General features: G+C 43.1%; 5 protein-coding genes across 5 annotated transcripts; 2 read left to right on the top strand and 3 right to left on the bottom strand.

Annotated features, from left to right (window-relative positions):
- Positions 1-19,823: 19,823 nt before the first annotated feature.
- On the bottom strand, positions 19,824-23,292 carry LOC104306087 (tyrosyl-DNA phosphodiesterase 2-like). Its single transcript, XM_054164181.1, has 5 exons — positions 22,292-23,292; positions 21,911-22,002; positions 21,483-21,601; positions 20,936-21,106; positions 19,824-20,107 (listed from the first exon to the last, which is right to left on the bottom strand). The coding sequence occupies exons 1-5, from the start codon at positions 22,492-22,494 to the stop codon at positions 19,826-19,828; spliced, it is 867 nt and encodes a 288-aa protein (XP_054020156.1). The 5' UTR covers positions 22,495-23,292; the 3' UTR covers positions 19,824-19,825.
- Positions 23,293-26,920: 3,628 nt separating this feature from the next.
- LOC104306086 (tyrosyl-DNA phosphodiesterase 2-like) lies at positions 26,921-31,847 on the bottom strand. The gene is made up of 7 exons (XM_054164415.1): positions 31,608-31,847; positions 31,390-31,490; positions 29,468-29,635; positions 29,111-29,202; positions 28,544-28,662; positions 28,033-28,203; positions 26,921-27,204 (listed from the first exon to the last, which is right to left on the bottom strand). Exons 1-7 carry the CDS (start codon positions 31,845-31,847, stop codon positions 26,923-26,925), a joined length of 1,173 nt encoding a protein of 390 aa, XP_054020390.1. The 3' UTR covers positions 26,921-26,922.
- Positions 31,848-31,910: 63 nt separating this feature from the next.
- ACOT13 (acyl-CoA thioesterase 13) lies at positions 31,911-39,222 on the top strand. Its single transcript, XM_009907013.2, has 3 exons — positions 31,911-32,017; positions 35,612-35,796; positions 38,033-39,222. Exons 1-3 carry the CDS (start codon positions 31,937-31,939, stop codon positions 38,187-38,189), a joined length of 423 nt encoding a protein of 140 aa, XP_009905315.2. The 5' UTR covers positions 31,911-31,936; the 3' UTR covers positions 38,190-39,222.
- A 5,628-nt stretch (positions 39,223-44,850) lies between these two features.
- On the bottom strand, positions 44,851-51,394 carry C9H6orf62 (chromosome 9 C6orf62 homolog). Its single transcript, XM_009907011.2, has 5 exons — positions 50,160-51,394; positions 48,290-48,466; positions 47,605-47,727; positions 46,654-46,788; positions 44,851-46,144 (listed from the first exon to the last, which is right to left on the bottom strand). The coding sequence occupies exons 1-5, from the start codon at positions 50,286-50,288 to the stop codon at positions 46,019-46,021; spliced, it is 690 nt and encodes a 229-aa protein (XP_009905313.1). The 5' UTR covers positions 50,289-51,394; the 3' UTR covers positions 44,851-46,018.
- Positions 51,395-63,050: 11,656 nt separating this feature from the next.
- GMNN (geminin DNA replication inhibitor) lies at positions 63,051-68,676 on the top strand. The gene is made up of 7 exons (XM_009907021.2): positions 63,051-63,078; positions 63,546-63,609; positions 65,416-65,511; positions 65,846-65,978; positions 66,694-66,776; positions 66,853-66,963; positions 68,479-68,676. The coding sequence occupies exons 1-7, from the start codon at positions 63,062-63,064 to the stop codon at positions 68,674-68,676; spliced, it is 702 nt and encodes a 233-aa protein (XP_009905323.2). The 5' UTR covers positions 63,051-63,061.
- The last annotated feature ends 1,128 nt before the right edge of the window (positions 68,677-69,804 follow it).

Below are 69,804 nucleotides of genomic sequence, written 5' to 3'. Positions count from 1 at the left end.
CCCATGAGTCCTGTTATATAAGCCCGGCGACAATAAGGAGGAAGAGCCTGGTCCCCCCTGAACACCCCCTCGGCTCAGAGTCCTCTGAATCATCCCCAAGTTCAGAGGATCTGGCTGATGCTGTGGAGCTAGTGGGGCAGCAACCATTCAAGCCACAGGGCACTCTGGAGATGCTGCACCACGTCCTCGACCTCACCCAAGCCATTGACACAAAAAAGGCATTTGACTGTGCAGCTCCAAGAGCTGCTGCAGGTGTGCCTGAGCAAGGGGAAAGAGGCTGAGAGGAGGAGGATTGAGGCTATGACAGCCTCCAGCAACACCTTCCTCCTGGCCAAGAGGAAGCTGCTGTTTCGGAACCTGAGGCTGCTGCAGGAGGAGGACTCAGAAAGCCTAACTTGGTGCAGGCAGCATCAGCACGAGGTCTGTCAGCCACGCAAGAAAGTAGGGCAATGGCTCTGGAAGGCAAAGGCTGCCATTTCCACATTCATCAGGAAAGGCTCCAGAGGCCATTTCCAAAGCCAGCCCCTGCCGAGACTCTCAACTCTCTTCCCTGCCCCTGTCCCCACTGCTTGAGGAAGGGCTGCTGCCAGCAGCTCATCCCGAGTTGCCAGGATGTAACAAGCTCTGCTGTGGTTCCTCTTATGTGGTTCAAGCCCAGGGTCAATAAGGAGGAAGAGCCTGGTCCCCCGTGACCATCCCCTGGCCTCCTTGTCCTCCTCCCATGAGTCCTGTTATATAAGCCCGGCGACAATAAGGAGGAAGAGCCTGGTCCCCCCTGAACACCCCCTCGGCTCAGAGTCCTCTGAATCATCCCCAAGTTCAGAGGATCTGGCTGATGCTGTGGAGCTAGTGGGGCAGCAACCATTCAAGCCACAGGGCACTCTGGAGATGCTGCACCACGTCCTCGACCTCACCCAAGCCATTGACACAAAAAAGGCATTGACTGTGCAGCTCCAAGAGCTGCTGCAGGTGTGCTTGAGCAAGGGGAAAGAGGCTGAGAGGAGGAGGATTGAGGCTATGACAGCCTCCAGCAACACCTTCCTCCTGGCCAAGAGGAAGCTGCTGTTTCGGAACCTGAGGCTGCTGCAGGAGGAGGACTCAGAAAGCCTAACTTGGTGCAGGCAGCATCAGCACGAGGTCTGTCAGCCACGCAAGAAAGTAGGGCAATGGCTCTGGAAGGCAACGGCTGCCATTTCCACATTCATCAGGAAAGGCTCCAGAGGCCATTTCCAAAGCCAGACCTTCCAGACCCTTGAAGAGCCAGAGAGGCAAGTGGATGAGACCGATGGCCACCTGGAGATGCTGCTGGACCAGCTCCTGGAGCTCACCCTGGCCATCCGGAAGACAAAGATGCAGACTAAGCAACTCATAAAGAAGCTGTAGGTGGGCTTGACCAAGTGGCAGGAGGCTGAGAGGCTCCACAGCAGTCTCCTCCGGCTGACCCTCAAGCAGCAGCAGTTTCAGCATCTGAGGCTGCTGTTGCAGGAGGACTCAGCAAGCCCAGCTTGGTAATGGGACTGTGCCTGGGAGGCCCAGTAGCAGCCAAGGCAAGCTTGGGTGGTGCCTACTTCACCTATATCAGTGCATGAGAACTGCTGCAGCTGATGCCTTTCCTAACTCCTTGGCACTGCCAAGCCCCCCACTGTGTTGCTCCCAGAAGAAGAACTGGTTCCCCTAGCAGCCAGGACACCTGGGACTGGGAACTTCCTGGGGCACCTATCTTCATCAATGGTACAAGCAGTGGGATTGAGTGCTGCACCCTCAGCAAGTTTGCTGTCCACATCAAGTTGAGTGCTATGGTCAAGAAATCACTGGCAGCCTTAGCCCCTGCCATCTCCCAGCAGCATTGGGATCCTGTCTCTAGAACCCAGAGGAAACAGGGAACACGAGTTGTGGCCTGTTCTGGTCATTTGGTTTGCTGCGACTTCACCAGAGCCAGGACAATGGAACTGGTTCAGCTGGTCGCTCTGCATGTTTTCTTCATCGTTGTGGTGAAGATGAGCCTGGAGGTAGGTGACCGATGACCAGGAGCGGGTGAGGGTGTTGGGGGGGAATGTTGCGTGGTGCTGGGAGCTGCTCCCATCTGACTGCTCTTTGGGGTCCTGCAGACGTGGCAGCAGAGGGGAAAGAGCAAGAAGAGGACAAGGAAGGAGAAGCTGAAGGGGTGGGGGGCTGAGAATGCCCCCAGTGCCAAGCTCCCTGCCAATGGCCAACAGCCAAGAGCAGCGGTGCGCCAGAGCCATGGTGAGGGCTGCCAGCCGCCCCTTCCTCCCCCTCCCTCGGCACCTTCTTCTGCGCCTGTGAGAAGAACCTCCCAGAACGCCAAATGCACACAGTACAGGAGGTGAGTGCTGGTGAGAGACCCTCATAATCTTCCCCAGACTCTCAACTCCCTTCCCTACCCCTGTCCCCACTGCTTGAGGAAGGGCTGCTGCCAGCAGCTCATCCCCAGTTGCCAGGATGTAACAAGCTCTGCTGTGGGTCCTCTTACGTGGTTCAAGCCCAGCGTCAATAAGGAGGAAGAGCCTGGTCCCCCGTGACCATCCCCTGGCCTCCTTGTCCTCCTCCCATGAGTCCTGTTATATAAGCCCGGCGACAATAAGGAGGAAGAGCCTGGTCCCCCCTGAACACCCCCTCGGCTCAGAGTCCTCTGAATCATCCCCAAGTTCAGAGGATCTGGCTGATGCTGTGGAGCTAGTGGGGCAGCAACCATTCAAGCCACAGGGCACTCTGGAGATGCTGCACCACGTCCTCGACCTCACCCAAGCCATTGACACAAAAAAGGCATTGACTGTGCAGCTCCAAGAGCTGCTGCAGGTGTGCCTGAGCAAGTGGAAAGAGGCTGAGAGGAGGAGGATTGAGGCTATGACAGTCTCCAGCAACACCTTCCTCCTGGCCAAGAGGAAGCTGCTGTTTCGGAACCTGAGGCTGCTGCAGGAGGAGGACTCAGAAAGCCTAACTTGGTGCAGGCAGCATCAGCACGAGGTCTGTCAGCCACGCAAGAAAGTAGTGCAATGGCTCTGGAAGGCAAAGGCTGCCATTTCCACATTCATCAGGAAAGGCTCCAGAGGCCATTTCCAAAGCCAGACCCTTGCCGAGACTCTCAACTCTCTTCCCTGCCCCTGTCCCCACTGCTTGAGGAAGGGCTGCTGCCAGCAGCTCATCCCCAGTTGCCAGGATTTAGCAAGCTATAATCTGGTTCCTCTTCTGCAGTACAAGCCTGGCAACAATAAGGAGGAGGAGCCTGACCCCCCAAGACCACCCCCTGGCCTCCTTGTCCTCCTCCCATGAGTCCTGTTATATAAGCCCGGCGACAATAAGGAGGAAGAGCCTGGTCCCCCCTGAACACCCCCTCGGCTCAGAGTCCTCTGAATCATCCCCAAGTTCAGAGGATCTGGCTGATGCTGTGGAGCTAGTGGGGCAGCAACCATTCAAGCCACAGGGCACTCTGGAGATGCTGGGCGATGTCCTCGACCTCACCCAAGCCATTGACACAAAAAAGGCATTGACTGTGCAGCTCCAAGAGCTGCTGCAGGTGTGCCTGAGCAAGTGGAAAGAGGCTGAGAGGAGGAGGATTGAGGCTATGACAGCCTCCAGCAACACCTTCCTCCTGGCCAAGAGGAAGCTGCTGTTTCGGAACCTGAGGCTGCTGCAGGAGGAGGACTCAGAAAGCCTAACTTGGTGCAGGCAGCATCAGCACGAGGTCTGTCAGCCACGCAAGAAAGTAGGGCAATGGCTCTGGAAGGCAAAGGCTGCCATTTCCACATTCATCAGGAAAGGCTCCAGAGGCCATTTCCAAAGCCAGCCCCTGCCGAGACTCTCAACTCTCTTCCCTGCCCCTGTCCCCACTGCTTGAGGAAGGGCTGCTGCCAGCAGCTCATCCCCAGTTGCCAGGATGTAACAAGCTCTGCTGTGGTTCCTCTTACGTGGTTCAAGCCCAGCGTCAATAAGGAGGAAGAGCCTGGTCCCCCATGACCATCCCCTGGCCTCCTTGTCCTCCTCCCATGAGTCCTGTTATATAAGCCCTACAACAATAAGGAGGAAGAGCTTGGTCCCCCCTGAACACCCCCTCGGCTCAGAGTCCTCTGAATCATCCCCAAGTTCAGAGGATCTGGCTGATGCTGTGGAGCTAGTGGGGCAGCAACCATTCAAGCCACAGGGCACTCTGGAGATGCTGCGCCACGTCCTCGACCTCACCCAAGCCATTGACACAAAAAAGGCATTGACTGTGCAGCTCCAAGAGCTGCTGCAGGTGTGCCTGAGCAAGTGGAAAGAGGCTGAGAGGAGGAGGGTTGAGGCTATGACAGCCTCCAGCAACACCTTCCTCCTGTCCAAGAGGAAGCTGCTGTTTCGGAACCTGAGGCTGCTGCAGGAGGAGGACTCAGAAAGCCTAACTTGGTGCAGGCAGCATCAGCACGAGGTCTGTCAGCCACGCAAGAAAGTAGGGCAATGGCTCTGGAAGGCAAAGGCTGCCATTTCCACATTCATCAGGAAAGGCTCCAGAGGCCATTTCCAAAGCCAGACCCTTACCGAGACTCTCAACTCTCTTCCCTGCCCCTGTCCCCACTGCTTGAGGAAGGGCTGCTGCCAGCAGCTCATCCCCATTTGCCAGGATTTAGCAAGCTATAATCTGGTTCCTCTTCTGCAGTACAAGCCTGGCAACAATAAGGAGGAGGAGCCTCACCCCCCAAGACCACCCCCTGGCCTCCTTGTCATCCTCCCATGAGTCCTCTTATATAAGCCCGGCGACAATAAGGAGGAAGAGCCTGGTCCCCCCTGAACACCCCCTCGGCTCAGAGTCCTCTGAATCATCCCCAAGTTCAGAGGATCTGGCTGATGCTGTGGAGCTAGTGGGGCAGCAACCATTCAAGTCACAGGGCACTCTGGAGATGCTGCGCCACGTCCTCGACCTCACCCAAGCCATTGACACAAAAAAGGCATTGACTGTGCAGCTCCAAGAGCTGCTGCAGGTGTGCCTGAGCAAGTGGAAAGAGGCTGAGAGGAGGAGGATTGAGGCTATGACAGCCTCCAGCAACACCTTCCTCCTGGCCAAGAGGAAGCTGCTGTTTCAGAACCTGAGGCTGCTGCAGGAGGAGGACTCAGAAAGCCTAACTTGGTGCAGGCAGCATCAGCACGAGGTCTGTCAGCCACGCAAGAAAGTAGGGCAATGGCTCTGGAAGGCAAAGGCTGCCATTTCCACATTCATCAGGAAAGGCTCCAGAGGCCATTTCCAAAGCCAGCCCCTGCCGAGACTCTCAACTCTCTTCCCTGCCCCTGTCCCCACTGCTTGAGGAAGGGCTGCTGACAGCAGCTCATCCCGAGTTGCCAGGATGTAACAAGCTCTGCTGTGGTTCCTCTTATGTGGTTCAAGCCCAGCGTCAATAAGGAGGAAGAGCCTGGTCCCCCGTGAGCATCCCCTGGCCTCCTTGTCCTCCTCCCATGAGTCCTGTTATATAAGCCCGGCGACAATAAGGAGGAAGAGCATGGTCCCCCCTGAACACCCCCTCGGCTCAGAGTCCTCTGAATCATCCCCAAGTTCAGAGGATCTGGCTGATGCTGTGGAGTTAGTGGGGCAGCAACCATTCAAGCCACAGGGCAATCTGGAGATGCTGGGCGATGTCCTCGACCTCACCCAAGCCATTGACACAAAAAAGGCATTGACTGTGCAGCTCCAAGAGCTGCTGCAGGTGTGCCTGAGCAAGTGGAAAGAGGCTGAGAGGAGGAGGATTGAGGCTATGACAGTCTCCAGCAACACCTTCCTCCTGGCCAAGAGGAAGCTGCTGTTTCGGAACCTGAGGCTGCTGCAGGAGGAGGACTCAGAAAGCCTAACTTGGTGCAGGCAGCATCAGCACGAGGTCTGTCAGCCACGCAAGAAAGTAGGGCAATGGCTCTGGAAGGCAAAGGCTGCCATTTCCACATTCATCAGGAAAGGCTCCAGAGGCCATTTCCAAAGCCAGACCCTTACCGAGACTCTCAACTCTCTTCCCTGCCCCTGTCCCCACTGCTTGAGGAAGGGCTGCTGCCAGCAGCTCATCCCCAGTTGCCAGGATTTAGCAAGCTATAATCTGGTTCCTCTTCTGCAGTACAAGCCTGGCGACAATAAGGAGGAGGAGCCTGACCCCCTAAGACCACCCCCTGGCCTCCCTGTACTCGTACTGTGAGCCCTGTGAGTCATCCTCAAGTTCAGATGCTCTGGCTTTAAAATATACCAACGCCAGTCCTCCAAGGATGCTGTGGAGCTGGGGGGGCTACTAAGCATTCAAGCCTGAGAGCCCTCTGGAGATGCTGCGCCACGTCCTCGACCTCACCCAAGCCATTGACACAAAAAAGGCATTGACTGTGCAGCTCCAAGAGCTGCTGCAGGTGTGCCTGAGCAATTGGAAAGAGGCTGAGAGGAGGAGGATTGAGGCTATGACAGCCTCCAGCAACACCTTCCTCCTGGCCAAGAGGAAGCTGCTGTTTGAAAACCAGAGAAGAAACCGGGAAGTCGAGTTGTGCCCTTTCTGGGTTTGCTGCAGCCCCACCAGAGAGGGAGTCAAATGGTACCCCGAAGACTCGATGGATATTACAAACCAGTATAATTGGTCGCACCTGCTGGCAAAACTTACAAGGGAAGAATCCAGTAGGGAACTTAGTCTGTGAAGGAGGCTATGAATGGAATAAAACATTATCAAATTGGACCTCATGGGGAAATCCTGGGACAGTGCCTGAAGAAGGGAGGAAGTGGACATCTGGTGTAGATCAATTTCAAATGGATGGCCAGCACCAGCCGGATACTATTGGATTTGTGGTAAATTGGCATATGGCTGGTTACCTGAGGACTGGACAGGGTCTTGTGTGTTGGGATCTATAAGACCCAGTTTCTTCCTCTTACCTATCGCTCAGGGGGGAAGATTAGGTGTGCAGCTGTACACAGAAACCGATGACTTACGAAGAATTAGGAGAGATCTACAAATAGGGAACTGGGAAGAAAACGAGTGGCCTCCAGAAAGAAGAATAGCTTATTATGACCCAGCCACCTGGTCAGAAGATGGATCCTGGGGTTACCACACTCCTATCTATATGCTTAACAGAATTAGAAGATTGCAAGCTGTAGTAGAAATCATAGTGAACAAAACAGGTGATGCTTTGAGCTTATTAGCCAAACAGGATACTAAGAGACAGACTGCAATATATCAAAACCGATTGGCTTTAGATTATTTATTAGCTCAGGAAGGTGGAGTATGTGGCAAATTTAACCTTACTAATTGTTGTTTGGAAATAGACAGTGAAGGAAATGTTGTGCATGACTTAGGGAAAGATATGAAGAAGGTGGCACATGTTCCCACACAGACATGGAATGGACTAGATCTTAACAGATTTTGGGAAACCACCTTTGGAGGAGAATGGTGAAACCAATTAGGAATAGTGGTAGGGGAATTGTGTTTGGGATTGCTAATAAGTCCTTGTATGATTCCTTGTCTCACAAGATTCATTCAAACTGTGATCCAGGGAATGCAATTTACTGCTACTCCAGTAGAATAGAGATAAGAGACAACTCCTCATGGTTTTAAAAATACACAACCAAAAGCCAGAGCCAATTGCATTACAGTTCATTTTAACCAAATTAGAGGATAAGACTCGAATTAATGGTATTCAAAAGAAGATGAGGGATTGTGATGAATGGAATGATAATTCATGTCAATTAGGTGTTTTGATTAAAGCAACAGCAGGAGCATGAATGATGAAACAAGGGATCAGTCACTGGGAACTTACATATGTAACTAGAGTGAGATTCATTTTAGGCTTTATTATAATCAGTTGTTTATGATTAATTTGACTTTAGTATAGAGTAAGATTTTAGGTTTTATTATAATCTGTTGCATATTAATTTTATTTGTTTTAATATATGTATACTAAGGCCCTAGTGAAATGTTAGGAACCAAGAGCTAACAGTTGAAATATTATGAAACAATAAGTTGTTCAAGGATGAGAAAGGAAGAGAGATTGCTACAGAAGATGTGAACACAAGAGACAAGTGTGAGAATCATAAGAACCTATGTGAAAACCCATCCCTGGGAAGGACGTTGATTGTAACAACAGAGCTACAAAGATAGAATCACAAGGACTCAGCACACAACCCACCAGCTGTGCTGACCAGAAGATTTCATCATTGAAAGACCACCAGAAGGACAAGATAATTTAAATAACCCCACCTTTATATGCATATGTATTAAGAGTAGAATATTTGAAGGGTAGTTAGAAAGTGATTAGTGTGCATTGTTGCACCCAGCGCTGTTTTGCATGTCTCTTATTGCCTTAAAATTGCTCCTTTTGAATTAAAACTATATTCAATCTACTTTAATTGGCTCTGTCATTAAGAACAATTTTTAAAGAAAAATAATGCTGGGTGCCTTTTAGCCTTGTTATCATACATTATTCTTAAACTCCATTGATGATTAAACTAAAATTCCAGATTTCCTGGCACATGAACAATTTCTTTCAGGGAGAAGGGAATTTTCTTTGCCAAGCAGAAAATTTTCATTCCAAAGTTTGCTAAACAAAATTGGCATTGACGTTGCTGTAATTACTAGAGTCAAGCTTCTGATTCTTAATATTATCAACCTGACAGATTTATTTCTTCTCAAAAAACAAACAAAAAACCCCTCCCAAAACCCCCAAACCAACCCAAAACCCCAACCCACCAAAACACAAACCGCTTCTCAGAATAAAAACATATATCTTCCTTCTATTTTCTGATTCTGAAAACTACTCGGTGCTGATCTGTGAACATAAGGAGAGTGAACTTCTTGAGGGTGACGTGAAGCACCACAATGGGGAGTAACCGTGATACAGTGGTTTGGGCACTAGAAAAGCTGCTTGGCACTAGAAAAAATGACAAATGGGTGTTCTTTTACAAAATATAATGAATTCCCTTTTTGTCCTGTCACAAACTGTCAAACTTCATTAATGAGAAGAAAGATGTGGTGCATGCTTACATAAAGGGTAATACATATTTAGAAAGGAAAAATGTTGCATGTTGCCACAGGGGGACTTTGTGACAGGTGCTGTGTAATGCTTTCCAAATGAGCAGGTATGGCAATGTAACATGGCTTCTGTATCTTCAGAGCAGTTTACTATGGTTTGCAAAAAAATTACTACATTTTTATGTGTAGGTACAGCTGGGTGTCTGTGCTTCAGGATAATATTTAAGCCATATTTACTTGCTCCATCTTCTTGGAGTTTGCAGCAGCTCATTGCTGCATATTTAACCTTACAATGATGCTTTTTAAAGTATAGCTTAAAGCTTCGTTATCTAAACGTGTTCGTGAAGTCAGACCACCTATGTCAGGTATTTGTCACGCACGGCTAGCTGTACTGGGGACTTCACCCAGACAAACGCAGCTGCACAGGTCTGAGAAAGGGCGGGCCCTAGTAAATCCTGTTAAAGCCACCAGGAACTTCGCTAAAAGTAACAGAATTAAAAAGTAGAGAGAGCAGGATCTGCTAAGGATAAAGGATCTGTGCTTGCGTCTTGGGGTGAGAGGACTCTCAGTGCTCCCTCCCTTCAGAGTCCTCTAGTGGAGAAAGAGCAGCAGGACCTACATTTCCTTTCCAAACCACCAAACTGGATTTACTCTTTAGGTCAAACGTTGTGTGCTCAAGAGTGCTGTCAAAGAGAAGACAGGGCGTGTTCAGACAGCTCAACTATTGACACTCCACTGGCCTTTTTAATCGCCTGGTTCCTCTATTTCCCTCACATTTCTTCCTCCTCAAATCACCCAAACCCCTCCTTTCTCCCCTGCTTGGTTTCTTCCCTAAACAAGGCATGGCTTCATGCCTCAGACTGGCAGCTTTGGCTTCTTCCTCACCAGCCGTTTCTGATTCTGTCTCGGGGTAAGTGCCAGCAGTCCCAGACAGCCCTGCAAGAAGGTCTCCCCTCAGTCCGCTTTTCCCCGAGCTCGACAGCCCCAGTTGCCTCAGCCCTCCCCGCCTGAAGGATTCTGTCCCTCCCCGGGCAGCAGCGGGCTGTGGCCGGTGCCCGAGCTTCCCTCAGGCGTTTCTGCGTAACGGCTGTGGAGACGGCCGCGAGCCGCCCGCCAACGGCAGCGACCGCAGCCTGGAGAGCCGCGCGGCTCCCCCCGCAGCTTCGCGCGCCCGGCGCCGGCGCAGAGCTGCCTGGGGGAACACCTGGCTGGGGGCCGCCTGGCTACAAAGCAGCTTGCCAGAGGAGGCCTTGGTGGGCACAAAGCTATGCCGGAGAGATCCTCTGCTTGGTGCCATCAGGGCGTCGGTAGACCCCACTTTGTGATACCATGGGCAAGACGGAGCTCCCATTTTCTAGCCGGGCAGGCAGAGCCCCCTCTGTGGGTGACACTGTGGGGTAGACCAAGTCCCCTCCCTGACATCCTTGGGCATCGTGCTCCTGCCCTTTGAAGAGTCCCCAGGATGCCCAAGCCTGCAGAACGTGGGCACCATCAGCTGCCACCCCTCATTTCCAGAGGGACTCCCCAGTGCCTCCTGAGATCCTGGCATCTCTCCTGTATTGGCCAGGGAAGGGCCTGGGAGGATGCCAGCTGTCACCATGGAAACTGCCTGGCCCAGGACATCGCCATGCACACAGAACTAAGAAAGTTCTGGTGCCTCCTATCTATGCAAAGGTTATCTATGTAATCGTGCCCTCCTTAAGGTCCATCCATCCACCCCCCTCCTGCATTCCAAGTAACAATTGTCAGTGACAGAGAATGGAGTCAATACGGATGACCAGTATGATCTAGTATTCTAGTATTGTTCCTTTATTGTACGAGTGTTGTGCTAATGTAGGGCAAGTATTGTGTGTATTAAGGGACCCTTTACAGCTTACTTAGACTCAGAGAGCATCATTGGCATAGCTTCATTGGTTCCCCACGAGTGACCACACATCGTACTATTATAGATTATTGGTCAAACTACTAATAACACACGAGGTTGTTGATGCCAGTGTGCGTCCTGTTATTCCCAGATAACTTTCTGTGTTTATAGCTACCAGTGCCCTGCTTTAGTTACATGCTGCAGGCACAGCACTGTTTAGCTACACTGCTATCTACTTCTGCACTGAGCATGCATGGCCTACCACCATGTCGGGCTCTAAGCTTATACAGCCAGATTGCTCGCACCGCTTACTGCTATCATTGCCACAAATCCCGCTTTTTTGTTTTTGTGAGCAATCTGGTCATGGGAGTTGTTCTCATCCCATACAAGATGCTACTTGCATACACAGAAGCAAGCAAGTTAAAACTAAGCTCTATAGCAAAAGCAAAAGTTCTGTAGCGCAGCATGTCTAACAGACTGATGTAACCCATACAAGGCATGGCGCTTAAATTGAGCTAGTTAGAATGTTCTAACAGAGATGGCATAATACATGGTCAAAGATAACAAACACTGTAAAGAACAACTTAGATCTTAATAGTTCCGATCTTTACATTTCGCTCTTCTTATTGACAGAGAGGACTTGATTATGCCTGAACACATTGCATACAGAGATTAAGACACAAATCCAATCCTCATCACTGTCTTTTACTGCTTTAGGGGTATTTTGCATCTTTATTTTTCTAGGATGGTCAAAAATCATAAATTGTTTAATGGTAGCAAGATTTTCTTTAACCTATAAAGGTAGATCTGGCCAGGCCCTAGCTTCACAGACAGAAAACTTGCAGGCAGACAGCAAGAGCAAAGAAGCTTCATTGCTTTGCCCAATATAAAATTGCACATAATCATGCATTTTTGCTCATCCTAGTAATACTGATCTCTTAATGTTCACACAACAGTTAAGCAATCATGACACTCAGTTATAAGTTAGATGCTTTCTGTTAACATCTTGGATTATCGTGACAGTCATTGAGGTCAGTGCTAGGCAAATTTGCTGACTGTCATTTTCATGACAGTTATGCTGTGTTCGTGCTGTCTTGTGGCAAGAGGGTTACAGCACTTTGCAAAGTTGTTGTTTCTGGGTGTTGACACGAGCTAACTATCTCTTGTTGGTACCATTAAAAAACTTTTTTGCTAGGGGGTATTCTCTCTTTTCCCCCCCTTTTTTTGGGGGTGGTGGTGGTATTTGTTTGGTTTTGTTTTCAGCCTAAAATGAAAATGCATGTTGTGTTATAATTAATTTTGACTTTCCCTCTACATGTTTAAAATTATGGCAAACTGGCGAGAGAACATATAAAATCCATATGTATATTTTCTCTAATCACACAACAATCAAACAATCATGATAGTCCTAATTCAGATGGTTTTGCGGTACATTCTTCTGACTGATGCTTTTCATCTCAGATTCAATTAACAGTTATTGTGATCAATGTTCGACTTCATGGGAAATGCTATTCTTTCATATTGTTGATTCTTCTGCTGTTGTTTATTGCGATGATTGCAGTTGACAGGGGTTAGTTATTTCTTGCTGGTATCATTAAAAACCATTAGCTATAAAATATACATCGTCGTTTTTCCTTTTTTTGTAGTTTATTTTTTTCTTGATATATTTTTTAACTTTGTTTTTGAATGCTATTATTTTTATTTTGTTATTTTATTTAATTTGTATGTTAATTTTTTATTCTAATTATCTTTATTTGTTAAATTTGTTCACAAATAAAGTAAACTTTGTTAACTATTTGTTAACTATTACTTTATTTGTTAACTTTGTTATTTATTTTTGTTTTTATTTTATTTTTTTAATTTGTATTTTTTAAAATTCTAATTAACTTAATTTTTAAAATTGTTTAGTATTTTTATTTTAATATTTTCAATATATTTTAATTATTTTTTTAAGTTTAATTTTTACTGCTTAATTTTTTATCTTATTTTTTATTTTTTATTTTTTAATTATTTTTGTATGTTTGTTGTATTTAATCTATTTTTTAAATTTTTATGTCATTTTATTTTTATTTTTTAAATTCAAATATTATTTCTAAAATTTTGGTTTATTTGAGCTATTTTTTAATTTTTAATTTTAAATGTTATTTTGTTTTGTTTTTATTTTCTTATTCTAATTTTAATGTTAATTTTTTTCATTATTTTTACATTTTTAAACTTTTTTATTTTTATGTTCCTTTTATTTTAGTTTTTATTTCAATTTTTTAAATGTCTTTAATTACTATTTTTTAAATTTTATTTTTTTAATTTACTTTGCTTTATTTTTAATCTAATTTTTCATTTTTTGTACCTTTTTAATGTATTTTTAAATTTTGTTATTATATGTATTTTTATCTATAATTTTTAATAATTTTTGCAATTTTTAATTTTTAATGTAATTTTTTCTTTAATTTTAATCTAATTCAACTTTTTTATCTAATTTTTAAAAATTTTACTTTATTAATCTACTTTTTGTTGTTGTTTTAACTCTAATTTTTAAATATTTTTTCCTTTTAATGATTTTTTCTTTTTATTTAAGGTTTTTTTCTTTTTTATTTTTTTAACATTCTTTTTATTTCATTTTTATTATTTTTAGTTTTATTTTTTTAAATGTTTTTAATAGTTTTTTTTGTTTTTTTAATCTAGTAGTCATAATAATCCTTATGTTTTTTGTTAATACTTATTTTTTGTTAGTAATCCTTATGGTTTTGGTTTGTTGTTGTTGTTGCTGTTGTATTACTACTATTATTATTATTATTATTGTTGTTGTTGTTGTTGTTATTATACGTTGTTTGGGGTTTTGGTTTTGTTTTTTTATTATTATTATTTTGTTCCATTGTCCTGGCTCTGGTGAAGTCGCAGCAAATCAAATGACTAGAACAGGCCACAGCTCGAGTTCCCAGTTTCCTCTGGGTCCCAGTGACAGGATCTCAACACTGCTGGGAGATGGCAGGGGCTAAGGCTGCCAGTGTCTTCTTGACCATAGCACTCAACTCGATGTTGTCAGCAAACTTGCTGAGGGTGCAGCACTTGATCCCACTGCTTGCATCATTGATAACGATAGGTGCCCCAGGAAGTTCCCAGTCCCAGGTGCCCTGGCTGCTAGGGGAACCAGTTCTTCTGGGAGCAACATAGCGGGGGGCTTGGCAATGCCAGGGAGTTAGAAAAGGCATCAGCTGCAGCAGCTCCTCATGCACTGATATAGGTGAAGTAGGCACTGCCCAAGCTTGCCTTGGCTGCTGCTGGGCCTCCCAGGCACAGTCCCACTACCAAGCTGGGCTTGCTGAGTCCTCCTGCAGCAGCAGCCTCAGATGCTGAAACTGCTGCTGCTTGATGGTCAGCCGGAGGAGATTGCTGTGGAGCCTCACAGCCTCTTGCCACTTGGTCAGGCCCATCTGCAGCTGCTTTATGAGTTCCTCAGTCTCCATCTTTGTTTTCCGGATGGCTAGTGAGTGTAGGAGAAGTGTTAATGTACAGTTTTGGTTGATGTCATAACATACAGCTTCATGTAGATGTAGCACAGATAAACCCTACGAAGGTCTACTCAAAAGTGCACTGCAACAGAGCTTTGTGTTATCATGTATTATAATTTTGAATAACAGTTTTTTAGTCTTATTATATTTTTATTAATCAGTTCAGTAGCTTCTATCTTCCACATCATTCATTGACACATTCAGAGATTCACTTGCTGATGTTTTGTCAACACTGAACTTCAGTCTTCACTTTGCAGCATTAATTAATTATGAGAATGAGGAATAACATGTACAATTATTTTATCTTCATCAGTCTTCATCTGCAGTATTATTATCTGTCTTTTGAGCCTTTACGTCTAATTAATCACACAGAAGCCATTGTCTTAGCATAGTCTCTTGTTTCTCTGTTTTTTCTTAGGTATTTCTGTCATGTTCTTAATGCTCCCTAGCAGGTAAGACAAAACATGTTTTCCTGCCTACTCTTTACATTTTAGAACAGTGAAATAGTTTATTCTGTGAATTTTTCAGTAGTTTTATCCTGTTGAGATACGACAGCGTATTTAGAAAGTCAAGGTGCATACTATTTGCAAGGAAGCAGAGAACTCTGACTGTAAAACAGAAACACTGCACTGTTGTGTGGTTTGGGGTTGTGTTTTTTTATAAGAGGTTTTCTTTTTTCTGATCATGTTTTTTATCTTAGAATCATAGAACCAATAGGGTTGGAAAAGACCTCAGAGATCATCAGGTCCGACCTGTCACCCAACACCTGATGACTAGCTAAACCATGGCTTCAAGTGTCACGTCCAATCCCTTTTTGAACACCTCCCTGGGCAGCACATTCCAATGGCAAATAACTCTCTCTGGGAAGAACTTTCTCCTCACCTCGAGCCTAAACCTCCCCTGGCACAGCCTGAGACTGTGTCCTCTTGTTCTGGTGCTGGCTGCCTGAGAGATGAGACCAACCCCCACCTGGCTACAACCTCCCTTCAGGTAGTTGTAGAGAGCAGTAAGGTCTCCCCTGACCCTCCACTTCTCCAGGCTAAACCACCCCAGTTTGCTTAGCCTTTCCTCACAGGGCTTGTGCTCCAAACCCCTCCCCAACTTCCTTGCCCTTCTCTGGACACGTTCCAGCAAGTCAACATCCTTTCTAAACTGAGGGGCCCAGAACTGGACACAGGACTCAAGGTGTGGCCTAACCTGTGCAGCGTACAGGGGCAGAATGACCTCCCTGCTCCTGCTACACTGTTCCTGATACAGAAATGAGCTTTGAGGAAGAGTAGGTTTGGACTAGATCCTAGGAAGTTCTTCAGTATGAGGTTGGTGAGAGTCTGGAATAGGCTGCCCAGGGAGGTTGTTTGTGCCTTCTCCCTGGGGGTTTTCAAGGCCAAGCAGGATGGGGCCTCAAGCTGTTGAATCTAGTAGTGAGACATCCCTGCCCATGGTGGGGAGGTTGGAGTAGGTTTTCTCTAAGGTCCCTTCCAATCTAAGCGATTCTATGATTCTGTGATATGTAGAAAACACATTGCACACATAGTGTGAATGATCCATTACCTTACCAGTTCCTTTTCTGTAAAACAAGATGAGAACAATGGTTCCTCCATTCTCCAAACACCTGAACAGTTGACAGCCTTGCAGTGGCAAGTTGTAATCCATTCCTTGCAGAAGGGATTTTTTCCAACCCTGATCCAGAACCTGCTTCCCAAGTTTTCACAGACCTGGCCCTTTCCCTGTGCCTATAGCCATCACTAGAAGGAAGATGTCAACAAAGCAGGGTTTTCCTCAAAAGCAAAAGCACAAGATGACTTCCAGTCTAGTTACAGAAACTCTGAAGTACAGTAGCTAGATGGAAGAGTTTTTCAACCATGCTGAGCTAATACAACTGAAATGTATGCCATTGGCTTATCAAAACACAGACCATCTGTTTCTGCGTAATTATTCTGCTGGAATTATTTTGTACAGCAACCATAACGATATGCTCTGCAGGTGTTGCATAACACAGGTTATCTTGCTTGTATGTTGATCTAGTATTTCTGGACATGTCTTGTGTGTCCTTGTATCAAATTAACTGCCAAAGTTGTATACGATGTGTAATCTTTATAGCTTTAACCTTACATGCATTTCCCCTTTGCAAAGCACATTTTTATTAGTTACAGTTTCAGATTGCTCCCTGCAGTTGAGAGCACACATATTCTTTAGGTATATATTTTCAGCCACAACAACAATTTTCTGCTCTTAGTATCGTTTTCCCTGTTACTATTTTTGTTTTAATCTCTATGTATAATTTACATCCCTGGATGTTTAACATTTCGTTATTTTGTTGTATGTACATCTCTTCTGTTTTAGTAAGGTCATGCCCTTTTGCTCTAGGAATGTTTATGAGTGGCTTGACTCTCAATTGCTTCTCTGCATACCTGAATCAAGCTATTACTAAGATAATGCCTCCAATGGTACATGATTTCCACAAGGTCCATTCTTGCTGTTGGTTATTAATAGGAAAGAATTACTGCATTTTCCCACATTCACATGTTTAAGGCCATGGATAGTTGACATATGTTACTGAATCAGGAAAACAAATAAAATTACAAATTGTAGGCCAACAAATCTTTTCTTGGGTTTAACTTTGTCGTTTCTATCCCTTCAAATTTTAGTTGCCATATTCAGCAAATATTTTACCTTTTACATCACTGATTAAACTAAGAGGCAAAATAATTTAAGAGCTCTGACTGCTCTTGAGTGTCAGAAATTCAGATGCTTATTAAGTGCTTGAAAGTGTATTTCTTTAAAGGTATATTGTTTCACATTCAGTAGTCAGTAAAACATTTAGCATTTGTGTATTCTTAAATTTATTTAAATATTGCAATCTTTTTTTCTGTAGTTCAAGGAAAGTTTTAAAGGCTGTACACATTATTTCCTCATTCTGAAAGAATGACTAACCCTAATTACACCAAATATAATCTTCCTCTTGCCTTTTATAGTTAGAAAAATAAATCTGCCTTTACAAAGTGTTATGCCTTTGCTTGTTCCTAATAAAAATATCATGTCCCCACTCACTCTCTATTTGAAAGGTTAAGAAAGACCGACGATCAGAGCAGAGATCAGTGAGTCAGTGCTAGAGATGGGTCGGGAGTTTAGGCATTGACTTAAGTCATACACTGCTCTGAATCCTATTTTTCCCCCCTGTTCTTTCTTCCCTAAATTAAAAGCCTATTCTGGAACAACAGCAATCAGCCTTTTTTGTATCTCCCAAAATACTCCTGAAGGTGCAGCTACATAAATTGGAGTTTCTTGTGATGAAACATGAGTCTGTTGTGGTTTTCCCTCCTCCAACATTTTTAGGAAAATTAAACTGTTATCCTCTGCCTTCTCCACTGACCTTTGGCTGTAACTACTGGGGACAGAGAGGAGGAATAAATGGTGAAAACAAACTCCATGACATTTCTTCAAAGGCTTTTTGTGAGAAATAAGAGAACAAGTCATGAGGCATGACTGCACCAGCCCCATGTTAAACAGAGAGAGAAAATCCTGACACTTGTAGAAACTCTTTATAGAGCTAATCACTTGAGAATTGAAAGAAGTTGTGAGCCCAACGCAAGTTAAATACAGTACAGTGACATCTCCTTCCTTGTTTTTGGAGCTGAGTAATTACAAAATAATGGGATATGCAGCATGTGATCAGGACACAAGGATCTGGACATCCTTCCCAAAACAGGCCAGTCTCTTACCTTCAGTGAAAGAAATTTGCTGTTTGATATTATTAGAAGTGAAAGCAGAACTGGCTAATTCTGTGGAGATGAATTAACCTCCTGAGGTTACTTTCTTGTTTACCAAGGTCACCTAAGCCCCTGCTGAATCAACAGAGGACTGTATCTATCTACCTTCTGGGACAAGGAGGAACTGGTTGAGGATCCCGACTATTGCAGGGAAAATAATCAAATTTGTCTTCTGCTGCCTCATATCACACCAAGCCCCAATCACTGTGTTTTCAAGACAGAGCTGGACAGGGCAATGATTGGACATACTGCTTCCCTTGCGCTTGGCTAGTCAGAACATGCAAGCAGGCACGTTAGGCTAAGCGATAACAGAGTCAGCATTTACCTTGCTGGGCAAGAAGGGCTGCAGGGGTATCCACCACTGTTTGCCTTTTTTTAAAATTTGCAGTCAGCACCTTGCTCACAGTGGGGACTGCAAGAAGAAGCCTCTATGAAGAAAGGTTGGGGCTGACCTGTGCCAGACACATTCAGTACCAGACAGTTCCAACAACCCCACTGCAGGACGCCGCTGAGTCCCTCAGCCAAGGTGGTGCTGCCTTTGGTAAAGTGTTTTTAAAGGTCTCATTTTCTTGACTCATAAGCTGTCTTGTTTGTGATTTTTTTTCCAATCTTCTCCTCCCATTTCACTGGGGAAAGGGGGCTGACCAAACAGCTTATTGAGAACTTGTGTCCCAGCCAGAGCAAATCCACTCAAGTCCAGCAAAAACCAAGTTGTTTCTTGTTTGGGCTTAAGGCTAAACAACAACAAAAGCCATAAAGGAATTCAGGCTGCCAGTTTCTGCTTCCTCACAATGTCTGTGCACTGAACTTCAGAACATCATAAAGTTAGGAGACTTGGTTTTCAATGAACTTAGAAGCTATCATTTTACAGATGTGCAAAGTACTATGAGACTGATTACACAGCTCTTTAAGTAAGAGAGTCTATCTGATCTTCTGCAATGTCAGTGAGACCTTCAACTGTCAGTATTTCCAACAGCAATTTATAAAGTCCAGTTTCTAGAGGATCATTGGAAATATAACATGAATTAATCTGCGGGTTAATAAGCACAAAGTAAGGTATAAACATCCAACATGGACAACTTCCATCATCTACTTCTATCCCTTTCTTGTTGATTAGGCATATTGTTCTTAAACCTGTCCAGTAAGTGTAAATCTTACTTCAGCAACTTTCATTCTGCGAGAATCTAGGAATTCTTTCCTCAGCTCCTTTATCTCCTTGCCTGAAGGCATGTGTATGGAAAACAGAAACTTCAGAAGCTAATACAAAATACTCCACACGAGACATGAGCTGTAAAAGATAACTGAAATGGTTACAAAAGCAACAAAGCATGCATAACAAAGCATTCTTAAAATACAAATGCAGCCTTTATTGATTTTATTTTGTCAGCTACTATAAACTTGTACCTTATAAACTATGTTTATGAATTGTATCTATAAGTTTTAATTCCCACTTTAAAATTGGAATTAGTGTTTGGTTTTTGTTTTGAATTTGCATGCATTCTTAAAAACAAGTATTATAAAATGTGACTGAAGAACAGATGCATAATAAGGAGAAAATGGAATACTGGCTTAAAATGAAGGCACTCCAGATTAGAGAACGCATTCTTTTGGAACATTACAATGCATGCTACTTGAACTGAGAAAGTAAACTTCTGTTAAAAAAGGAACAGATCACCTACAAATGAGCAAGGCAAGCCTTTCTTGTTTGTTTGTTTTTCATGGTGTCACATGGAAGTTACACAGGAGACCCCAGTGATCACTAGGGAATCTGCCGCAGCCCAGTTTTTCCAACCCAACTAAGTCCATACTTTGTGGTTTAACACATCCCCCTTCTGCTGCAGGCCGCAAGAACAGGCGGTCAAACCTCATCTTGGTTTTGTAGGTTACATTCAGGTTGGAGTTGGACTGCGTGTCCCAAGTGTAGCGGCAGTGCTCAGGTTTGCCCAAAAGCTCCCAGATATCCACAATGTTGCCAGGTAACTTACCAAGTCTAGCAACCTGAAAGCAGGGGAGAAGGAGGTGGAGAATACACAGGGTAATGAATTGACAAATTTTGCCAGCAAAGCCAGAGAATATCACTCTTTTCTTTGTTAAAAACAAAGATACTGGAGCTCTTTATAAATTGTGGTATTTCTGCAGGATATTCTAATGCCTGAGCAGTTCTTGCACTACTTCTGAAATCCAAACCATGATCCAAATAAACATTCAGCTCTGAAATTCTGAGGTTTGGGAGTCAACACAAGGTTGCCTGGAACAATGTCATTCCAGTTCACTGCAACGGAATTTCAGGATGGGGGAAGATGGAACACTGACCTTTTAATAGTAATGCAAAAGTTTCACTGTTAGCATTAGCAGCCAAAATGAACTTCTACTTTTGACTGTCTTGATGATGGGGGATTCATTTTAAACTCCCAAGCTCCATCTTGTCAGAGCACGCTCTTCTTTCACACTTCTACAAGCATTAACTCTGAGAACCAGAGTTGAGCAAGTAACGAACAGGTTCTCCAAACAGTGATGATGTCTCTGAAGCTGAAAACTTTATCAACACTCCCTGTGTGTTCTCAGATATAAAGATTGCAAAAAAAGGGTGTTGTTATTGAGGTTGAGGGGTAGAGCTCTTCATATTTATCACCTCAGCTGTAACAATGCCTCAGGACAGCAGTGGCAGCCCTTCTACTTATGAGACACGCTTCTACTTTTTAAGAGTAGATGTTGCCTATCTCTGTTCCACCTAAGCAGGGCATTGATCCTAAAGAAATGGAGAAGCCTGAGAAGATTATGTCAGAATACCTTCTCAAAATAACAAGGTGGCTTATTTCTATTTACCTCACTGTCTCTGAGGTTTGTATCCCCTCCAAATATAACAGTGGTGGACTCTGACTCCTCCTGCATTTTCTTTAATGCTATTTGCAGTTGCTTTACACGCTCCTTGGAGTGTGGTTTAGTGCTCTCCAGATGAGAGGTCATAAGGCAAAGTTCAATACCAGATATGCTCACCTGTGCATGAAACAAAGAGGTAATATTACTATCCACACCATGATAACAAGTTCAAAGACAAACTCTATTCACAAAGTATATGACAGAGTTCTGGTTAATGTTGGTTTTTACACTGAGGAAAAGTGGTTTAGAGGAAGGGAGCAGGATTTCATTTTGTTTGTAACTCAGAAACTATGAGACTAGAGAACAAAGCACAGACAGTTACTTCCATAGAAGGTTCAAGTTTGTTAGTATCAAATGCAGCTGAGTTTGTATGTTTGGAGAAGTTGGTTTCCTGCTGTTTGAGAGTGTCACAGAGTAAAGCCAGTTCCGCCTTTTCCCGGATTTTGATGTGAAAGCACAAATACAGCTGTTTCATACATACTGACTCACTCACATGCACAACTAAAAGGTTCCTCATCATGGAGGTTGTTGGAAAAGGTATTATCTCATGTTTCAGCAGCTTCACACTTGATTTCTTCAACATTATGGCAGTGAAATAGCCAACTACATTACCTAAAGGACAACAGGAAAAGACACAGTCAAGAATAGTTTCTACACTGCCATAAAGAAGTTAAGGTTCTGAAAGAGACCTTTTTACTGTGATCTGGGAGAATCACATTAATTTGAAGGACATAGAAGGTCAGTTCAAAGTTTCAAGTAGTGTGCATCAAGCTATATCCTGATATCAAAACACAAAGGTAATTTAAGTGCTTCCTTCTTCACTCTACTCTTTTCATCCAGAGATTTCAGCAAGGAACATGGAATAAAGCTAAGCTTACTATTTCCAGTTTCTGTCTTTAGAAACTGAGGGTTATTTTTCACCTGGAATAATGGTGTAGTTGCTGAGTCTCTTCTGTAGAAAACCGAGATGTGGTGGTACAACCTCTTGTAAAAACACAACATCTGGACTGTATCTGAAAGCAGCAAGAGAAGATTTTAAACTAACTACTCAAAGGCAGCACTGTTAGACTCCAAGGTCAAATAGAACAGGGATTTCAGGTGCACCTTATGCATCTTCCTATGTTGTAAGAAACCAATTTTAGAAAAAAAAAACAACAACTCTCTCCATCACATTCAGTGGCAGAGACACATCCCTGCCATGGGGGTGGGACAGACATGGATCTGACGTGATGAGAAAATGCATTACTTCTTTATACCATTGCAGCCGGCTGCATGGCAATAGAGAGATGAAGCGATACTTACAATCTTACATAAGAACAGACTCCTCTAGCTCGCTCTATTAGATTTCCTACATCCAGCCCATCAATGTTCCAGGTCAGCAGGGAGAAGCTGCTGTCATCTTCTTGTTGCTTCAGATCTGCACTGTTGACACCACCATTACTAGTAGTTGCATCATCTGTGAGGTCAATACTGAAGAGAGAGTTTACTTGTTTGTCAACGTGCATAATGATATCCCTGCTGCAATTACCTCCCTTATCTTCTGAAGGAAAGTTTTAGACCCATCTCAACTTAGAGGTGACCAACTAAAACTTTCCCAACAAATGAGTTAGCATATATTGGAAGTGCAGTGACTAAAATATGCAGGCTCAATCATACATAGCCTTAGTACGGAGGTGTAGTAAGCAGCTTTTCCTGATGGTCACAGACACAGGAAAACATCTCACATTCCAATTTAACTGAAATCAGACAGCAGCCAATGTAAACTGTCTTTATCTCAAGCAATGGGTTTTCCCAGGTTTACCTTTCAGAGTCCCTCCCCAGTCCCACTGGGAGGGGAGGAAGCAAGCAGCTGTGTGCCGCTCAGCTGCCCACCAGGGTTAAACCACACCACCAATGCAGTGTGAATTACTCAAGTAAAGGGGAAGTCTGAAACAAAATACATTGAACAGTATAGTAAGATTTGACAAACTGTATTTTGGCACAGTTGAGATTCTAGAGTTTTGTTTCTATACATAGGATTTGTATGCACCCATGAAAATAAGGTCTGGAACCAAAACAGAACTTAGTAATGGTTTATGTTCTTCCTGCTGCACAAACACTGTAGGACTCTGGTACTATGCACACATGCTCTAAACTGAACAGAAAAAGAAAAGCTGACAAAGGAGGGGAAGTGCAGAGATGTTTAAATAGGTAAATAATGTGGTATATGCTGCCAGTATTTCCCTGAAGACTTTTTTACATTTATACTGTCATCTGAAGGACTATGAGATGAAACATGAAAGTCTGCATAGTCAGCAGAGATCCTCCCCTCTCTGGGAGGTCTCCAGGCAGTCCTCTCTCCCAAAACATTCTGCATACAACAGCTCAAGACAGAGCCAACAATAGAAAGGCAGAGGCTGGAAAAGAAAAAGGTGCTGTCAATTGGCTATGGATAAATGCTGACTCAGCATGCACTACCTGGAGTCCAATGCAACTGTTCAGTAAGCTTCCAATGTTTTTACACATATGTGCATCGAGCAAAAGCAGGCATGCTGTTATCAAATACAGCTTATCCAGAACTATGCAGATCATAAGGCCTCTTCTATATAACATGCAAGTCAGTAACAAATAAATCTACAGGAAACAACTTTCCCTCTGGGCTCTGAATGGCAAGGATTTGTAAAAATTCAATTCCACAGGCAGTTCAATACTTTTGGTGTGCCCTATTAAGTATGCTGTGAGATCATCTGTGGAGGAGACAGGTCCTCATTTCCACAAGTACATTTAACAAGGTGTGCATGTATCTGCCACTCTTATATATAGGAATAGAAGTATGCATACATCTAGCACATGACATACATACACTAACAAACAAATGTGTGGGTATGTACAGTAATATCCGCGTATCTATTGCTGCACAAGGTTAGACAATGAAAATAAAATTGACTTGTCCCTTCTCTAGAAGGCTCACAGTCTACTGATACCCCTCTCAAGAGGAGCTGCCTATTCTCCTCAATGGGAGCAGGCTTGGGTTGCAACATCTAGCGTGAAAATATCAGTGTGAGAAAGGGAAACCACCTCAGCAGAGGTGCGAGGTCTGGCAAAGCTCTAAGATGAGAGCTGCTCCCCAGGATGAAGCTATGACCCGGAAGATAATTCTACCCAGGTGCCCCCCATCTGCCTCTTCCTGTCATACCAATTCCCCCTGCTCCAGGGGTCACCTACCATCTCACAGGCACTTCGCTGGCTGGCGGTGCCTCGCCTGCTGCCTCCATTTCTGCAAACTCCTTCACTATCTGCAGTTCGAAATAGGCATGCAGCGCCCTCTGAAACACAAGGGTGGATGACAGATGGTAGAGATTGGACCACAACCCTGTGGCAGCCCTGGGCCACGCCCCAGGGCGTACCTGCATGTGCCAGTCATTACTGGCCAAGAAGCTTTGCGCAACCTCCGTATCACTGCGTGTGATATCAACAAACTCACAACACAGCACCTTCCTCCGCTTCGCCAGGTGTAACGACCCCACTCTCTGCCCCTGCTGCTCCTCTGCCAGCAGCAGCTCCCCAGTCTCTGCTTCTTCACAATGTGTGTGCACTGAACTGAATCAGAAGGAGACTTGCTTTTAAATGAACTTAGTACTTCGCATATCTATAAAATGATAGCTTCTATGAGACCTATTACACAGCTCTTTACGAGAGACTGTCTGATCTTCTGCAAAGTCAGTGAGACCTTGAACTGCTCAGGCTTTGCAATAGCACTTTATAAAGACCAGTTGTTGTGGTTTGACAGGGTGTCTTTACAAAAAAGCTGAGCTGAGACCTCCAGGAGGCCCAGAGCATCCACACTCCAACCCAGAGGGTGGACATGGGAAATCATGTTGTTTCATTCCCAGAATGCCTGCATCTAACCTTTATAAGGTGACAGCAGATGCTGCCTCTTCGTCTTTCCTATTTGTCTCTCCTTCCTGATCTGCTTCCTTGTATTTGTGGTTGTGGTGGAGTGAGGCCTAGAGCAATCTTGGCACAGGCCTGGTGCTGGCAAGCCAAATTTTAGCTGCGTCACTTCAGGTTTGGTAATCGGGGGTGCAGAGAGGCATGGTGAGGGAGGCATTTGGGTCTGCAATTTTTGGCCTGGTTTTGGTGGAGGTTTGTAGATATTTTGGCTTAATGGGCTTCAGTGTTAAGCCCAGACTATGGCTTTCATGTATTTTATATGGTTTGCACTATAGTTTTGTAGTTATTAATAGCACTTCCATTTAGACTTCCAATAATATTCTGTGTTTCTCTGCAAATCCTTGCATGGAGTTTTCTTTAAGTACTTGAAGAGGTAGAGAGCCTGTCTTACTCCCTTAACTCAAGACACCAGTTTCTAGAGGCTCACGGGAAAGACAACATATTTTAATCTGCAGGTCACTAAGTACAAAGTAAAGTACACACCATCCCACATGAACAACTTCCATCATCTACTTCTTTTCTTTTTATTAGGCTTATTGTTCTTAAATCTCTTCAGTAAATGTAATTCTTATTCCAGAAACTCTCACTCTGTGAGAATCTAGTAATTATTTCCTCAGCTCTTTTATCATCTTGCTGTGGTAGCAGGCCCCTTAAACCACCCTTTGCTTAACCATCCCCTCCTTAAGGGTTTGAATGGGGATAAGCAGAACAGCACGATAGGAGCCAAATAGGACACTCTTCTTTTCCACCGTGGGCTGGGGGCTGCACATGTAGCTTACTTCCACACCATGTGAGATTCCTGCATTGTGAATCCTCCACTGGGATCTTCTAGGCCGAGTGATTCCTGCCCAGTATTTATGCCAACGGACGCATTTGCCTAGAGAGTTAATTAATCAGAGTGATCTGAAAGTGGGAGCGCACGACTCTCTGATTTCTGCTACCTGGGCCATGTTTCCGCTATGCCTGCCTTAATGACTGTGCTATTCACTGGGAGCACAACTTTGCTGCAAACCTGAAGCACCTTCAGCAGACAGAGGGCTGAGATGCTCGCAGAAAGCCACTTCACTTGGTTTAGTGCAACAGCACTTTGTGGATTGATTATTTTGCAGTTTCTGGAAGCTGTTTTCCAGACCACACAACCCCTGAGAAATTCTCCACCTTCATGGTACTGCTTTCCGGGAGTGAATTTGGCTCTTTTGGCCTCACTTTCCTCCATTTTATGAGATTCAGTGGGCTGTTTATAAGTGGGGCAAAACTGTCTTGTGGGCATATCCAACTTTTCAAATTGTTTTGAAATTGTTAATGCTCCCTTATTGTGACAGTATGAATGCTCCCTTATTGTGACAGTATGAATGCTCCCTTATTGTGACAGTATCTCCCTCTTGAATATGCAAACCTGTAAATAAACCTCTAATTTGCTTTATATTAAAAAAAAATTACATTCTCCTAACTCCTGACTCTCGTTCATAATTAGTAACTATAACACATGCCTGAAGCCATAGATATGTACAGCACAAACTTCAGAAGCTAACACATAACATCCCACAAAAGAGTGGGATGAAATGCTTACAAAAGCAGTAAAGCACACAACTAAAAGTATTCTTCAAAAAAAAGCAGCCTTTATTATAATACATGCCAAAGTAAAAGTAATGTTGTACTTTTCAACACTCTCTATGAATTATATTTACAGGTATTTTCCTCCCACTTTAACACTGGAATTTCTTTGGAGTTTTGTTTGGGTTTTGGGGTTGGGTTGGGTTTTTTTTTTGTATTTGCATACATTGTAAACAAACAAATACTATAAAATGTGACTGAAGAACAGATGCATAGTAAGAAGAAAATGGAATGCTGGCTTAAAATGAAGGCACTCCAGATTAGAGAACGCATTCTTTTGGAACATTACAATACATGCTACTTGAACTGAGAAAGTAAACTTCTGTTAAAAAAGGAACAGATCACCTACAAATGAGCAAGGCAAGCCTTTCTTGTTTGTTTGTTTTTCATGGTGTCACATGGAAGTTACACAGGAGACCCCAGTGATCACTAGGGAATCTGCCACAGTCCAGTTTTTCCAACCCAACTAAGTCCATACTTTGTGGTTTAATACATCCCCCTTCTGCTGCAGGCCGCAAGAACAGGCGGTCAAACCTCATCTTGAACTTGTAGGCTGCATTCAGGTTGGAGTTGGACTGCGTGTCCCAAGTGTAGCGGCAGTGCTCAGGTTTGCCCAAAAGCTCCCAGATATCCACAATGTTGCCAGGTAACTTACCAAGTCTAGCAACCTGAAAGCAGGGGAGAAGGAGGTGGAGAATACACAGGATAATGAATTGACAAATTTTGCCAGCAAAGCCAGAGAATATCACTCTTTTCTTTGTTAAAAACAAAGATACTGGAGCTCTTTATAAATTGTGGTATTTCTGCAGGATATTCTAATGCCTGACCAGTTCTTGCACTACTTCTGAAATCCAAACCATGTTCCAAATAAACATTCAGCTCTGAAATTCTGAGGTTTGGGAGTCAACACAAGGTTGCCTGGAACAATGTCATTCCAGTTCACTGCAACGGAATTTCAGGATGGGGGAAGATGGAACACTGACCTTTTAATAGTAATGCAAAAGTTTCACTGTTAGCATTAGCAGCCAAAATGAACTTCTACTTTTGACTGTCTTGATGATGGGGGATTCATTTTAAACTCCCAAGCTCCATCTTGTCAGAGCACGCTCTTCTTTCACACTTCTACAAGCATTAACTCTGAGAACCAGAGTTGAGCAAGTAACGATCAGGTTCTCCAAACAGTGATGATGTCTCTGAAGCTGAAAACTTTATCAACACTCCCTGTGTGTTCTCAGATATAAAGATTGCAAAAAAAGGGTGTTGTTATTGAGGTTGAGGGGTAGAGCTCTTCATATTTATCACCTCAGCTGTAACAATGCCTCAGGACAGCAGTGGCAGCCCTTCTACTTATGAGACACGCTTCTACTTTTTAAGAGTAGATGTTGCCTATCTCTGTTCCACCTAAGCAGGGCATTGATCCTAAAGAAACGGAGAAGCCTGAGAAGATTATGTCAGAATACCTTCTCAAAATAACAAGGTGGCTTATTTCTATTTACCTCACTGTCTCTGAGGTTTGTATCCCCTCCAAATATAACAGTGGTGGACTCTGACTCCTCCTGCATTTTCTTTAATGCTATTTGCAGTTGCTTTACACGCTCCTTGGAGTGTGGTTTAGTGCTCTCCAGATGAGAGGTCATAAGGCAAAGTTCAATACCAGATACGCTCACCTGTGCATGAAACAAAGAGGTAATATTACGATCCACACCATGATAACAAGTTCAAAGACAAACTCTATTCACAAAGTATATGACAGAGCTCTGGTTAATGTTGGGTTTACATTGAACGGAAGTGGTGTGGAGGAGGTGAGGGGGACTGGGAAAAAAAGCACAGACAGTTACTTCCATAGAAGGTTCAAGTTGGTTAGTATCAAATGCAGCTGAGTTTCTATGTTTGGAGAAGTTGGTTTTCTGCTGTTTGAGACTGTCAGAGTAAAGCCAGTTCCGCCTTTTCCTGGATTTTGATGTGAAAGCACAAATACAGCTGTTTCATACATACTGACTCACTCACATGCACAACTAAAAGGTTCCTCATCATGGAGGTTGTTGGAAAAGGTATTATCTCATGTTTCAGCAGCTTCACTCTTGATTTCTTCAACATTATGGCAGTGAAATAGCCAAATACATTACCTAAAGGACAACAGGAAAAGACACAGTCAAGAATAGTTTCTACACTGCCATAAAGAAGTTAAGGTTCTGAAAGAGACCTTTTTACTGTGATCTGGGAGAATCACATTAATTTGAAGGACGTAGAAAGTCAGTTCAAAGTTTCACAATGGTGGTGTGGATGTTCCATATTTTTAAAACGCAAATATTTAAGAAATTACTCATCTATGGCACTTTCTGGGCTACCCTTTCAAAACGCAGAGAAAATGCACACGAAACCATCAGGAAAGCAAGTTTTTCCCATCAGTAGTCCGCATTGAACTATATCCTGATATCTTATCACTGGAGGTAATTTAAGTGCTTCCTTCTTCACTCTACTCTTTTCATCCAGAGATTTCAGCAAGGAACATGGAATAAAGCTAAGCTTACTTTTTCCAGTTTCTGTCTTTAGAAACTGAGGGTTATTTTTCACCTGGAATAATGGTGTAGTTGCTGAGTCTCTTCTGTAGAAGACCGAGATGTGGTGGTACAACCTCTTGTAAAAACACAACATCTGGACTGTATCTGAAAGCAGCAAGAGAAGATTTTAAACTAACTACTCAAAGGCAGCACTGTTAGACTCCAAGGTCAAATAGAACAGGGATTTCAGGTTGTAAGAAACCAATTTTAGAAGAAAAGAAAAAACCTCTCTCCATCACATTCAGTGGCAGAGACACATCCCTGCCATGGGGATGGGACAGACATGGATCTGACGTGATGAGAAAATGCATTACTTCTTTATACCATTGCAGCCGGCTGCATGGCAATAGAGAGATGAAGCGATACTTACAAACTCACATAAGAACAGACTCCTCTAGCTCGCTCTATTAGATTTCCTACATCCAGCCCATCAATGTTCCAGGTCAGCAGGGAGAAGCTGCTGTCATTTTCTTGTTGCATCAGATCTGCACTGTTGGCACCATCATTACTAGTAGTTGCATCATCTGTGAGGTCAATACTGAAGAGAGAGTTTACTTGTTTGTTAACGTGCATAATGATATCCCCGCTGCAATTACCTCCCTTATCTTCTGAAGGAAAGTTTTAGACCCATCTCAACTTAGAGGTGACCAACTAAAACTTTCCCAACAAATGAGTTAGCATATATTGGAAGTGCAGTGACTAAAATATGCAGGCTCAATCATACATAGCCTTAGTACGGAGGTGTAGTAAGCAGCTTTTCCTGATGGTCACAGACACAGGAAAACATCTCACATTCCAATTTAACTGAAATCAGACAGCAGCCAATGTAAACTGTCTTTATCTCAAGCAATGGGTTTTCCCAGGTTTACCTTTCAGAGTCCCTCCCCAGTCCCACTGGGAGGGGAGGAAGCAAGCAGCTGTGTGCCGCTCAGCTGCCCACCAGGGTTAAACCACACCACCAATGCAGTGTGAATTACTCAAGTAGAGGGGAAGTCTGAAACAAAATACATTGAACAGTATAGTAAGATTTGACAAACTGTATTTTGGCACAGCTGAGATTCTAGAGTTTTGTTTCTATACATAGGATTTGTATGCACCCATGAAAATAAGGTCTGGAACCAAAACAGAACTTGGTAATGGTTTATGTTCTTCCTGCTGCACAAACACTGTAGGACTCTGGTACTATGCACGCATGCTCTAAACTGAACAGAAAAAGAAAAGCTGACAAAGGAGGGGAAGTGCAGAGATGTTTAAATAGGTAAATAATGTGGTATATGCTGCCAGTATTCCCCTGAAGACTTTTTTACATTTATACTGTCATCTGAAGGACTATGAGATGAAACATGAAAGTCTGCATAGTCAGCAGAGATCCTCCCCTCTCTGGGAGGTCTCCAGGCAGTCCTCTCTCCCAAAACATTCTGCATACAACAGCTCAAGACAGAGCCAACAATAGAAAGGCAGAGGCTGGAAAAGAAAAAGGTGCTGCCAATTGGCTATGGATAAATGCTGACTCAGCATGCACTACCTGGAGTCCAATGCAACCGTTCAGTAAGCTTCCAATGTTTTTACACATATGTGCATCGAGCAAAAGCAGGCATGCTGTTATCAAATACAGCTTATCCAGAACTATGCAGATCATAAGGCCTCTTCTATATAACATGCAAGTCAGTAACAAATAAATCTACAGGAAACAACTTTCCCTCTGGGCTCTGAATGGCAAGGATTTGTAAAAATTCAATTCCACAGGCAGTTCAATACTTTTGGTGTGCCCTATTAAGTATGCTGTGAGATCATCTGTGGAGGAGACAGATCCTCATTTCCACAAGTACATTTAACAAGGTGTGCATGTATCTGCCACTCTTATATATAGGAATAGAAGTATGCATACATCTAGCACATGACATACATACACTAACAAACAAATGTGTGGGTATGTACAGTAATATCCGCGTATCTATTGCTGCACAAGGTTAGACAATGAAAATAAAATTGACTTGTCCCTTCTCCAGAAGGCTCACAGTCTACTGATACCCCTCTCAAGAGGAGCTGCCTATTCTCCTCAATGGGAGCAGGCTTGGGTTGCAACATCTAGCGTGAAAACATCAGTGTGAGGAAGGGAAACCACCTCAGCAGAGGTGCGAGGTCTGGCGAAGCTCTAAGATGAGGGCAGCTCCCCAGGATGAAGCTGTGACCCGGAAGATAATTCTACCCAGGTTTCCGCCCCCCTTCCCCCCCCCCCCCCCCAATCTGCCTCCTTCCGTACCTATTCCCCCCTGCTCGGGGGTCACCTACCAGATCACGGGCGCTTCGCGGGCTGGCGGTGCCTCGCCTGCTGGCTCCACCTCCACAACTTCCTTCACTATCGGCGGCTCGAAATAGGCATCTAGCGCCCTCTGAAACACAAGGGTGGATGACAGATAGTAGAGAAGGGACCACAACCCCGGGGCAGCCCCAGACCCTGCCGCTGGTCGTACCTGCGAGTGCCCCCAGGACCCCGCCGCGGATCGTACCTGCAAGTGCCAGTCGTTGCCGGCCAAGAAGCTTTGCGCAACCTCCGTATCGCTACATGTGATGGCAACGAAATCGCAACACAGCACCTTCCTCCGCTTCGCCAGGTGTAACGGCTCCTCTTCCTGCTCCTGCTGCTCCTCCGCCGGCAGCAGCTCCCCAGCCTGCGGCACCCGAGACACCGCGATCTCGTTCCCATCCCCATCCTCATCCTGCCACCGCTCCTCCGCCGCCGCCTCCATGACTCCCGCGTCGGAAGTCAGGGGCAAGCCCCTCCTACCGAGATTGCCGTTCCGGAGCGCGGCTCGGCTGTTGGTGGCGGACTGGCGCCATGGGGTTCACGTTGGAGAGCTTGAGAGAGGCCATGAAGTACATGGTAGAGTCGCAGGGCTTCGAACGAGTGCTCCGCAAGGTACGGGCAGGTCGTTGGAAAGGGCAGGCGGGGAGCGTCCCGCTGCCGGCAGCCTCTGACGCCAGAGGGCAGTTCGTCCGCGGCGGTGCTGCTCTTTTGAAAGCCTGTTTATCCTCTCTCACAATAAAAGACTGAACCAGGACCCGGGCGAGGTCAGGCGAAGCTGTGCCACTCTGCTGGGGTCCACTGTCTGGGAGACTCGGGCCAGGCCGGCGGAGCTGGAGGAGGCCTAGGCCGAGGCCTGCGAGGGGGTTGTTGGACGGCGATGGCATAGCTGTGGGTTACTGCAGGAACCTGGTGGTACTGTCCTGATGTTGTTTTCCCCAGCTTCTTGATCTCGGCTCATGTGTGGCCATGATGGTAACACATGGTAGAAAACACACACAATGACAGAGTTGTAGGTGCTGGAAGATACCGCTGGAGGTCATCTGTCCCACCCTGCTTGCTAAAGGAGGGTCTCCCAGAGCCTGGACACAGTACTCGAGATGTGACCTCACTAGGGCAGAGCAGAGGAGTAGAACCTCACTTGACCTGCTGGCTAAGAGTTACTCAATAATTTCCTTTTTAAATACTAGTGCTGCCTTCTGTTACCTCTCTGAAGGTGAGCATTGTGCTGAATGACCTTCCATGATTTATTTAGTAACTAGTAGACTTCATTTGTAGTACCTGTGACTAAGCTAACTTCCAGGACTGTGAAGTTGTGAAATAAATTACTAATCTTATCTATCTAAAAGTAAAACACCAGCTCATCATAGCATCTCATACTTCATCTTGAAATTAGACTGAAAGCACAAGTACCTCAGTGAGTTTCTACACAAGGCCCAGTATAAAGAAATGCATTTGGTAAATTTCTAATGTAATGCTGTGTTGTGATAAAAAAGTCGAAAGTATGTTACTGAGTTGTCTTAAATTCTGCAGCATGCAGTAGTGTAGCTGCTGTGTAGAGTGGTCCTGTGAAGTGGTTTCAGTGTTCTCATTAAATTTTGCAATGCTCACGCTGTTTGGGGGAAGTTTAGGCTTGATCTTAGAAAGAAGTTCTTCACAGAATGCATGATTGCCCATTGGAATGGGCTGTCCAGGGAGGTGGTGGGGTCAGTGTTCCTGGAGGTGTTTCAGAAAAGGCTGGATGAGGCACTTAGTGCCATGGTCTAGTTGATTAGGTAGGGTTAGGTGATCAGTTGGACTTGATGCTCTTGGAGGGCTCTTCCGACCTGGTTGATTCTGTGATTTAATTTCTATTAAAACAATTACATTCCACTGAATTCTATTAAATAATTAAATTATCTATTTTCTATTGGTTTGTGTTATTGTGACATGCAATGATGCAATAAATCTCTGAAAACCAGCCATGTCAAAATTTATGTGTTTTGTATTGCAGAGGAGCAAATGTAATACTGGAATCTGATAGCTTTATGATCCAATACCTTTAATAGAAAGTAGCTATTTCAAAGCAGCTCTTTCTGTCTTCTTTCCTCAAGACATTTTGGTCTTGCATATAAAAAGGTTATATAAAGAGTCTAATTAGTTCTTAGTTACCTCTTCATTGTGACAATTGTACACTATCTTAAAATCATTCTAAGTGGAGTGCAAATGCAGTATTTCAGCTCATACAGGTAACTGGCTGCAGTGAGCCTTGGGAGACAGGCTTCCTGCCTTGCTCTGGAATACTTTTAGACTTTTCCTGCAGTCTCCTAATATTGCGATGCTATGAATGTAATCATAGTAACACTAAAAGTACAGTTGTGTCTTAATTTGAAGTACATGCTGTTTTTCTCAGAGGCACCTGAAGCCTTTCTTGCCAAACCTAAATATGACTCAAGATTTTTCCTGTTCTAGAGAAGACAGACTTTAGTCTCAAACTTTCCAGCCTCAACCCAGAAGCCAAGTTTGAGGCTAATTCCAGTGTGGTATCAACATAAGACTTAAGGCCCTTTGTGTGTTTTAAAGCCCTTTCTCCAGAGAAGTAGAGCATGGCAGTAGTGGCTGGAAGCCAAAGCAGCATACTGCTCATGGAGAAAGACGTGTGGGAGGGCAGGCACAGAAGTGCTGAAGAGGTACAAACCAGCAGCTCTAGCTGTGTGAGTCCTGGAAGCATTCACAATACTGAACTATTTTCGTCAAGGACAGCAGACAGCTAGTGCCAGATCGGAGCAATGACAAATGAAACCAGATGCTTTCCTTGCCTTGCTGATGGATTTGAGCTCTCCCCAATGGCAGTAGAAGCCATCTGCTCCTGGTGTCAACCATCAGAGAAGTCCTGATTAAAAATTCTCTCAGAAACTTAGGCCTCCAGTCAGTGCAGTGCAGCACAGCATGCCTGGTGTAGGACTTGGGACTTTAATTCATCAGGGGCTGTTTCTATATTAGGACACTGCCTTGGGGATTTCCCCTATGCTTAATTCCAGCTGTTTCCATTGATGGGCTGTGTACTCCATCATCATCATTTATCTTAGTATCATTTCCCTGCAAAATTTGGATAGTTTTGTGCATCGGAAGTGGACATTGGCCAAAACTGATCTCTTACACTGCGTTACAAATAAGGAGTAGTGAGACTGGAGACATGTCGGTCTTAATCCTTTTTAAGATTAAAAAGATTTAACCCAACTCAGCTGATAATGATGTGAAAACAAGAAAATTAAAGAAAAGAAGCCTTTGTAAATAAATAGAAAATTGATAGGACTTACTGTACATATTAGGGCCACATTTCACTTGTGACAGTCTAATGGTACTTCACCATATATGTTTACACCTATGACTAAGACTTTGAAGTTACCCCAGTTAGATATCTGCTTTCAGATTTTGAAAGTATATCAAGTTTTTATACAGTGCTGCTAAGTGAAGAAGCTTAAAAAAAATACATTTTAAATAGTGAATGTCAGTAACTGCTTGATCTCCAAAAAATATCCCCCTTCATGTGTTGGCTGCAGGGAGGAAGCATAGTCCCATAGCTTTCCTGTAATTTTCCATTTACACCCATGGGCTGCAGTAAAAGCGTATATGCAAGTCATGATGCTGTGGTACAGCATGACACAGCCTTGCACACTTTTGCCCAGAAATACAAGTCAGTCCAGGGAGGCCAATCCGATTGGCATTTCCAGTGCTTGTTTCCATGCACAGAATAAAAATCAGAATAGTGATTTTTATTAGAGTTGCTCCAGTATAATGATCAGTGAATTACCGTCAGTCTCACTTCCATTTTGTGAGCTCATAAAGACATCTTCACAGTTATGGTACACACAGATAGAGGAGTGTTGTGTTCCCTCTAATCTGTTTTCCAGTCACAGGTGAAAGCAAAAGGAAAGCTGCAGAAGCATGTTGTTTGCTAAGCAATGCTTGGGAACATAGCAAGTATTGAAGTTTGTTAAGCTCTCCATTTACATAGCTGCACTAGAAATGCAGATTTTTCTGTGGCAGCAGTCTTCTGTTCAAAATTTATGGAGATACTTAATGTGACAGCTGAATTACTGTATTTTGCGTCTTTTAATTTGTCTCATGAGTCCAAAATTCAACAAGATTGATTTTCAGTTTGGTTGAGGGCAGTATTGGGTGTTGGTAGTATTGTCAGTAAGCTTTTTATTCCTCTTGGTTATACAGGTGAAACTTCTTTCTGCAACTCCTGGAAAAGTTGTTTGTGAAATGAAAGTAGAGGAGGAGCATACAAACAGAGGTGGTACGTTACATGGAGGCTTGACAGCCACACTTGTGGATGTTGTGTCGACAGCAGCGTTGCTATACACAGAAAGAGCAGTGCCAGGGGTCAGTGTGGACATGAACATCACGTAGGTACCACCCACTGTGTTTACCAGAACCTACTAACATTTCTTCACCTAACATGGTATTGACTCCATTGTACATAATTGTTGTGCTTTAGTACTCACTTAAAAAGAGGTGTTTTCTTGTTTTGATTCATTGGGGGGGATTGTATTTGAGGATGTTGCCATTTGGTTGCAAATTTCGAGTTGGACTTTCTTAACATTTGTTCCACGTGTTATAGAGGTGGTACCCATCCATTCATAGAATGGAAAGGGATGTTGAGAGATTCATATATATATTAAAAGAAAAATCATTTTAGTCTTATGAAATTGACTCAGCTTCTGTCTTCCCTTGTGAAGGTACATTAAATTGTGTCCTCAAAGACCAAAATCTAGGGTAAGCAGCTTTCTATAAACCCTTTTTTAGTATTAGTCCATAAAATACTAAACCAGGAAAAATACTAAATCAGGAAACAAGGAAACAGTTTAGCTCTGCTCACACAGAGGGCAAATCACAGATTGAATCAGAATTTCGCAGTCGAGGAAGATTCCTTTGCTTTAGGTGATTTAAAGGTGGTTTTATACCGAGCTTAGTTCTTGGTGCAATGCAAATTTAAAGCACAGTGTTCAAAAATTCAAAAAAAAAAAAGTGCTGAAACTTCCTTTGATCATGCAATTATAGCTTGCCAGCTTTGATTCATTAATTTTAATGAAGAGATTATGACTGACTGGAACTGAAGTAATCCTACTTGGAATAAGAGAGTATTAAAAATCTCGGAAAAGTAACCCCTCATCAAAACTGCCTTTAAAAAATGGGAGAGGAAAAAGAAAGCTTTAAAAGTATGTGGGGAGTGATCTGTATCTCTAACAGTTTCCCTCCTTTCCCCCTCCTCCCCCCCCCAGCACCCTTTTGATTTCTTCAATAGCTGGGTGGGACCGGAACATCTATTACAGGTTTATACTACCACTGTAATCACGAGGAAATGACTGGAAATGACAACCTGAAATTCCTCTGTGATTGTTTTTATTTCCCCTACAGTAATAGAACAAGAGGTCAACACCTGAATTGTTTATGCTATCAAGTGTGCCTCCTTAATTACATAAGGGCTAAAATCTCATGGCAGTGCTGTCTCTGGAGATGATCCAAAATGATTCAGTAGCATAACCTTTAGGAAATGTTACATGAAGCAATATTAATAGCTTTGTTTAGCACAGACTACTGCTTTCATTGAACAAATGAGATTGGGTATCAAATACTGCTATAACTCAACATTTTCCTTTTTGGGAAGGAGCTTTTTTAAAAGCTGGCAGGAAGAAGCTATTTCAGTAATGGAAAGAACAGAGAGAAACAGAGAAACTTTTTTCCCCCCCCCCTAATCACAAGAGGATCAGCAGCAGCCTCTGAGAAGGAAACAAAGATTGAAACCCTGCCCCCATCAGCTAATGGGGCTTGTGCAACCTCAGCATTAGCCGTGAGTGACATACTTCTGACATTGTGTCATGTATAAAAATGGCCTGGCTGATGAAATTTATCTCAATAAGATTTATTTGCAGCAATTACACATTCTCCTCTGTAATGCTAACATTTGAATGTTGTTCCCTTACCTCAGACCGTGACTAGATCATGTTCCTCTTAATTCTTTCCAGGCTTTTTGTGGAGAAATTTCTTCCAGTTCCCGGGAGAGTGTGTTTTAAAAGCACACCCTCAAACTCCTGTAAATAAACCCAGTTATCTAATGAATGGAAACAGCATTAAACCTGGAAAATTTGAAGGCTTCCCAGATTTCTGCAACTTTTTTTCTGACTAGGGTATGGGAAGCTGTTAACCTATGCTTAAGTTCCATAGAGAAATGACCTTCTGGAGCCTTTGTAGCAAAGTCATTTCATGGCTAAACCAGCCAGACTAGTTTAGAAAGGCTGCAGGGAGCCAGAAGTGGCTGGAATAGGACTTGGAACTGAACTTCTAACTGAGGTCTTTCATACCTAATTGCTGCTGTGCTAGAATGGACTTTTCCTGCAAACCAAGCCCACGAGTTTCTTTCTATTTGTCATATTGTCAGAGAACTCTGACACTGAATTACCACTGCAGTACCTAAAGGAACCAAACGACTTTAAGACGTGGGGATTTGCAAGCAGACAGTAGGAGAGAGATGTGTCTTTATTGCTTTTGCTAATTCCCTTCATGATAATTTAAAATGCAGGAATATTCTTGGATTTGTGCTCTGTACAGCTTCTTACCTGTTCATTTTGTTCTTCATTGAAGATACACTTCTGCTGCTAAAATTGGAGAAGAGGTGCTGATTACAGCTCAGGTTTTGAAGCAAGGAAGAAATCTTGCATTTGCCACCGTGGATTTAACAAATAAGGCGTCGGGGAAGTTAATTGCACAAGGTAGACATACAAAGTATCTAGGAAATTAATACTAAGTCGTTCAAAAATAATGATCTTTGGCTTCAGAATCCTGTATAGAAGGATTTTCTCATTTATGCAATGACACATCATCTGCACAAAGCTCTGATTGTCTGTATTCTATAAAGTGAATTTGTCTCACTCCCATAATAGGCAAACAAATTTCTTAATTGTCACAAGCCTAAAATTAGTGCCTACTTGAGAATGGACAACAGTGTGATAGCATGGGGATGCATCTGGGGGTTTTTGGTCAAGACAGCAGAAGGAAAGAGCATTTGGACTGGCATATGGCTTACCAGCATGACAGTGCTTTAAGAGGCCTGTTCGTTTCACCTATGGTGATGTCGTGTGACAAAGCAGCCCTGTCTTCAGGCCTATCACAGTCACTTTCAAACAACACTGTATGTGCTTACAAACCTGAACTACGTGTTCTGTGAGGTGGTAGTGACATAGTAAAATTCATCTTGATGGAAACAAAGACTTGCTGGCAAAGAGCAGTTGAAAAATGGAATTTACAAGGACAAGACACTGATTTTCCAACCACGTGCAATAGAGAGGGAGGTACCTTCATTCCTTGACAAGGAATCCTGGAGTGAATCAGACCGTCTTCAGATGTCATGGAAGGATAAAAGCAAGTTGTGAAATTCCAAACTGTGTGAACTTAAGACCCCAGAAGATAACATGAATATGCAGGACTGTTCCAGGAAACCTAATGTAAATGCATGTGTTTAAGAGCTATAAAGCTGCTACTTTGTCTTGTCAGGGTACGGGATCTGAGACGTGAGTCTCCTTGCACCAAAACTTGTGCAGCTTTGTAATAAAGATTTCCTGTCTTGTAAAACTTAAAACTGGAGTCTTATGAGGTTTCCTTCTATAGCTGAATTTTACAACAATAGTACAGAGTTCCTGTAACAGTGTGAAACTGGTTTGAAAGTGTAAAGCAGGATAATACAGAATGTAATACAGAATGTGATTTACTGACACTGCAACAAATTCAAAAGTAGTCAATAAAGCTTTCTGAGAACACTTTTAGAGATCATGTAATCATTTTGTAATCCCTTCCCTCTAAAAGTTTGTCAACATGGAGTGGTTGAGAGAGGATGCAACAGAGTCTTTGTACACAAATTCCCCAGGGATTTATTTACTCATTCCTGAATCTGAAAATACAGTTACATCAGCAGGGCTTTCCACTTCTATCTACCTGAAGTTCTAGCTGTTTAAAAATCATCAGCTGAGAGTTAGAGATGGTATTAGAATGAATTTGGTGAGCCTTTTATCAAATAAAGGCTGTGGATTGTCTGACTTGGGCTGGATATGGTAGAGTTAAGATGCAGTTCAGCAGCTGAAGGCTTGTCTTCTCACACTGTGGTGGACAGTTGCTTTCTTCAAACTGATGACAAGCAGTCTTTGGCCCAGCTATTGTGCTGCAATAAAATCAGCAATGATGCTACACCTGCAGTGAGAGCTTTTCTTCTCTAGTGGAAGATTTGGAAAAGTTAATCTGCACTAGTAAAGGACATGCATCATTCCTTTTGGTATGGAAAATTACTGTCTTCAGCAGTTTTAATTCTGTGATTTTTAAAATGCATGGCTCAGGCTTTTTTTTTGTACATTCCTAAACCTAAAGAAACAATTTCCAGTCAGTGATCTGTTCATACAGACTGATTTTCAACATGGTTGAACAAGTTTAGTAATGTATCAGCACTCTTTCCCGTATTACTTCCAAACAAGCAACACAGCTGATATCTTACCCTTCCATAGAAGCTCTCTTGAAAACAAGTAATAAAATACCTACAGCAGACCCAGGCTATCAGTGTGCATTGTTACTGCAAGTGTAGAACAGTTGTTCATGGTATACACATCCTCAACAGCTTTTTCTCTGAGGCTGTCTCAGAAGCTCTGGGGAGACCTTAGAAGAGCCTTCTAGTACCTGAAGGGGACCTAAAGAAAGCTGTGAAGGGACTTTTATTTACAAGGGCTTGTCGTAATAATAGGATGAGAGGCAAGGGATTGAAGCTCCAGGAGGGAAGATTGAGACTGGGTATTATAAGTTTTTTACAGTGAGGGTGGTGAGACACTGGAACAGGTTGCCCAGAGAAGTCACGGATGCCCCCTCCCTGGAGGTGTTTAAGGCTAGGCTGAACAAGGCTTTGAGCAACCTGGTCTAGTGGAAGGTGTCCCTGCCCATGCAGGGACTAGATGATCATTAAGGTCCCTTCTAACTCAAACCATTCTATGAATGTATGATTAAAACTCTCCTCAAGCTATTATAAACCCATCTTCACTGGAGCACAAGAAGGATTGTGACTGTTATGTGAAATAAAAGACAGAGAGTGAGAATGATGGAGAAGACAAATTCAGAATGTGCTAAAAGATTCAGAAGCTGCTAAAAGATTCAGAATGCTTTCAGCTGTGTGCTGGGGCAACTCCATCCTTGTGTAACCGTCCCAGTGGAACTTAATACGACTTCTCTCAATCAAAGCTGGCTGCCTCAGGAACCTACCATAGTTAAATGGACTCATTCCATCACTTAGCATTCATCATATCTACATAATTGCAACTGAAAAGCATCCAGGCAAATTAAGAGTAGCAAACCTCAACGTGGAAACAACAGATTCCTCCTGTTCCCATTCAGGCTTGGCAAGGACTGCCACAGGCTGAGTGAGACACAAAACAAAACAAAACAAAACCTGACAACCCTTTTTTGAAGTTGCAAGTGAATGTTCTTCTTCCTTACAACAGAATTCAACATGGTATTTTAGTACTACCTAATTAATAAGGGGGACATCATTAATATGCAGGCCATTTATTTTAGAAGTACTTCATTAAACCAATTATTTTCAGACAACCTTGTCTCTTATCCCTCCACCAGCAGCAGTTGACCTCAATTTATTTCACAACTTCAGCTTGGAGATGATCTTGGAAGGAATTGCCACCATTGAGCTTGTTTAGCCTTAGGAGTAAACTGTCAAACATTAGACAGCATTTGGAATTGGTTCTGTACTGATTTCACCCTAACCCACACGTTGAAAAATCTCTGTCTTACCTTAGCTGAGTCTCAAGAGGGAGTAACAGAAAAAAGGTACCATAGTAAGAACAAATAGTACATGGTTCCACCTGGTGTCAGAACAGACAGATCTCCTGTGGGGTTGACCTGGTTCTATCACAGCAGATTTGGGCATCATTTCTTTCCAAGCAAGCAAATAAAGTGACTTGACAAGATCTTGTGAGTCTCACTGGTGTACCAGATTACATACCCAGCAACTGACAGCCATCTGTAAGCTCTCTTATCTTACAGCTGGAAGTGAGATTGTCCCTCCTCTCTTGTGTTTAGTGGTTTCTTTTTATCCTGGTGTGTATGTTCCCCCCCCCCCTTTTTTAAAAAACCAAACAAAACCACAAAACCACAACAAAACCAACCACCCCACAACACACCTACAATGCAATCTTTGATGTCTAGTGGTCTCCTTACACTTTTCACAGTGGTATGCAATGTTGTGGGACAGTTCATCAGAAAAGGCAAGCAGCTCCCCACTTCACACAGGCTATTGCTCAGCCCAATTTTACATGCTGGTTTCACATCACTGCTGTTGCAGGAACGCATTTGAACGGACGCTCAGGCACTCACACCACGGCAGAATGGTGCGTTACAGATCCCCTGAGAAAATGAGGGTCTGGAACAGAATCCTTCTGGCTGGCATTAAAACCAAAAGTCTAGATACTAATCAGGTGCAGAATAAAGTGCTCCAAGGAGGGATTTAGTCATTAAAGATTCCAGGAAGAAGGAATGTGTCAGTGATGAACTGGGGAAAGTGAGGGTAAGGAAAGGCATCACTGCTGAAACAGGCATTCAAATACCAGGATTCCTCATTAAATCTTCCAGGTTGAGCCACCTGTCACTGGGGGTTTGCCTCTGAGTGGCTTCACCTAGCTTACTCTGTCCATTTAACTCCAAGCTAGCTGATTTACAATTCTCAAACTAGCAGACATTACAACCTGAAGGGGAGGGGGGCAGGTAGAATTCAGCTGTTAAGTAACTGTTCTGAACAGTAGCTCAATTCTGTTCAGCTTCACTGACTGGCTCTGAGCCACTGCCAGGGCATATGGAAGATTTTCTAACAGTGTTCCATCACTAATCATTTCAGAACTCTCGATCTGCAGAAACCATTTAGCCAATATAACAAAACACCAAAAACTTCCCCTTATCTCACTGTCCATGGGAATGAAGGAAAGAAAAGAAAAGACACTTCTATTCCTATTTCACTAACTAAGAGTTCAGGGACTTCACGACAACAGTTACTACCTTTGATTCTGTCACGCCTTCACCAAATGACTGTTGTTACCAGATCCCCTGGTCTGCCATGGCTGTGGGACACTGCAGCATATAGCGTTTTCACCTAAACCACAGCAAATTACCTGCAAGCTCTAATCAAACAAGACAGCTTGGCTGTTCTCCAGAGGGGAAAAAAAGACAACCATGAATAAAATCAACAACAAACCCTACTTTTGTTCACCAAAACAGCACCTGGGGCTGCACTACTGTAGTAAGATTCTGGATCTTTGGTTTCTTAAAAGACAGCAGCTGCTTGAATTTCAAGAGTCCAGAAAAGCAGCTTGTAAAGTGGGTGCTCCAGCATGCAGTAATTGCGCTCAAATTAAGGAACCTTTCCATATGTAAACACTTTCCAAGCAGAACTAGGTCATAGACATCTTCAGCCCTGAAGAGCATCTCAGCCAGCCATGCAGAAGAGAAATTATGCTTTATCACTCAGCTTGCTTCAGTTAACCTGTAGAGCTGATGCACCCCTCCACAGCATCAGCACAGTAGTCAGACAGCTGCAGTGCACGTTTCAGAAAGCAGCATCTACAACTGTAGGTGGAACTGCACTTTCTTCCCAAGTTTTATGGACCACAGAGACTTCATCTGTACCCCAGGAGCATCCCAAGAAAGATCTAACCACCAAACTCATACAAAGCATGCAGCCCTAGTGCACTACAGGAAGAAATGGAGCTGAGGGAACTTCCAGTTCTAGTGTCCCTGTCTGAATCTTCACTCAATCATGCTGAGCTCCAGAAGCAAAATGAAATGGCTCAGGAGGTAAGAAGCCTGCAAGCTGAGGCCTTGCTCTCATCAGCATGGCACCAAGCAGTACAGGTACAAACAATGGCCAAGCCTACACACAGAAATGTCCTTTTTACATGCTAATGATACCAAGTGACAACAGCATTGGCTTACAGTTTGGGAAAGTGGTTTATAAAGATCACAGAATGGTAGGGGTTGGAAGTGACCTCTGGAGATCTAGTCCAGCCCCCTGCTAAAGTAGGTTCACCTAAATCAGGTTGCACAGGGAAGCGTCCAAGCGTTTGAGTTTCCAAAAGAGACTCCACATCCTCCCTGATAAACTCCCCCTCCTTGTACATACTCCAGCAGAGATCACAAGCTGGGAGTCCTTCCCTGCCCATTTCTGGTTTGCTGCTGGGAGAATGCTGCACTTTCTTGCACTTATCATGTGCTGACTCATGGGGTTACTTGCAGTTAATGAACACCACCTCATGTTCAGCCCCCATCTCTGGAGGCTGAACAGAGGGAACAGTTGCTTAAGGGTGTTTTGCTCCTTAAGTGTGAGATCATTCTAATGGACTGTTCCAGGCTTCATTTAAGGTTCCAGCCACTGGCATGACAGTTGTTAAAAGCAAGATTTACTAGGTTTCCATCCACTAAACAGAGAGATGTGATGTGTTACTCAATCACTACTTTATTAGCCTGAAAGAGCTGCTCCCCTTTCTAATGTTGCATTTGTTGAAGCAGCAAATTCAGAGGGTGTAGAAGCCTGCAGATGCTGGAACATCTCTCTGGAATGAAGTAGTGAGAGGAAGGGTTTTAACAGTGTTTTACAAAAGGGAAAAGTTTAGCATGGGTGTTTGAGGCACATGCTGTCCTGAGTGGTGGTTATTCTAGAATACCTTTTGTGGAAATTTTTTGTTTTAGTCACAGAAGTTTCACTTAATCATAAGGAAAGACTCTGAGGGTGATGGAGCACTGGAATAGACTGCCAAAATTCCTAGTGAAGAGCTGTCCTTTGCTTTGCTAACCCAGATTAACCCTGGCCCTGTTCTCACTGCTGTGAGATTACATCCAAAATGACAAGTTTAGAGACAAAGAGATTCTATTTAGGAAGCAAAATCCAAACTCATGAAACCTGAATATTTGAGACCCTATTCTCATGGTTTAGAGCTTTTGTGACACTCAGTCCATTCAAAGAAGGGGTACTTAAAGCTATGACATCTTAAGTGCTATTAGCAGGTACGGTGCTATCTAATATAGTCTAAAAGCATTCTGCAAAGCAGCATTTAAGATACTTTGTTGTAACTTTAGGGCATTTATTAATGAGATGTTTCAGCTTTCAAGTGATTTTTCTAGGATACTCCAGTGTAACCTGTAAGACTCTACAGCTGAGCACTAAAAATACCCACGTACCAATGCAAGAGTAGGCTAGAAACTCCATTGCTTCTGACACATACGTAGGCAATGTTTTGAAAAGTAGCTAACACCACCTCTGCCACTTATCTGTTAATCACATTTTACAGTGTATACATTTTCTGTTTGCAATGGGTGGCAGTCAAAATGCAAGATAGTACTGGAATTCCCAAGGCTTCCAGAAATAAAACCAGTCATCTTTCACCTAATTTATTTAAGTCCCAATTTTTTCCAATTCCAAACAAAAGCTAAATACAAGTTTTAAACAGGTAAGCACTAGTTTTATCCAAAGGGAGCAGGCTTATGCAGTTTTACTCCAGTAAAAAGTGCTCAACCCTTAAGCAGAGCCTTCTTTGTCATCAAAACTATACAGTAGTCTTCCTTTTATCATTGCACAATCTTAAAATGTTCTGTCAGAACCAACTTTTGACACTCCAAACACTATTTTACATTGTTTTATAATGTCTGTTTCAAAGAAAAAACAAACCTCAATGGGTTTTCCATAAGAAATGTTTTAGAAACCAGTATTTCCTGCACAGTTCACCTGCAAGTTTACAAGTCTCAACTCTCAAGAAAAAAAAATAATCCTCTGCCAACATTTTCTGCAGCTATTATTTTACTTTATTTTTTAGCTGCTTTAGCAACTTCAGACTCCAGGTCTGCCTGATCTGCATAAATGCATCCAACTCAAAAGAATACTTTCATACAGTTATACAGCAACTTGGGGAAAGAGATCCAAAACAAAAGTGCCAGTAAACCTAGACATGGCCCAGCAAAATAAACACAGGCAAAAAAATGCCAGCACATTTAATGAGATGCTTTTTTTCTTTAAAGAAAGATTTCTTTCCCACATTTACTTCCTATCATAATAGCCACTTTCCTGATCATTAAAAAGAGTGATAGTGCTCTGATACAATCATTAACAGCAAAGCTGTAAGGCTTTTATACCCGTTACATTCACTTCTCACCCTCCAAATACTGATGGTTAACATTACAGGTGTTAGGGGGCATGACCAGCACAAATGGGAACACCACCAAAAATGATCACCTTGTGCTTTCTGATACATTTGTTTCAGTGTACAGTCCCTTCATTTCACATTTTAGTAAGATGCTGATGCAGTACAGAGGTGTGCAGAGCATCTTCTCTTTCACAAGGTCCATGCAGAAAACATCTAAAAAAAAAATTGTAAAGTTCTGAGATATAAATGATAAAAAAAAAAATCCAGGATGATCAAGTTTCACAATGTATAGTGTTCTGAACATGAGTCCGTTTTCTTCTAACTTCTGAAAGAATAAAGTGGTGAGGAAAGTGAAAATCCACTGCTGCATTCTGTGATCTTCCCCATTTTGCTGGCCAGTACCTTACTCTGGCATGTAAGGACAGAGGTGATCCTCTATGGTACCAACCGTCCAGTGAGTGAGCTGCTCCTGTGGCAGGTACAGGCAGATGCTGCATAACTTGAAGATTGTAGCTTTGTTTTTTGGAGTCTAAAGGCAAAGCAAACCCAAAGAAAAGCCATTAAAGGTGAAGGTTAACTCAAGCCTAATATGCAGACCTTCAGCTAATCCAATCCAACTATTAGCTTGCTGCTGGTAGTGAAGGAACATTTAAAAGCCTTCATACAGACAGCCTGAACTCAAAACAATTCTGTGACCTCTTATGCCTGATGTATTTTCACTTTTCTGTCATTCTTCACTGGCATAGTTTCTGTAGTACCATCCACATTAAGTCTATGTTGTACTTTCTTCAAAACACTGTTAAGTCTATTTTAGAACTTATTAATACAAGAAACTTTTTTGTGTAAAGAGATCTGTGACCCACAGCTACTTTTTGCATGTATGAATCTTATTTACAGCACACAGTTCCTCTGAACTGCTGAAATGCAAGCATGAAGGGACACAATTTTTCTACTTGAGTACCTTGCACTAAAATTGCTAAGGCAAAGCATCTTACAATTACTGTGCACTTGTTAAAATGGTGGATGAAATCATCTTACCTGCAAGTGCTGTCTGTCAATGAAGAGAAACACTGACTGGTTAGGGTTGTTGACAACAATTCCAGTCTTGTCCTTTCGGCTCAGAACATGCAGAAACTGTTTTTCATAGTCACCATGATGAAATTCAAACTTGGCCTGCATTGCATGAGAGGGGGAAGTAAAATAGTAAGCCAAACCTCGTATTTAACCAATTCATTTCCTTCAGTACAGGGCTTTACAACCTCTTTTTTCCCTTTCCTCACAGTGAAAAGCAGAAACTGGGGACCACACCACCACACTTCAGTCTTGGCACAATTCGAAAGAGCTCCCCAGTTTTATTCTGCCCACACTGCCATTAGTCATTGCAATGATGTATTAACAATTCAAAGGTACAACTTAAACGCATATATAAAACCAGATTTAGCTTGCTGTGCCAAAATATCCCCATCCATTAACAACACAGCACATTTCTTCCCATTACTGCAGAACCAGCACAGAAAGCACGTAACACTGTCCAAAAATCTGCATGTAAACAGGTAAAGCTGGTTACTGAAAAAAAAGAATCTAAACTGCTTGAAATTTACTTCAAGGTAAAACTATAATGCAAAATTTCCATCCATCTCAGACTCACCTAACAAAGTACAGCAACTCGGGATACTGGCAAAGCCTTAATAGCACCATCATATTTAGACAAAGTCAACTCAGAGCCACATCTATTCTACTCCAACAAACATTAACATATGTATTTTATACGTGAGTCCTTCAGACAATTGTTATTGTAACAGTGCATGAACACATGAAGCAGAATTTGTCATTCAAAACACTGAACTGCTCTAACTAAAACCAGACAGTATAATCTCTAACATCCAAAGAAGTCACATACCTTATCAAATCATTGGTTAAAAAGCAGTAACACTTACCCTCCCTTCCAGTGCACGCTACTTACTGAAGTTAGAAAACAAACCCAAATACCTGAACAGGCCTAAAGGGTTCATCAGATCCCTTCCACCGAGAGAACAGGAGACAGACTATCTTCTCAATATCATTGCGAGGCCAAAGAATGAAGTCCATCTCCTGCGTACAGCCAATCACATCCTGCAAGTAATGAAGTCCTGTACTTAGATTCCCTCCTTCAGTCAAAGACTCAGATAGATAATCAACTTATCTATACAGGCACGTAATTTAAAGGTGGTACTTATTACCCTTTTTGTGCAAGTCTCCATTGGTATTATGCAGAGCACAACTGAAGACTTTCTTTCCTTACACTGAGTTTTAGTATCAGTATCCAGTTAATAAACACCTCAACTTCAAAAAGCAGCAGTAACAAACCATTATCTCCCAACCTTCCTGAAGTAAAATCACTTAGCTGTACAGCAAGAGCTGCTGCAATAATTAACACATGCCTACTGAAGGATAAGGATGGCAAGATAGTATCATTTCCAAAGCATGTTTGAAAGATTGATGAGAAGTAAAGCTGGAGCACTACATATCTAAATGGAATTTCAGAATACATATGCTGTTACCCTTCAGACCGGACCTCCAACACATGCCCTCAGGACCCTCATGAACCAGAAGAGTTGGAAAAAATACAACACTAAGGTCTTAAGCTTCACAAAGGAAAGCACCAGAGTTCAGCAACTGTAAAGAGGAGCTTTACCCTGCGCATAGACTGGTAGCGGGGTGCGTGGAGCTGTACCACATCCTTCTGCAGAAGCTCTAAGGAACTTTCCAAAGAATAGCTGGAATCCCGCACGCCCTTCAGGATATTTTCTTCGTAATTATTGGTCATGACTGGTATCACCTCAGACACTTCAAAAAGCGCTGACTTCTTCTTCTAAACAAATAAAAAAGCAGCACAGGTTACATTCAGATTAAAATCCTTCCCAGGCAATTGCAGGTAATAGTTTTAGAATCTGGGATTCTCTATTAGCATTTACCTATAAAATCCACACAGCACAAGTCGGGTGACAAACCACACTACAATTCACATGAAAGACTTTATAAATTAAGCCATCAGCCAAACAACTTCTACAGGCTTTTGTGGTCTCCAAAGATCCAGACTTTTGCATGCCAATCTTGCAAACACTAAAGCTGTACCTAAGCATTAACAAGACTGCCCTTTTATCACATAGAACACCTGACGCTGCACTGACCCGAGAGCCTTCTGCAAGTTTAACCTTGCAAATAGAGTGACTTTTTTCCCCACTCTGCAATACTTTAAAGTTTGTCTTGTATCAGAAGTGAAAGGTCTTTCAATGCCATGTCTGTCAATGGTGGGTGATAAAGATCCAGTCTGAAGTTACCTACAACTCAACCTCCTGGTTACTTTAATTTGCTACATAACTTTTGCACTCCCTACAGCTCAGTATCTCTCCTGCGAGGCCAAAACACCGAGGAATTTGTAAGACTGTTTTTGCTGTATGTAAAACTACTTAAAAGTTGTACGTCTGCTTCTAGCAGTTTTCTTACAGCTCCCAAGAAATCTTGACCTATTTGAGAACTTCATGAACCCCCAGAACATACATGACAAGCAACTATCTGCTGACCAAGCGAGGCTGAGCTAAATCCCCAGTTTAAGCAAACCAGTCCTGGATGGACATCTTCAGTTCACTGTGATAAGCAAGTTTTGTAAGAACTGAAAGAAGCCTTTGCAATGAATTTCTACAAAGCAAACAAAGCAGTTTGAATGCTCCCACTAAAACCATTAAAGGAAAATCTGATTGTTACCAGTGCTTAAACATTCGTGCTTCTCTTTATTACTGTGAGACAGTGCCAAGACATTACATCCCACTAAACATCTGTTTGCACCAGAACTGATGAACACGTTGAACTTTGGAATTTTAAGGAAACTTTTAAGTTAGAGTAAGCTCAAAGATCAGTCTTTGTTCAAAAAGACTTCACTACTGCAGCAAACACAGAAACTATGCATTTGAGGGAATTAAACAGTGTCAGTGCTCATCACCATGCATTTCCTCCACTGTGTACTCTGTTGACATATGCTTCTAACTTCACTTCCTCTTTTTGCTCCCTCTCAAGATGGTAGCAGCAGTTTCACACATGCCCCCGTGCTTGGGCCGCTTTAACATTGCCTTTTGCAACTTTTCAACTGCCAGGTCTTTCCTTCTGCTTAACCAGATAAACACAGTAACTTCAGCAATCGCTCCAGCCAGGTTCTCCCTTTTTCAACTCAACTGTTCCCAGCCAACAACTGCACAATTCAGACCCCAATCAGGCTTAACAAGTTGCAGTATTAACTTCGAAAAAAAAGTATTTACAATGCAGAAGTTACCGAGTAATCATTTAATGAGGCACTGGCACCCTCCGCACCACACAACCATACACACACACAAAGCCAAAACGACAAACATGAATTAAGTAAATGTTATAGCAATTAGCAATTTAAAGAAAGTTTACCAGTCAATGGAAGCTTAATGAGGATAAACCACAACATGCAAACAGGCTTTGCACAGCATAGTTAACACGCACTGCAACAGACAGCACAGTGAGAAACATTAAAACCAAGTTACCTTGTCTTTGAACACAAAGGCAATGTACATCTTGAAGTCAAACTGGTCAGCTAAAGATTCTTTTTTCTTTCTAAGCTGAGCACGAAGTCTGTTCATAGCTTGTTTCTTCCGGGAGTTTGGGTCCCCCATTTTGTAATACAGGTGGTACTAAAGCCTTTGGAACTGTCACTAAACTATGGGCACCTTTTCTCGTTAAGACTCAAGTACAACAGAAACAAGTCGTTTTATTCCTGCTAAATACGACTGAACAGATAAAACGCTAATGTAACCCAAAACCGCACCTCAGGCAGTGTTTTACGAGAATGTCGTATCGGAGGGGTCAAGAAACCAACTAAGTAGTTGTTCAGCCATGGCTGGACAAGTTTTACAATAAACCAAAGAAAAAAAACCCTAAGAATTTTGAAGGCAAAATTTGAACAGTTTAGCCGCAGGAATAAGTGGGTAAGAGTGAAAAAGAAACCAAAAAAAGCCCAACAAATCTTATCACAATTTATGTGTACAATAAAAAGCAACTGGCACAAGCCCAATCCATGGGGGGGTACTTTTGCTCTGCTTACAAAAAAAAAGAAGCTGAAATTACAAACTGCGTTTTACCCCAGCCAGATTCATGACTCTACTGATTATTATTCTCAGCTTTCCACTATTGCTATGTTGCCTCTTTTTTTTTTTTTCCCCTTTAGGATTATTACACTTGGTGGAGAGCAGAGAAAAGAGTGCAAAGGAGGAGTGCACATCCTGGCAGGTATGACATTTCTCTGCTAACAACAACAAAATCAACTACAGACAACACAGTGCTGGTTTGCAGGGGAGCAAAGAGAAAAAACAGCGGAGTCATTTCTAACTTCATCCTGCTCATCATCAGGCACATCACTGCTCCGAGGCTACTGCTGCCAAAGAGAAGAGGGACCATGATGGCCATAGACGAGGGGCAGGCAGGGGTTCAAGGGACAGTATTAGCTCACCTAGAGACCAAAATCCCAATCGGCGCCCCAAACCAGTGGGAGAGCCCTACATCCCCCAACACCTCACACGCTCCCTGGGCTGCTGATCCCCCGGGGAATCTTTCTCTCTCTGCTGCGCTCCACAGCGATCACGGTTAGCCGAGGCTGTGCATGGCCAATGCTATTCGCTTCTCCTCAGGCCTCTCTACACAAGACGGCAAAGGCTGCAGCGGGCGGCCTGTGCCAAGGGCAGCGGGACACCCACAGTAGAACGGTGTCTCCCCTCTCACTTCATGGTCACGACTTGGAAAGCATGGAGTTTTGCTTCCGCTTTTACCCGCAAAACAGGTTTTTGGTGTCAAAATTTTCGCGAGGTTTAACTTGCACGTCTAGGTTGCAATTTTAAACCTCTACAACACCCTCCCCCCCCAAAAGCAAGTCCCCAATCATCAGGTTATTTTCTTCCTCTCTCCAGACATTTTTCCCCCCCAGGCGTTTGATTAGTCGGGATTAAAAGTTTTTAGGTTAGCAAATTCGTCGGACCAGGTTAGGAAGAGGGGAAGAAGTATTCCCCCCTCCTGACAAAAGGCAAGAAAGAAAGAAAAACAAAAACTAAAAAAGGAACCCCCTCCCAAAACTTCCCCCCCCAACTTAAGCAAGAGAGACTCAGACGAGAGACCGAGACCGTGGCCCGCTCGCTACCCGCAGCCGGCGGGCGCAGGAGGAGCAGTGGAGGCGGCGGCGCTGCTAGCAGCACGGAGAGGAGCCATGTCAAGATAAAGCCACGAAGCCGCGGAGCCCCCCCATCCCTGCTGCAGTGGACACGGTAACCGGGCCGCCCGCTCTGCCGCTGCTTAGCCCCAACCTGGTCCCCATAGTCTAACTCAGCGCCCCGGTACCGGGGAGTGGGGAAATGGTGGCGGAGAGAGGAAGAGGAGAAGGAGGAAGAGGCGACGGCGGTGGCAGCAGCGTAAGGAGAAGGAGACGGCGGCGGTCCCTGCGCTAGTGGATCCTACGGAAGGCGACGGGCATAAGAGATCCCGGAGCGGCAGCGAAGGGCGGGGACGGCCGGGAGAAGGATGAAATAACTGGGCAGACGCTCTTTTCGTCCAGGCGGCCCCTGGACGGCTTTCGAAGGCGACGGCAGGAGCGGGCAGGAACGAGCGGGAGCGCGTCGGTCTGCGCCTGTGCCTCGGCACGGGAGCGAGCGCTGAGACAAGCTGCGCGGCAGGACCGACCGCCCAAAATGGCAGCGCCTGAGTCACACAGGCACCACCCTGCCCGCGCTGCGCAACCTCGTTCTGCCGGCGAGTACCAAGCTCTCGGATCCCCGGGGGAAGACAGAATCTTGTACTCCGGGCAGTAAGGCTCGGCGGTAGCCTTGCTAGCTGCAGACACTCCTGTTCGGGAAAACAGAGAGAAGCGTAAACCAAAGGCAGAGCATGTGCGAGCAGACAGCGCAGCAAGAATCTGGGTCGCATTTCGCTGCTCCTTCTCCCCCTCACCCTGACGGCTGGTGTCACCGCTCCGTGCCCCGCGTGATGCCGAGTGGGGCGCAGCCCGCGGGACAAGGACCCGGATGGAGTTGCTCAACGCAGTTCTCAGCAGGGAGGGGGCAGGGCCGCGCGGTCAAGGGGGTCGAAGGGAACGAGTCGTCGTTGTCGCCCGTGCCCACTCTCCGCCCCACCCTACCCAGCTTGAGGTGGCATTTGCCGAGGGCGGCTGCTTTCCACCATTCCTGTCTCCTCCGCAAACACGCCCAAACTCAGTCGCCCTGTCCCCTGCCGGGGTGTACGGAGGTGGTATTTAACCTTGTTTTAGTGTTCAGCGTCGTGAAACTACCGGGCAATAAGAGCGTTTAAATCCTGCAGTGCGCATTTGCTTTAGTTCGCTGGGGTTTGTCTTCAGCCAACAGTGCGTATGTGAGGAAAACTCTTAAGTTTACCTCATACACAAAAGTCACAACATTTACTAAAATACTATATTGCTACGGTCCCTTTCTAGTGCTGATCATAAATTTGTTTAGGCAGGGAAACACACTTCAACACCCACAAGACACCACTAAAACAAGTCCCTCCACACCATACCTACACGTCTTTAAATACCCCTAGGGATGGTGACTCAACCAGTTCCCTGGGCAGCCTGTGCCAGTACTTGCAAACCCTTTTGGTGAAGAAATTTTTCCTAATCTATCTCAATGACTCCTTTCGCAATCTGAGGTTGTCAACAGTCATAAGGTCTCCTCTCAGCTGCTTTTTGTCTAGGCTAAACAGCCCTAGTTCCCTCAGCCACTCCTCAGCACATGGCCCCCATGACAGGGTATGCTCCTTCATGGTGTTCAGAATGCCTCCTGAGGAGGTTGGCTAATTTTTATAAATTGCTGTTCCAGCAATGCAAATCTAATCCTTGGGGAAAAGTAAGACTTTTTATTTCCATATTACAAAGGAAGGCTTATGCCACCCTCTTTTCACTTACCCTACAACGGCAGCAAAGTGAGGACATAGTGTACTTTGACCTGGGATCTTTATACCCAAAAGACCCAGGTGAGTAGAAAGAATCATCTTCAGCACTAGGCCTAGGCCTGGTTGGGCCCAACCTTCATGTCTTGCTTCAAGAGTGTCAGGCAAAGCTTTGCCATCCAGAATTACCCTGACTGGAGGTGCTTCTAAAACCTTTGCCCTCCGCTACACCAGAGCTAAGGGGCTGATGACTGGATGGTTTGTCCTACAGCAAAATGCAGGCTTCCAGATTGGGTAAAGGCATCTCTCCTACCCTCTCTCTGGAAGCTGATGCCTGTGACTCACCAAAACAGCTACAATGTTAAAAAGATTAGGAGTGGAAAACAAGTGCAGGCATTATCTGTCTCATTTGATTGTGTTTCAAAGCCCATGCAGAATGGTGATGGCACTCTCCGATAAACTCTGGCAGATTTCTGAGTGTTTTTTATCCCTGGTATCTGCTCTTACTTGTCTCCTCTGGTTTCTCTTGTTCTCTCCTCAGATTCATGTTAGTTATTTCCATTCAACACACTTTTCCTTTATAGGCTTTCCCTTGGACTTGTTGACCTTCCTCCTGCCTGTCTTGTGGGTATCTGCCCTTTCACAGACCTCATTGTCTTTGCCCAGCATTGGTCAGGCCTTCTAATGCAAACACCCAAGTGAAACTGAGAAAATGCCTAGGTGTAAGTTAGTGTTAAATATAGTGCATTGATCTGCCAGAGAGGACCATTGATCAGGGGCTTTATGGTATAAAGCTGTTCACTTTGAATAAACAATCATGCCTTGCTAGCAATCATATCCTTGAAGAGTAGCTGGCACACTGATGATGCCTTCCAGCCTGTGCTGGAAATTCCCATCAAAGTAAAACAAGTCTGTTAGAAGACACCAAGGACATTAAGACCTAAAGAAACAAAAAATTGTCAACAGAAGAAACTTCTCAGCAAACTGTCAAGACATAAAACTGTTGCAACTTAGATTCCTAATGAGTGAACTTTTCTCGTTAACATATAATACTAAAACACACACCCACTTGAGCTGAGTAGCTCCTTACCTACAAGACCACCCCTCTCAGAGCCTGCACTGTTTTGTAGATACTGAGTTTACAGGAGGTTGTGCTTAAACTGTAGTTTGTTGGTAAGAAATATAATACACAAGAAATTTCTGGGAGTTGTGCTTGCTTTGTGGGCAACCACATAGCATCCAAACTCGCACAACTTTGTTAATAAATCAGTATCGGGCTCTGTGTGTATGCTGCCTGTTGCACACCAGGTGAATGAATCCATTTTGCAAACAACTCCATCTTGCTTTTCCTGTCACAGGCATTACACAGAACATTCTTCTGTTGTTTGAACAGAAACGAAGCAGAACCAGGTAATTTTTACCCCCTTAAAGACTGCTGTTCACTCCTAGTGATAATGCCTATTGAAAACAACCCTGTATTTGGAGGTAAAAAAACCAAAGCATCGAAATACAAGCACTACATTAGCTCTACACTGCTGGGACTATTTCAGATCGCCAAAGGTTTTTAACAAGAGCTGTGTTTAGATTGCCACTTTTTCAGTTGAAGCGGTTTTATTTGTCGTGCTGCCCTGTATGGCATTTTGTGCCGCAGTCTGAAATTCTGTCTTGTGCCCACTGCTATTTTAAGCCATGACTCATACTTGGCCTGTGACCCTCTTTGTGCTGGCACAGCTGATGCAAAGAAGGCCCAGCACAGCAACACTGCTTGATGCAGGGATTGCCCAGGCACAGAAGGCCTTCCAAGAGAACTGGCAGCTTGCCTGCCTGCAGAGGAGAAAGAAATGAGTTTTCTTCCAGCCCAGTAACTCCAGCTGCACGCTCAAGTGCTGGGATGCAGCTACAGCTACCGCCCTTTGTCACAAGGGACCGGACAGTTGTCCAGCTCCAGGTTGAGGAACACATCCAAAACATTTTGTAGTACATAGTTCTGGCACAAGAAGAGTTGTGTTGGTTTTGTTTTGTTGTTTTTTTTTTCTGGAGGACTTTTTAGAAGAGCTATGAGGAGAGAAATATATAGACTTTACATCTATACTCAGAGGAAATATGTATCTATATTTAGAGGAAATATATATCTATACTTAGAGGAAATGGTAGACCGAGTAGAGTATTACATGTTAAGCAGCCGCCAGCTGTCTTCTGCAAACTCAGGCTGCTCAAATCCTTGCACAACACTTCAGAAGGGAACTGGGAACTGAAATCACTCCAGGTTCCTTGTGCATAGGTTGCTGCTCCTCCTTATATAGACAACAACCTCCCTTATCAAACTGAGGGAAGACTTTCTTCTTCTTTTCTGCTTGGTAAAGATATCCTGACAACATTTACACTAATGAGAACATCAACCACCTGATGTATGTTTATTATACATATATGTACAGAAATACCTGCACTGAGTAATAGCAGAGTCTGCAATGACATTTATACAGTTGTGCTTCTTTTCCTCCATCATGCACAATGATGAAGCTCATATCAGAAAAATACTAGCATCTTAGATATGTATTGAGTAGTATCTCTTACTGAATGGAGAGTTAAGACATAGCAAAATAAACATTTATATGCTGTTGTCCCATAATTCCCTTGATGAGATAACTATATATTATTGTTGTGCTTCTCACTGGTTATGCAACTTTGTATAATTTATAAGAGAGGCTTGCGTGCCTCAAAGCTGGTGTGTGTTTTGCAATTTTAACACTTGGTCTAATGACAGACTGTCTCTTGTCTAGTTTAAAACAATGTAAGCTTTATATGAATATAGCATATAAAATAAACCTGCCAAGTAGGTTGTGGCAGTATATACAAAATAAATAGTTCTTTTTTCTGGCTTCAGTCCCATTAGTACTGCAAAAATGTTGTTTCTTCTTCATATTAAGTGCAGACTTAGGAAAACAGTCAGTAGAGTAGGTCAGCTTCTGCTTGGTTAAGGTAAGCCTTTAGTCTTTCTTCCACTCAGACTAAGGAGGACTTTGATTCCTTGAGGAATCAAATGCATCCACAGCCAGAGAGCCTTCAGTCTGTGCAGTGGGGGGTGACACTGCTTAGCTTTCATCCCGGAGAAATACAGAATCAGGTGGCACAGGCAATAATAGCCTATGTGAAGGTAGGAAAGAGCTTGTCACAAGAATACATTCCTTGTGGAAGGAAGTGTTTGAGTAATGTACTTTTGAGAAGCACTGCAAGTTTGGAATGTCTGGCTGATTGTGTATTTTTTCCTTTTCTGCTTTGAAAAACTTGCCTTTTCCATTCAGCATTTTGCTGTTTCTTTGCTGTTTTCAGTGCAATTAAGCACTGTCAGTTGTTTGGGGTTTTTTGGTTTTCACATTTGAGTTGAATAATAAATTGTAGGGGTTTTCTGTAAATAAAAAAGGATTGATAACATTATGGAAACACCTTGTTGGGTTGGGGTATTTTTCCCCCAAATGTATATGATTTCAGAGTCTAACTCCTGTTTCCAGAATCAACTGTTTTACTCATAAGTATATGGGTAAAAGTGTACCCTAATACACCTGCTCTTAATTTTCAGCTTAATAATTACTTTAAAATTGTTAGTTTTTAGCAGATTGTAGCAAATTAATATGTATGTTACAGACATAGGAAGAGATGAGATGGATTCTGCTACCTTTCTGTTTATACTTTCCATGCATGCTGTGCTGTCTGTGTATGCTAGAAGTGGTATCAGCCATGAAGCTGCTTGCTTCAGAAACAGAACTATGATTAATTCAGTGTCAAATGTTTATGCATCAGACAGAAATAAATTAGTATTCTTTCTAAATTAGAAAAAGACAAATTAGGTGGCAATTAAAACTCTTTCATATACTTCAGAATGTACTGTGATTCATTCTTTTCTGCCTTTAGAGAAAACATTGGTTTCCAAGACATGACAGGAATGTTTTGTGTAGAGAAAGGGCAATGTTTAATGCACAAAACATTCCTTGCATCATGCTGTGGACAGCTATATATCCACTGCACAGCAATTGCTACAACATTCATGGCTTCCTTATGTCCTACCTTCTACTCAAAGTGTTTGTGGTCATAAAATGGGCCATCCATTCTTGGGCACATGAGGTAATGATCCTAAACTTTGGCTGAACTGTTCTTACTGTCTGCCTTGGTTTGTCATATGTGTGGGTATATATATAACATTTACTTAAGAACACTTGATTGTGTGCTTTTGTTTTCTGCTTGTCCAGTTTGTTTTCCTGACTCATTTAGGAGTGCTAAGTATGTGCAGTTACTACGTCAAAGGTAACTAAAGGTTCTTAATACCTTCACTGAGATGATAGCTTCCCCAGACATTTACTCCCAATCAGTTGCCTGTCTGAGTATGTTAGGATTTGTTTGGTGGCCATTTGTTTTGTATAAAAAATGCACATCCTGTTTCTAAAAATTTGCATTTATTTTGAAAATGTCTGAAATATGCATTTAAAACAAGGATCCCTGCCTGCACTTTGTAGATAAACCTGCACTTTGTAGATAAACCTGCAGTTCTAATTCCATTGGACAAAGTATTTTGGTTGCTTAAAAGACTTGTCATTGCTGTGCTGTGTCATCTTTAACTTAGATTCTTAGGCAATGATGTACAAAAGCATTTGTGTTTGTTAGACTGGTTTGATCTATCAAAACCAAAGATAATCACGTTCCAGTGCATTTGCTCAGCAGGTGCTTGCAAGAATAAGTAACCTTTAAAACAATTTACTTGTTCACTCTGTGAATAATATTCCAGATACACAACTGAATGTAGCTTTAGATTCATTAATTCCTAGTCTTCATAGAGAATGTGTCATTTTTAAATCTTGAAGGACTATATAAATGATTTTTTTTTTTTTAAGTAGCTGAAACCTAAATTTTAAGGGATGCCTTAGTGACTCACACAGTGTTTAACTAGGGAAAAATTCAGAAGGTGACGTGTAGATTTTTCTTGTAACCTTTCACCTCCAACGCACTAAGAATCGCTATGCACAGGACAACCTTTTATTCTGATGCATGAAAATTGCAGACTCTGGGATTTAATTAACAGCAGCGGCCATCATAAAAAGAACCCAGCTTGCATTATGAATTATACCTGGGTCGTGCTGTGTATAGAATCCTTGTTTCGGATAGTTTCATTAGCAGGCGGCCTTCCGTGTTGATCCACCTAGGGAAAAGACAAGTCATTAACGACTTGTCTGCAGCACACATTAGGCGGCGTGATGCCGCACTGCCACCTAGTGGCATCCGGCGGACTGCGGGGAGTCGCTTTGTCCCTTAAACGGCCAAGAGAACACCAGCCAGGGACCCTGAGAGCTACGTTTCCTCTTTATCGCCTCAGAGAGCCCAGAACTAGCCTCGGGGCTTCCTCCCACGGAGCCTTTTGCAGGGCTTGCGTCCGGAGTAGAACTAAGATTTTACCACGCTTCAGAGGCACAGCACCGTACTGAATGCCTTGATTCTCCTCACAGACGGTCTCTGGTCTAAAACAGTTACAGTGGTTGCTTGCATTAAATCACAGAATCACAGATTCACCAAGGTTGGAAGAGACCTCAAAGATCATCAAGTCCAACCTGTCACCACAGACTTCATGACTAAACCATGGCACCAAGTGCCACATCCAACCCCCTCTTGAACACCTCCAGGGATGGTGACTCCACCACCTCCCTGGGCAGCACATTCCAATGGCAAATGACTCACTCAGTGGAACTTATAAATAGGAAAAAATTTATAATATTTAGACAATAACATAATTTTTATACAATAATATAAAATTACAGTGTAATTTACCTGCCCTCAATGCAGGTAGAAATGAAAAGTCCTTAAGCACCCCAGAGCTGGGTAATTATCTGTGCAGAGAAAGGGACAGTGTGTGTGGCAAGTAGAAATACTGTTTTGCCAGTACTTGATTCAGGTAGCCAAGTCCAAACTGTGTTTAATGCTTAGGAAGTTTACTCATGCAGGTGTCTAAGCAAGACTGGACCCCAGAGTTCTTGGAGATTGGGTAGTGCCTTCCCAAGTATTCCCATGTTCCCAGGCAAGTAAAGGCCTCCATGAAGCTTTTTAGTATTTTTTTTTTAGTTGACATTTGCTATAAAAACTGATAACACTTATCAGTAGCAATGGAGTTAATATTAAAGCTCTAAAAAGTTCACATGCTCCACTGCCACAAGTAACAAATTAGCTGAGCATTATGAGAAACCTTGGTGTGTTTGCTTAGGCTTACCTGTAGTGCAAATAGCCATGAAGATTAAGACAGAGAGGGGTTTTGGTTTGTTTTTTTAATGAAAAAAATAAGCTGAAATGCATTATATTGCACTCAGTATGAAGAAATATATGTTCTGCTAGCAGTGGGTTGACAGATTTTTGCATCTAAAAATGCCATAACCCCTATTTAAATGTAACCTTCAGCCACAACCCCAGGAATTACTACAATTAAGTAACCTGACACCCTTTTAGATTTTTATGTAATTATACTGGTTTCCCACAGTTAAGACCACGAATAAGCTCCTGATAATAAGCTCTCAGCGGTCCTTCTGACATGGTGAAGGGATTGTCTATAAAACTTTCAAACTGGAAAAAAAAAAGAACTGAAGGAGAACTCTGCGACACGGTGGTTCATAATAGGACAAGTTCTTCAGCTGGAGGAATTGGAGGAGTGGCACCTTTGTAATAGACCTCCTGATCACATGCCCTCCAGCAAGGAGCAAATTGGAAGAAAAAACAAACAGAACTTTCACATCAGAACCATCTCCCATTGCTTTGGTCTGTTCCAATTATCAACATTTCCAAAAGCAGTTGTTCCATTTCTGAGCTGTCAGATGTACTTGAGAACTGTTTTTATGAATCAAAGCTGAACTTTGAAAAAGCTAGTATTTGAGAAAGTTTCACTTGAAAACATTAGTATTGCAAAAAGTGTATGTTATGGGTTGAATTAGATTTTGTGTTCTACCTCCCCTCACCATTTATCTTTCAGTAAATCTGCCTCAGAGAGCAAATCGACCAGACTCAGAATTTGGAAGTAAAAGTGGAATTGCATTTACAAAAGAAACTGAATATAACAGTATAAAAGGCAATAAACATATACAGAATGTATTTACACATATATACACAGCATAACAACAGCACAGGATCCCCTGGTACATTTGGTTCAGCTGTTTGTCCCTTCTTGGGGACAAAGGGCCCCAAGACAGTTATACAAACCACACGCTCCCTCTCGCCCCCACTCCCCCAACCTTTCGAGAAGTACCACAGAGAAAGCCCAAGGTCAAAGGGAGTACGGCCTGAAAATCAAAGCAGGGCAAGCAGCCCAGAGCAAGCAGGCAAAAACAAGAGCATGAACAAACTTTGCTGCAAGATACAAGGTTTTCAATACTCCAATAGAATGATTTTAACCTACCTATTGTTATTATTCTTCAGACCAATTGAATTAGATGGACTTATCGTTATTATAATGTAAACTCTGAGGATTCCACCCCTCTTGAACTGTCTGAAACCTCAAGAAAATTCTGTTTACAACTAAATTTGAGTTTCAGACTGTAACAGTGTCTCACAGACATAAAACACATTGCCTTTTATGTGTATCTAGGCATGCATAGAATTTAAATGCTTTGCACAATGTATTTTCTATTGCATACTTATACTGCTGTGTAACAATACATAAAATGTAAAAATAGAATCATAGAATTGTTAGGGTTGGAAGGGACCTCAAGGATCACCTAGTTCCAACCCCCCTGCCATAGGCAGGGACACCAGGTTACCTGAATCCAGATCTTCCTGAGAGGACATTAAATGCTCGTAAGATTTATGTGTCTATTTAACCAGAGTTTGGCATATCTGCTAGTGGTTTGGAACATGGAAATTTCAAATTTTCTTCTATAATCAGTAAGAATAAAATTAGAATAGACCAGAATAGACCAGAATAGAATAGAATAGAACAGAACAGAATAGAATCGAATCAACCAGGTTGGAAAAGACCTTTGAGATCATCGAGTCCAACCCATCACCCAACACCATCTAATCAACTAAACCATGGCACCAAGTGCCCCATCCAGTCTCTTCTTAAACACCTTCAGTGATGGTGACTCCACCACCTCCTTGGGCAGCATATTCCAATGGCAAATCACTCTTTCTGTGAAGAACTTCTTCCTAACATCCAGCCTAAACCTCCCCTGGCACAGCTTGTGACTGTGTCTTCTTGTTCTGGTGCTGGTTGCCTGGGAGAAGAGACCAGCCCCCGGCTGGCTACAACCTCCCTTCAGGTAGTTGTAGACAGCAATAAGGTCTCCCCTGAGCCTCCTCTTCTCCAGGATAAGCAACCCCAGCTCCCTCAGCCTCTCCTCAGAGGGCTTGTGTTCCAAACCCTTCCCCAGCTTTGTTGCCCTTCTCTGGACACATTCCAGCAACTCAGCATCTTTCCTAAACTGAGGAAATGAAGAGCACAAACTTTATTTTAGTATTGTAACAGAACATAGACATTTAGGTAGACATTTCTGCACATGTGATTTTCAGTTTCTTGATAGAAGACAGCTTGCTGAAGTGACAGCTTGCCAATGACACTATGCTACTCAAGGTATTCAGAAGAGAGGTGACCAAAAAACTGCAGAATGGCATTATGGAATTGAGTAACTGGCAAATACAGCAGTCAATGAAATTCATACTGAATAACAGACTTCGAGCTGATCATCTCATTCAGAGTTTTGAGAGACATTTCCATGAGAATGTTCAGCAGTTATTAAAAGGGTAAATCAAATAGCATACAGTTCACACACAAAAAAGCAGGAAGTTGGAACGGCTTTCATGTAAAGGATGGCTAAGCAGACTTAGGGGAAAGAACTGAAGGGGAATGCGTCTAGCAGTGGCCTAGATGAGGACCAACTATTTGTTATCTCTTCCAGTATAAGGACCGGGGACATCAAATGAAGCTATAGGAGTCAGGTTTAAGAGGGGAGTTCTTCAGCCAATGTCTATTTGAGCTCTAGAAATACTTGCCAAATGATGTTGTGGACAATTAAAGTTTAAATGGGTCAGTGGGAGACTGAACAAGTTTATGTAAGAGAGGTCAGCTTTATTTCCTTATCCTTGTTGAAAGATTTCCTAATTCATCATTTTCTGTCTTCTGCCTTTCTTTCCTTCATTGGACCATGACATTCCCCTTAAGACATTTTCTTAAGTGCCTGTTGTGGTTTAACCCCAATCAGCAACTAAGCGCCGGGCCCGCCCTACCCCTCCCCTCCCGGCCCCCAGCCCCCCGGCCCTCAGCCCCCCGGCCAGAGGCGCGCGGGGCGTGGCTCCGCCCGCGGGATTGGGGCAGCGCAGCCTACCATTGGCTCGGAGCGTGGCCGGCGGCTCACGTGACTTCTATCCCGCCCCCCTGCGCTTCTTATAGCCGCACGGCGGGCGGCGGAGAGCGCCTGCTGAGGTGATTGTTGCGGCGGTTGCCTGAGAGCTGCGATTGCAGGTGAGGGAGCGAGAGCGGGCGATGGCGTTCGGGGAACGGTAGGGAGGCACTCAATTTCGCTTGTACTGTTGGGGAAGAGGCCCTGACCTTTCATAACCGCGTTTGTGTCTTGGCGGGTTCTTGTGTCGCTCCCCATTGGCGGCGTCGGCAAGCGGGGAGGAGCGCTGCGGGCTCCGCTGGCGGGAGCGGGAGGTGCTGCCCCGCCATCTTGGGTGTGCGCCTGTGGCACCCGTGCTCCCCATCCAGGTGGAAAGGCTGATCGGTGGTGGCGTCTGTGCAGGGTTCCTGTGCCAGCACCAGCCACAGGCGGTGCTTCGCAGCACTCTGCCTTCGCAGCCCCTCCTCGGGCACGAACCTCGTAAGGGGCTGTGCGGACCCTGCTTACCACCTGGATTTTTAATGCTGTTATTAACTGAAGTGATGCTCGGTAGTTAATGGCCCCGAACTTGAGTTGCATCTGGGTGTTACTGATGTAACGAATGCTCTTTTTTTTTTTTTTTTTTAGTGATCCTATGAATTCCAAAATGAAACAGAAACTGAACACAGAAAAATCGTCAGGATCTTTGCAGGTATAGGCTTTACAGTGTAAGTTAGAATATGGAAACAGATGAAGGGTAATAAATTGGGATTTGTCGAGTATGTCTGGTACACAGTTTACATTGTTCTGAGGTTTGCTTTCCGGCCAGTGGTTCCCCTCTGTGATACTGAGGGAAGACAAAGGGATCTTTTGCAATGTGCTTCCACCTGGCTTGTGTCCTGTTGGCTTGAGTAACCTGGCAGACGTTGTTTGTGTGGTTTGGGAACGCTCTGTCCTTCTGGAGCACGTGTGCTCTGACTTTCTTACTGCTGAGCCAGTTCCTTTTTACTTTTTGACACTGAGCTTGCTGTCTTTCCATGGGAGGCTTTTGTTTGTTTGTTTTTCTTTGAGGTGTTTACTGCTTGCCTCAGTTCAATTATTGAATCATCCTGGCTGCCAAGGAATTGTGCAGGATGGATGCTGTGCTCTGCCCTTTATGGACATGAAGTTACTGAGAGTGATACTTGAGCATGCTTTAACTGAAGTATTCATGCTGGCGGTTCTGTTTATAAGGGAACTCTAGTTGCCTTGGAATTGTTGGAAATGCATAAAGGATTTAGATTGAGAGGTGTCTGATAAGTTAACCTTTTTATCTGGGTTGGACTTTATCTATTATCTGCCTTGTTATTAGACACTTGTTAAACCTTTTAATGCAGGCCCCTTTAGTCAGAATTATACAAATACCATACAGAAGGCCTTCTGTGATGAGTTATAGAGTGATCGGAATTTACCAAAATCGCCGAAATAAATGGGTGAATCTGATTCACACATGGTAATCTTGTCCTAGAGTGACTCCAGGGTGTCAGTTCCTCGGTGTGACTTCGTGGGCATTCAATGGGTTAACTCAAGTACTACTCAATAATTCTTTGGCAGAGTATACTTAAGTCTAACCTTCGATGGCAGCAAACGGCGTCTGACCCACGGTGTGATTTCTTGTTCCCACAGAAGTTAAGTGTTTGTCCTTTAGTGAACAGTAGGATAATTGGTGGCAGAAACTACCGTGGGAAAGGCGAGCTCTTGTCCTGTGAAGTGCGGTGTGACTCGGTAACTTTCTCACGATGGTGTGGCATTGTGTTCTGGCGATTCTTTGCTTGGTTGTCTGCCATTGTTTGCTATCCCATGGTGGCAGTGTAACCAACCCAGTCAGAAAGCTTTAATACAGGAAATGGGTATTTGTGTGACAGGAGAGGTGATAAACATGCTGTTTATGAAAACAATAGCCTGTCCAGGTCGAAGCGAGGAAGCTTTAGATCCATTTTAATTCATAATCGAAGCAACACAACGATTTAAAGGAACGCCACTTGAGGGTGTGTTCATAGTTAAGAAAAACAGGTACTGCCTCAAGGGATGTGTGTGACTTTACCGCACAAACGTGGAATTGCAACCACTTCTGCCTCTGTCCCCCAAAGTCTAATGCTGCTGTTTCCAAATGCAATGTAGGGAGCTTCAGTTGAAGTTTGCATGTGTCACCATACTGTAACTGGCCTTGAAATGTCAGACTATTTTTTGCAGTAAGAAATTGGTGACGTTCTTGTGCTGGTGAGACCCGATTTTCATGCTGTAGGATCTGTTCAGGTTCCTCTGTGAAGAGTAAGGGTTTTCAGAGAAGCAGGGACTGAGCATAGCTTCATTTGTAGCAATTACTGCTATAAATAATTAGATCCCCTTTATGTGAACCTTAGAGTAAAGTCTTTTCTCCTTGAAAAGATGAACCATGGGTTACCTCAATGGGAGGTATTCCTGTGTTTCAATTCATGTGAAGAGTGGCAACTGTCTGAAGCTGTGTTTGTCTTTTCAGCAGTACCTCACAGACACCACATGCAGTACTACAAGACAGACTCTTAAAATGATTCAGCCTTCAGCAGCAGGTTGCCTGGTTGGCAGACGTAATGAGGTATGAATTAAAAGATAATCTGTAGGTGTGTAATTATCTCTGCTCTGTGAAATGGTTTTGGGCTTGTAACTGAAAACCAGCTTATTTGGAAAAATAAAGCTGCTTATTTTTAGTAATGAAGTATTAAAAGCTAGCAATTTCTGAGTACTTCAGGAAAACATTTGAGACTTTTCTTCTGTTGAACTTGTGTGTATCAAGGAAGGTATCTGTGAACTAAAACTGCAATGTGAAGAAAGTTTATAAAGACTTGCAGTTGAGTGAGGGACTTAACAAGCTTTAAAAAAAAAATCAATCAGTGTTGCTCTGAAGTAAAACCTGCCTGTATTTTGTGCAGAAGAAATCTTCAGTCAAAAGGAAAGTCAGTAAGTTCACCTCAAAGTCTTATAAAGCTGAGGTGTCCATAGACAAGGAGCAAGAAAATGAGACTATGAATGATGCTGTTCAAGCTGCAGATCTCATGATAAAAGGTATATGGTAATTCCTGAGGTGTTTTTCTTGCATTCATTTCAATGGGAGCACAACATACCTCTCAAAACATAATTCCTATGCTCTGGATAAGGGCTTTGTGGGTTTTTGTTGTTTTTCTTTTACTTTAATTTTTGTTGGGTCTTGGGCTTTTTTCTTTTTTAATACACATCAGGAATTAATGATACTTACCCTCTATAGAAATTACAATCTAGATATCTAACGTCTAAGAATGGTTCTCAGCTAGTAGTTAACAAATTCATTGTGTTCAGTAGTGTTAAGAAGTCCTGTAACTTGACTTGGTTATGAGCTTTCAAGTGACTAAAAGTTGAAAAGAGCCTGATTTACTCTAGTGGGCTTAATGGTGCTGAGAAATTGCATGCAGTGCAATATAGAACATGACTTGGGAATAAGACTTCTCTCTTCCACAAAGTACGCATGAAGACTGACACTTGCAGATGTGACCATCTTGCAAAGCCTGGTGCCATGCCTGAGGCAGCTTCTTGAGGACTCAGCCTCTATAGCCCCATTAATCCAGTGTGGGATCTCTGTTTTCTATAAGCTTATGTCTCTAATTGTAAATTGACAACCAATGCTGTGGAAAACACTCTATAGTTCTTACCACAGTTTATAGAACACTTGTATCCAAGTTAGGTAACTTAAGGCAATCTCAGGAATTCAGTCTTACCACAGACTTACTGTAGCTTCTTACTTCAGGAAGTCCTTCATCTCAGTATTGGAAAGAAGTGGCTGAAGAAAGGAGAAAGGCTCTGTATGAAGTACTTCAAGAAAATGAAAAGGTAGCTAGTGAAAGATAATGAACTTCACCACTGTTTTATTATCTTCCCGTTTTAACATTTTGTTCTTTGAACTCAGCTGCACAAAGAAATTGAACAGAAAGATGGTGAAATTGCCCGCCTAAAAGAAGAAAATGAGGAGCTGATGTCCATTGCTGAACATGTGCATTATATGACCAGCATGATTGAGGTACTTAAAGGAATTTTAGTTAACATTGTAGAATTGAAAAGTGAGAAAGCAGCAGAGAGATTTCTAATGAATCAGGGTTTTTGTGTGCTCTCACCTCTTACTGTCTGACCTGTTTCTTGTGGGATTGATCTAATCCAGTGGCATAAACCCCTTCTAGGGGATGTTTTTTACCTTAGAAACCACAGGAATAATGAGAAAGTACTAAGATCAGTGTCTTCTGAAGGAGAGATTTAACCTATTCTTAACAGGTTTGCATGCTAGAGAGAAAGCAAGGACAGTGTTCATGTCCACTGTTCTGACATGACTTAAGTTGAAATGCTTAATGGGTTGGGTGTGACTGCTGGCTAAATGGCTTATGTTAACTGCTCTTTGAGGAACTAGACAGACAGTGCTGCAGTATGAGGCAGAAGGCAGCATCTGTGCCCTTTAAATCAAGGCTTCACCGAGGGATTGCCAGTGTCCTGATCTGAAAGGACTAAGGTCTGTAGGGTTCAGACACTTGTAAATTTAAAAAGAGCTTCCTTCAAGAAATCTTTGAGGGCAGATAGTTTTATCACTGATTCCATTACTCCTCTAGGAGGAGGAGGTTGTCTGCAACAGGTTCTGAAGCGATGATAAATATATAGCCATGGCACCTTGATGCTATCTGTTAGGTTGTTACCATACAGATGCGCTCTCAACCAGCATGTGAAGCTGGGTTCCTGGCAAACTGATAGTGATGAGACTGGGGAGGTGGAAACAAAATGGAAGATTATTGCAAGCACTTTGGTTATTCAAGAAGTGACATCTTTTGGGTTAACTTTCAATTAGTGCAGTTATTTGGGCGAGTCTTGAAAGCCTCCATGAATTTGCTACACTTGAATTTTATTTTCATATTCAAGGAGTGTGATAAACACGCAGAAATTAAATGACTTAAGGACAAAGAACTAACATAGGTGGAAGCCTCTCTATAGTTTCTCAACAGTTAAGTTTACTGAGATGTAAGCTGCTCGCTTCTGAGGCTTTAATAAGCCTTAAGTGATACATCAAACAGCCAGAAGCCTCAAAACCAGCATCTAACAGTCCTGTTTTTCTTCCTGAGATCAGGCCAGGTGAGGAACTTCTAATTTGGTCATAAAGTGCTAGAAACCTTAGGGTCTTTGAGCTCATGGGAGCTCAATGACTTAATATAGCTTCATTATCTCTGGTAAAACTTAATTGGTATAGTAATCTTTTGAAAATTAGAATACTGTAGTAATATTTCATTTGGAAAGCTGTTTGCCTTTTTTTGGTTGTCAAAGATAAAAACCTGTTCTACTTAAGAACCTAAAGAATACTTAACATGATGTGGTCTGTGAATTAGAGCTAGCAATTTGAGCTGAACTCAAGTGTATAAGATTTTTGTGACTGAGGAATGTTTTAATTATAACCATTTCCAAATGGAGATCATTAGTTTGCTTAATTGAATATGCATAGTCTTATTTCACTATCTATTAAAGGGAAAAAGTAAGCTCGGTGTCTCCTGTTTCTTTCTAGAGGCTAACCAAGCAAGCACCTGACAATCTTGAGACACTGGAGAGTCTGGCTCTAGAGGAAGCCAAAGAAGGAAATGAAGAGCTCAGCTGTGGAGATGATGCAGACAGTATTTCTGAAGAAAGACCATCACAAGTATCATGTGTCTTAAGGGACAGTATACCAGACCTTGCTTCAAAGGAGGGAAATGACAACCTTTAAGCAGGCTTCTGTATGTGGCTTTGAATTGCAGACTTCTTCTTTAAAGGATATACTAAAACTTCTCAGGTATAGAAACGCTTGGAGAAGCATTACAGATGTTGGTTTTTAACTGGAATGATGTAGCAGTGGGAGTAGCTGGATACTGTATAGAAAACTTACTACAGGCTACACTTAGTTGCTTGTATAAAATGAAATACTGTGTATTTCAGTGTTGTGTATGTATTTTTATCAGTTGCTCTCACATGATTTGTGAAAATTGATAAATAAATCCTTGCCTTCCCAAAGCAGAGTGAGGAATAGCTGGTTCTAGGCTTGTTCAGTCAGTTGTGACTACTGTAGATAGGAGTTTCCATGCTTTTCTAGGGAGTGCTTGGGTAGTTAACTCCTGAGATGTGTGAAGTACTGGAGAACAGGGTGATTAGTGAGGCTTCAGAAGGTCAAGGATGATGGATAGTAAGTTAGATTTATGCTTTTTGCCTCTGTCTTAAAGGAGTTTTTTTCCAAGACACAGATGAGAACTTAAATAGAAAGTGTTAGACTCAGAAGTACATTCATTGGCCTGCAAACAAAAGATGGGTGGTGGTGTTCCTAATAGCAGATGAACTGAAAGTTAGATGGAGACAAAGCAGCCTGCATTTCAGAGCTCTTCTGAAAGGAAACTTGGATTTTTGTTTTCAGACTACTGCTCTAGTGTTTACTAAGAGAATAAGGCACCTCATTACCAAAACAATGATGTTCTGAGGAGTTTACCAGAGTAAAAAGTGCTCTTCAAAACTTTTAGCACCTTATCTGGCATCTATGTGAGGAGGGGTGGGGTGGGAAATGCTTGCTGTTGAAAGCAGCAAGGTAGAAGGTGGGTAGAATTTGAGTACAGGTTTTCCAGTCTTGGATGAGCTCAGCAGTTGTTCTGTAAGTAACAATCTTCCAAAGATAGGCTTTAAAAGATGGTGGCCACTGCAATATCTTGTGAAGAGATTAAATCTGCATGGCCTTCAGGAGGTAAAGGCAATCAGGGATTTCTAGTTTGTGGTTCTGTCAGGTCTTGCCAAAATGAGTGCTCCAGGGTATGTCTTCACACCCGTGGAGCTGTCAGATTGGCACCCTTAGATTCCTTTGATATCTTCTGTT

Source organism: Dryobates pubescens, chromosome 9, assembly GCF_014839835.1.
Source record: "Dryobates pubescens isolate bDryPub1 chromosome 9, bDryPub1.pri, whole genome shotgun sequence".
Classification (NCBI taxonomy): domain Eukaryota; kingdom Metazoa; phylum Chordata; class Aves; order Piciformes; family Picidae; genus Dryobates; species Dryobates pubescens.
This window is presented reverse-complemented; position numbering and strand designations above follow the sequence as displayed.

What these genes read in the sequence shown, in the direction of transcription:
- ACOT13 (XM_009907013.2), top strand. Translation starts at nt 31,937, where the DNA reads ATGGGGTTCACGTTGGAGAGCTTGAGAGAGGCCATGAAGTACATGGTA. An exon ending in TCGAACGAGTGCTCCGCAAG is followed by an intron (nt 32,018 to 35,611) that starts GTACGGGCAGGT and finishes TTGGTTATACAG; the next exon opens with GTGAAACTTCTTTCTGCAAC. An exon ending in AGTGTGGACATGAACATCAC is followed by an intron (nt 35,797 to 38,032) that starts GTAGGTACCACC and finishes TCTTCATTGAAG; the next exon opens with ATACACTTCTGCTGCTAAAA.
- GMNN (XM_009907021.2), top strand. An exon ending in AATCGTCAGGATCTTTGCAG is followed by an intron (nt 63,610 to 65,415) that starts GTATAGGCTTTA and finishes TTGTCTTTTCAG; the next exon opens with CAGTACCTCACAGACACCAC. An exon ending in ATATGACCAGCATGATTGAG is followed by an intron (nt 66,964 to 68,478) that starts GTACTTAAAGGA and finishes GTTTCTTTCTAG; the next exon opens with AGGCTAACCAAGCAAGCACC.
- LOC104306087 (XM_054164181.1), bottom strand. Translation starts at nt 22,494, where the DNA reads ATGCACGTTGACAAACAAGTAAACTCTCTCTTCAGTATTGACCTCACA. An exon ending in GGAACCTTTTAGTTGTGCAT is followed by an intron (nt 21,107 to 21,482) that starts GTGAGTGAGTCA and finishes TTTCATGCACAG; the next exon opens with GTGAGCATATCTGGTATTGA. An exon ending in CAAACCTCAGAGACAGTGAG is followed by an intron (nt 20,108 to 20,935) that starts GTAAATAGAAAT and finishes CCCTGCTTTCAG; the next exon opens with GTTGCTAGACTTGGTAAGTT.
- C9H6orf62 (XM_009907011.2), bottom strand. Translation starts at nt 50,288, where the DNA reads ATGGGGGACCCAAACTCCCGGAAGAAACAAGCTATGAACAGACTTCGT. An exon ending in AACCCTTTAGGCCTGTTCAG is followed by an intron (nt 46,789 to 47,604) that starts GTATTTGGGTTT and finishes CATGCAATGCAG; the next exon opens with GCCAAGTTTGAATTTCATCA. An exon ending in TTGACAGACAGCACTTGCAG is followed by an intron (nt 46,145 to 46,653) that starts GTAAGATGATTT and finishes CTTTGCCTTTAG; the next exon opens with ACTCCAAAAAACAAAGCTAC.
- LOC104306086 (XM_054164415.1), bottom strand. Translation starts at nt 31,847, where the DNA reads ATGGAGGCGGCGGCGGAGGAGCGGTGGCAGGATGAGGATGGGGATGGG. An exon ending in GTCTGTTCTTATGTGAGTTT is followed by an intron (nt 29,203 to 29,467) that starts GTAAGTATCGCT and finishes TGCTGCTTTCAG; the next exon opens with ATACAGTCCAGATGTTGTGT. An exon ending in GGAACCTTTTAGTTGTGCAT is followed by an intron (nt 28,204 to 28,543) that starts GTGAGTGAGTCA and finishes TTTCATGCACAG; the next exon opens with GTGAGCGTATCTGGTATTGA.